The sequence below is a fragment of the Gobio gobio genome (genome assembly GCF_949357685.1).
Source record: "Gobio gobio genome assembly, chromosome: 12".
NCBI classification, from domain to species: Eukaryota; Metazoa; Chordata; class Actinopteri; order Cypriniformes; family Gobionidae; genus Gobio; species Gobio gobio.
The window spans coordinates 9,174,491-9,246,579 of record NC_137105.1 but is presented as its reverse complement, the minus strand read 5'-3'; the positions used below and the strand labels follow the sequence as shown (position 1 = coordinate 9,246,579).

The following is a 72,089-nucleotide window of genomic DNA, read 5'->3' as shown; positions in this document are numbered from 1 at the left end:
CGCGTTTGAGCTTCAGCAAGAACCAATTATGTTCATTCTTGTGTTACGCAAAACACGTTTGAGCTTCAGCAAGAACCAATGAGGTTCATTCTTGTTACGCAAAACACGTTAGAACTTCAGCAAGAACCAATGAGGTTCATTCTTGTGTTACGCAAAACACGTTTGAGCTTCAGCAAGAACCAATGAGGTTCATTCTTGTGTTACACAAAACGCGTTTGAGCTTCAGCAAGAACCAATGAGGTTCATTCTTGTGTTACGCAAAACACGTTAGAACTTCAGCAAGAACCAATGAGGTTCATTCTTGTGTTACGCAAAACACGTTTGAGCTTCAGCAAGAACCAATGAGGTTCATTCTTGTGTTACGCAAAACACGTTAGAACTTCAGCAAGAACCAATGAGGTTCATTCTTGTGTTACGCAAAACATGTTTGAGCTTCAGCAAGAACCAATGAGGTTCATTCTTGTGTTACACAAAACGCGTATGAGCTTCAGCAAGAACCAATGAGGTTCATTCTTGTGTTACGCAAAACACGTTTGAGCTTCAGCAAGAACCAATGAGGTTCATTCTTGTGTTACGCAAAACACGTTTGAGCTTCAGCAAGAACCAATTATGTTCATTCTTGTGTTACGCAAAACACGTTTGAGCTTCAGCAAGAACCAATGAGGTTCATTCTTGTGTTACGCAAAACACGTTTGAGCTTCAGCAAGAACCAATGAGGTTCATTCTTGTGTTACGCAAAACACGTTTGAGCTTCAGCAAGAACCAATGAGGTTCATTCTTGTGTTACGCAAAACACGTTAGAACTTCAGCAAGAACCAATGAGGTTCATTCTCGTGTTATTCAGCACGTTTGAGCTTCAGCAAGAACCAATGAGGTTCATTCTCCTGTTTTGCAGCACGTTTGAGCTTCAGCAAGAACCAATGAGGTTCATTCTCGTGTTGCGCAGCACGTTTGAGCTTCCTCAGGAACCAATGAGGTTCATTCTCGTGTTACCCAGAACATTTGATAAATCGCCAGCTCTCTATTGAAATTAATGGGATTATGTTGCTTCGTAGCTGCATGTCGCTGGCATTGTGAATGGGGCTTTAGTATCTAAACATTCTGTAGGATAGGATAACAGGATAGACAGAAAATTAGTTTTGCCATATAGTTTGACCATAGATATTAAACATTCCTTGCAAATGCATAAAACGTGATAGAAAGCGAGCTGAGAAATGTGCAGCATTTGGATTCCATAACTCATTTACCTTTCACACCATCACACCCCAGTAGACGAGAGGAACTGGCAGCCTCAGCACTCTTGATATTGGCGACACAAGAGAGCTCTACCATCTCTCAGCTGCGGCTGATTTGGTTGCCTTGGAAGAGCAGCAGCTAGAAAAAAAATGAAAAGGAGAGGATTGGGTGCGTTAAATCAGTTCCACTCTCTTGTAAATTACAACCCTGCATTTTTAATTTCCTCTCCACATACAATGTTATTCATTGGCGTCCAAGGCAAACACGGGCCGGCAGCTTTTGCTGCGCGCGAGAACAAACCGTCCTCTTTTGCGCTGTCAAAAACCTGATGAAATGCACACATTCCTTATGTCAGGCTGAAAAGTTTAGAGCCTGTAGATCAACAGTAAAACAAAAGGGGCTGTTGGAAATGAAAGTGACTGCGGGATGTGACTGACGGGGTCCTGCCTCAGAATCAACCTTATTTCTGCAAGAACAAAACTGTGTGAGGAGTTTCTTCAGTTACACGCATGGAGTTTCAGAGGAGTCTTGTAGGTAGATTGTATATACACTTATTTCATGCCAATGATGCAGCAATTAGAGATCAGTGTGTTCGTAATGTGCCTGAAGATATTGTCTTGGCAGTACAAACCACAAGATCTAATGCTGGGAAAAGCTGTCATAATATTGTGTTTTATATCGCAGGCTTTATCTTAATTCCATCTGAAAACTGTGAACCCTTCAATCATATAATCATTTAATGTGCTAGAGGAGATTCCTTTAGGTATTTAATTTTTTTTCCAAATGGTTATTATTTTTTTTAGATTTTATGGATTGCATATGCTGAAAAAAAAAAAATCTGTGTAGGATTTACTACTCAGGAAAAACAATTTTCACTTTCAATTGCTAGTAAATTTCACAAATAATTACAAAGAAAATGCAAGTTACACACTGAATTAAATTTGGAAGTAGTAAGACTGAAAGAGTATTTTTTTGTAAAACCTACTCGAATAATCCTTTTATTTATAACAACAAAAAATAATTTTACAGTGTACATTTTTACATGACTATTATTTCATTTAAAAAAATGTTAATATGCTGATTTGTAAATGCCATCTGAACAGTTTCAATGAATATATGCAGATCAGATACTGTAGATACTTGGAGTCAAGAGTCACTTAACTGTCCTCCCTTTGCCTTGAATAAATGCAAAACAGCAGGTCGGCAAACCTTCACATCACACCAAATTCAATCAAGCAGAAGTTCAAATGAGATTTGAGAGCTACCGGGGAGGGAAAGATTTCATGCAGAAGAAATATCATGCAGGTGTGAAACAACATGAGAGTGAACGAACATGGTAGCCCACAGTTTTAAACAAGCAATTTTATCAGTGGTAAGATACCTTTTTCCATACTGAAATAGTAGTATCATAAATAATAGTAAATCATCTTTCTTTATTTCCGTCATTAAAAAAAGTGTTAATCTGATGGGGATATAGCAGGTCTAGCACTGGAGATTTAAATGTTCTTTTCCTAAATGAGAAGTTCCATTCCTAAATCTTTCCTTTGGATCACAGGTAGCAGTTTGACCTGGAAAAATCTGTTCCTACAGCGGCAAACTACAGCAGCACAGTCATGACATCAGCAGGCACCATCTGAACATTATACACTCTTTCCTGCAACACTGAATCAGTGTAAAAACATGTATGCCTCCCCTGCACAGTGTAAACACACATTACATGTGCAACTTAGATCTGTTTCTATCTACACAAAACAGCTACAGATATGCATACACACACTACCTGTCACAACCACCAGCTGGAGTGCCAATGATCTCCACCAGAGGACACTCCTGGGCTATATCATCATGAACTTCAATTCCCATAACCCATTGCCTGGACTCATTCTGATGTGATTAGGTTCAGCTGTGTGTCACTAACTTTTTTAGCCCTGCCTATATAAGGCCCTGTCCAAACGAACACGGGTATTTTCAAAACCGCAGATTTTTTTTTTTACGTGGTTTGGCTGTTCGTCCACACGCAAACGCAGTATCCGGTTACTGAAACTGGACTTTTATGAAAACTCCGGCCAGGGTGAAGATTTTTAGAAACTCCGGTTACAGTGTTGTCCTATAGATGGTGAAACCGGAGATTTCGGCTTGTTAAGTGAAAGTGTGCGCCGTTCTCTCCTTTGTTTGACGTTAGATTGTGCGCCGTTATCGCTTTTGTTTACATGAGTGGAGTCTATGCAATGGCGGACGTAGCTTTTAATAACTCTGCTAACAGCGCTTATCACATGTATACAGATACATGCGCAGTTATCTCATTGTATTGCAGAACAGAGGCGCCAGAATGCAATAATACAACATAGTAGGGCTGTACGATTAATCGAAAAATAACCGAAACCGACCTTCAGAACCTCTAACCGACGTATTTTCCCCATGTCGGTTATTTCGGTTTTCACGTGACTCCGCCCCGTCAGTCACATCAAGTGCAGTTTGAAGGCACACAGAGATGCAGGAGCAGTTATCTGTGTTTATAGATGCCCAGAATCACTATAGTAACTGCATGTTTTACACAGTTTATACAGGTCAGTTAATTGCTGTTCTTATAGCCTACGCGCTGACACACACACACACACACACACACAGAGAGACGGCGTGCGCAAGCCCTGAAGCCGCTCACTTTCGTGCTCGTAAAGATTGTCAAGTAAATGCGTTTAAACGTGACAACGCGCGCGCCCTGAAGGCAGACCTCTTTCACCTGCGTTCTCGCAAAGCTTTGTCATTTGTATGTGGTTTAAGCCCTGTCAGTTTGAACATTAAAGCGAGTTTCGACCATCAGATGTGTATTATGTTGAACTAATGCCTGATATATTGTGACAAACGAACACTCAGACAGAAGCTCGCACATCACGTGAAGATCGCGCCCAGAGGAGCACAGAAACGCAGGATCAACGCTGTCCTGTGACTAAAGTAAAGTCACTAAAGTAGCTTAGAAACTCAACCGTTATTTTAATACCTTTGAAGTAAGTACAAACCACAGCTTCATAATGAATAGAGACAGTAAGAGTAATTCACACACACAATCACTCTCTCATTAATGCATTCAAATAAATGTAATGTAGGCCTACAGTGTTAATTTATCTGTATCTGATGTACAACAAACAGAAATCTGCTCCATAGACAATAACTGCTGAAAGTGAACCGTTTCCTTCAAGTATTTTAAAATCACAAAGAAATGCACTTTCATTAGAAAAAAAAAATCCACCTTTAAAGGGTTAGTTCACCCAAAAATGAAAATTCTGTCATTAATTACTCACCCTTATGTCGTTCGAGACCCGTAAGACCTCCGTTCATATTCGGAACACAAATGAAGATATTTTTGTTGAAAGCTGATGGCTGAGAAAGGCTTCATATAGGCCTCCATTGGCATTCAGTACACTTATACTCCCAAGACGGATAAAAGGCTCTCAAAACATCGTTACAAAGTCCATCTCACCACAGTGACTCTACAATAATCTTACGATGCGACGACAATAGTTTTTGTGCGCAAAAAAAATCAAAATAACACCTTTATCCAGCTTGTTATTGCCTTCCGCGTGTGCCTCCACGACGCATGCGCGAGAATATGACGTAGCGCCGGGGTTCGGGAATCCATGAAATGCCACTCTAACCCGATTTTGAGCTCTACGCCGAGACCTAAAGCACGATCAATGTAGAATCCAACAGCTGAGACACGCGCGTCTTCCTCTGATAGTAAACAAATCACTTCTGGGTCATCTGTCCGAACGCCGGATCTGCGTCATATTCTCGCGCATGCGTCGTGGAGGCACACACGGAAGGCAGTAAGTTGGATAAAGGTGTTATTTTGATTTTTTTTGCGCACAAAAACTATTGTCGTCGCATCGTAAGATTATTGTAGAGTCACTGTGGTGAGATGGACTTTGTAACGATGTTTTGAGTGCCTTTTATCCGTCTTGGGAGTATAAGTGTACTGAATGCCAATGGAGGCCTATATGAAGCCTTTCTCAGCCATCAGCTTTCAACAAAAATATCTTCATTTGTGTTCCGAATATGAACGGAGGTCTTACGGGTCTCGAACGACGTGAGGGTGAGTAATTAATGACAGAATTTTCATTTTTGGGTGAACTAACCCTTTAATAGTAGAAAATATTTACAGTACAAACCTTATCAGGAACTTACTCAAAAAACTTGTGAGGGCAAAAAAAAAAAAAAGGCAAAATAATCGTTCATTAATCGTAATCGAGGTCAAATGTTCAATTAATCGAGGTTTTTATTTTTGGTCAAATCGTTACAGCCCTACAACATAGTAAGGCAAGTGTGTGAAGCTTCAGTCCACTTGGGCCCTGCCCCTGTGTATATACAGTTACCTGTCACTGATTCCAAAGTAAACTTGTAGAAGGGTTTCACTGAGCCCATGGCATCCCTCAGTGCATCGGTGCCATGGATGGGACCCATGTGGAAATCAGGCAGCCAATCATAGCATGGTTTTGCGTTTTCATGTGGACAGAGATTTTTTTAAAACCGTGCTTGTGTGGACGCGATTTTTTTTTAAAACGGAGAAGGAAAAACTCTGGTTATAAAAATACCGTGTACGTGTGGACGAGGCCTAAGCCCTGTGTTTTCACTCTTTTTTTGCAAAGTCTTGTTTGTGTTACCACTGCATTTTCTGAGCATCATTTCTCCAGTCTTCAGTGTTACGTGAAGATTTATGCCGAGTTCAGACTGCACAATTTTCAAACTAGTCAGATCACTGCTCTTTTCACACTGCATGACTATCTGGGCCAGCATTCAGTGGCTGCTGTGTTCACACTGCACGATGGACCGGCGACAGGGGGTTTCACACTGCATGACTGTACAAGAGGAAGAATCGCTGACAACTCTGTCCCGTCCGCAAACTACGTTTCACAACCAAACACACGCGAGAAGTGACAAGGAAACAACACAAGATCACGTGCGTCAAACTGGAATTGTTATAAAAAAAATATATAGACGGCAGAAAGCTTGCGATTCAAATTGTCTGTGCATTGATTTGCAGCGAAAAGGAGAATTATGATTTGGAAAAGATTGTGGCGGAGGAAGTGGTTGGGGTGACATAGGGAGCAATGATTGTGTTCTGCAAAGAGAGCAATTTGCAATGTGCTGCTGTTGTGGCTGGTCAGGAAAATGTTTGTGCTTTGTTTCTGTTTGATATAATTGTAAATCTATTAAAATACTGATATTCTGGTCTGTAACTCCTCCCTGAACCTCCCGCTGCCCTGCATCTTGCTCTCTCATTGGCTGTAGGTCATCGGCGATGTAATTTTCAGTCAGAACTCGTTTCACACAGCAGGATTTTGAATCGCCGACAGGTCCAGATATTTAGCATGCCAAATATCTCACGGGCGTCGGCGACTCATCTGCGATTCTCTCAGATCGCGTCTTTTATCATTCACACTGCGTGATTGTCACTCACATGAACGAGCACCGATGATTTTGAATCAAAATCGGGCCTAAAATCAGGCAGTGTGAACTACGCATTAATTTGCAGCTCAAGAAACATTTATTCTATCATCATTTATCATCAATTTTCCAGGATACATTGATGAATAGAGAGTTCAAAAGAAGACCTAATTTTTTGTAACATTATACATGTTTTTTACTGTCACTGTTAATCAAACCTTGCTGTCAATTAATCCTTGCTGAATAAAATATTTCTTAAAAAAGGCCTATATTTGGCACATTAAACCATAATATAATGGACTCATTATGCAAAAATTGTTATCCATGAGCCTGATATTGCATTTGAATCTGATACAACAATGAATACAAGTTAGATGTTTTTCCTAGATCACATTGTAAATGTACTTTTGAGGGTCTGTGGCTGTGTGTGTATGCATGTGGGAGCAGGAGGTTGGCTGTGACCAATGACCATAACTAAAATGCACTGTTCGGAAGGAAACCCAGACATTTAACAAACACATTTTATGCTTGGACTCCTTTCTGAGGCCCTCCATTGTCATTTTCACTTGGGACCAGCTCTCGTCAGAACAAACCTCAATGCTTTGGATGCCTTAGCCGAGGCGGGGGATCTCAAATGTCCCGTACTTTGTGTTTACACATTATTATGTTTTGGTTTGATTTCACGACAAGCCCAGTCTAAACCTGTGAATGAGAGGCGTAAGAGTTCTGCTTATTTCATCCGATCGTGGAAAAAAATGCACTCAGCACGAGCGCTCTACAGTACGGAGACCAGATGTTTTCACTTGGGCATGTGTTTTGCTTTCACAATGTAGCGCCACTGCACTGGCAGCTCCAAAACACTTTAGCTGCCCGAACCGCCGTTTCAGTCCAACATGCTAATCAGATCAATGGATCAGAATGTGCCAAAACATCCCTGTAAGAGCAATAAACTGCAACACATTAAACAACCGACTACCACGTTGCATATTTCAAACAGTTTCTGATAGTGAATCAGAACATTTTACATATGAAAATATTATGAATGTCAATTACAATAACATTAATTGCGGTACTATTCTCAGTTACGTGACCTCCTAAGTAAACCGACCTTAAAATAAAAAAATTTGCCGTTCATGCATATCACAGCACGGTATGTAATTCCAGGCCTTACGATTATGTCTTGGCTACTTCGCAACCATCACAGTTTAGTCAGGTATGCACCATTGGACTCATAAATAATCTTGCCTTCCTCAGAAGAATGACAAGTGACGCCAGACAGGCGCGTTCGCTATAGCAGTCGAGCGAAATAAACCCTTAATTATCCACTGGCTTGTGGGTCAAACAAAGTCTTAATGATTTGGAATGACAACAGAAGAATAAAAGTTTCCTCTAACCACTTCCGTCCCCCCATCGATAACCAGCAGACCTCAAGCTCTTGATGGCTTCTCCAGAAGGATACAAAGTCCATTCAACTGTGGTTGCTGTTTGAAATAAAGTGACAACTTTTTATGAGCTCTGAAACCTCAGAAACTTTCAGCGTCGTGCCAAAACTGATCCTGACAGATTTCTTTCACGGCGGCCTCTTATAAAATAAGGGATGCCTAAACGGAAATAATTCCTTGTAATTGCTGCCATCATAGGCGACGGATGCTTCAGAGTAATGGTTCCTTTGGCCGATCTAATATGGATTTCAGAGGCACGCCTGATTGATTATATATACATACAAAAAAATTATATATACTGTAAATATACACAGTGAAAATACTGATATTTAGATATATCTATTAGTACTGTCATGATACTGAAATGTCCAACTTCAACACAATACCTTGAAAAAAATAGTTATTCAATACCATTTTCAATACCACGGGGAAAACTGCCATATATACCACCATACATATAATTGGTTATCTCATCATTTTTGATAATTTGGGTAATTTTGTTGTAATAGCCTTGGACACACCAAGCCGCCGATCGGCCGTCAGACAACATCGTGCTGTTTTTGAGTGTCGGCCGACTTCATTTTTTCAATGTTTTCCGCACCGTTTGCTCTAGTCGGACGCTGTCGGTTTTTTTGGGCCAATTCAGCATGTAGAATCGCCGTCGGGCAGTAAGTGAGAGAGAGAACCTCTGATTGGCTGTTCAGCTTAATGAATGAGTCAGTGCACATGAATAATAGCTAAAACAGCGAGCAAAGAAGTCAAAACAGATAGAAGGCTGCTAATTTTACGTCATCTTACCTGAGAAATAGCAGACTGATCTCATGAAATTGCGTATGTATGACACGCCAATTCGCTATGCCAATTTGGCGTGCTATCAAGACGCATAATGGCTTTTTAGCGTGTTTATCAACGCCGTTTCATTCTATCCCCCTACACTGCCCCTACTCCTAAACCTACCCATCACACACACACACACACACACACACACACATTCACTGCCCCTGCCCCTAAACCTACCCATCACAAGAAACATTCTGCATTTTTACATTTTCAAAAAAAACATAATTTAGTATGTTTATAAATCCATTTACATTCACGCGGAATCACACGGCGTAGACATACACGCGGAATCACACGGCGTAGACATACATGCGGAATCACACGGCGTAGACATACACGCGGAATCACACGGCGTAGACATACACGCAGAATCACATGGCGTAGACATACACGCGGAATCACACGGCGTAGACATACACGCAAAATCACACGGCGTAGACATACACGCGGAATTACACGGCGTAGACATACACGCTGAATCACACGGTGTAGATATACACGCGGAATCACACGGCGTAGACATACACGCGGAATCACACGGCGTAGACATACACGCGGAATCACACGGCATAGACATACACGCAAAATCACACGGCGTAGACATACACGCAAAATCACACGGCATAGACATACACGCAGAATCACACGGCATAGACATACACGCGGAATCACACGGCGTAGACATACACGCGGAATCACACGGCGTAGACATACACGCGGAATCACACGGCGTAGACATACACGCAGAATCACATGGCGTAGACATACACGCGGAATCACACGGCGTAGACATACACGCAAAATCACACGGCGTAGACATACACGCGGAATTACACGGCGTAGACATACACGCTGAATCACACGGTGTAGATATACACGCGGAATCACACGGCGTAGACATACACGCGGAATCACACGGCATAGACATACACGCAAAATCACACGGCGTAGACATACACGCAAAATCACACGGCGTAGACATACACGCAGAATCACACGGCATAGACATACACGCGGAATCACACGGCGTAGACATACACGCGGAATCACACGGCGTAGACATACACGCGGAATCACACGGCGTAGACATACACGCAAAATCACACGGCATAGACATACACGCAGAATCACACGGCATAGACATACACGCGGAATCACACGGCGTACACATACACGCGGAATCACACGGCGTAGACATACACGCTGAATCACACGGCGTAGACATACACGCGGAGATTATGGTTCGTTTCGGCATGCACATACACGCGGAATGACACGCCGTAGACATACATGCGGATAGCTCAAAATGCGTACAGATAACACGCCATTTGGCTTTAGAAAGTGGCGTGTATGTTTACGCAAAGTCATGATGTCATGTTGGAAATAGGACTACAGAAATGTAAAATAACTGGATCGTTTTCGTTGTAAAAATTAAATACAGATTAAAGCTTACAATTAAAGTTACAAGACTTATTCAGTCAAGAGCAGCGAGTGATTTTCTGTTTGTCTTTTGTTCTTTGATTAACATGACAGACAGCAGCAGGTTTATTAGGCTGCTGTACCCTTCAACTCTTTACATATGCATCTGCTTACATATGATATTGCATGTTTCTGCTTCTTTTTTTCGCCTGTCTTTGGATCTGGAGATTCTGGACTCTTTCAGAAGATGTGTCATAGCGCCGTATAATTGTGAAAACACAGAAAGCCGGAAATTTCCGTCAATGTCGGAAGCGTTGAGAAACAGTTGTTACACATACTGTTATACAACAAGTTCCAAAACGGACTGCATTTACCTGAATACTCTGCATTTTGACATAATTTTGTATTTATTTGATCGGTTAAGCGCAATAAGCCATGAAAAAGAAGTGAATTTGGTACTTGCGAGCTGCTTGAGGTGGCTTTATGAGAGCGCCACAGATCAGTGGTGCACGCGCTTTTGGTGTGCCCGTGTAACCTGCGTAAATGTCTAAAATGATGCGCAATACCTGGAACCCCACGCTGAAATTCCGGACATGTAACACCAACCAGGGGCGATTCTAGGATTTTCATTTTAGGGGGGGCTCAGCCCCCAGTGAGGGTATGAAACAAAAATTGGTAAGACTTTAGTTTAGGGTCCAATTCTCACTATTAACTAGTAGCTTATTAGTATGCATATTAGGAAATTGGCTGCTTATCGTTTCAGGGGCATGGCCCCTCGAGAAAATTTTGATTTCTATGATCTACATATGTGCATTTTAAGATGTTCTGAACGCCAGATAACAATAGCTTGAAAACCATGTCAGTGGGCAGATATGACTGATAAAGTGTTTTCCAGTTTTGTTAGGGAAGAAAGTAAACATGTTTAAATGATATTTATATGTTATTTTCGAAGGCTAACAGGAAAGCTAGGTAACTAAATGTATTAAATGAATTCACAATATGCACACATTCATTACTAATCTTATGCCCAATACAGGCTGAAAAAGGCAGAATTTTTATATTGAGAGCTACAAATGGAATTATTAATTTACAATATGCACACATTCACTACTATCAATCTTATGCCTAATATGAAGAAAACGGCTTTGTTAATATTTCTTGTTTGTTAATTATATTATAAATTACATTACCTATTTCAAATCAAAATGGTGAAATTAGACAAAAGTTTATTAATTTGGCTGAATATTTTTGTCATTTGTTTAACATTTCTGACTTAAAGAAGCAGCTGTCAAATATGAAACGTTTAGTTTAGCTACATATCTATCTCGCACTTGACGTCGAGTCCTGCAGCTAAAATTCGTGCTCAGCCTCAGCAGCTTCTGTGTGAACATAAAGCCTACTCTGATTTGATTGGTTCTCTCAATTATTTTGGCATTGAGGAGCGGTGACAGACTTATGAGGCTCAGATCAACGCACACACCTCTGCTTCTGACGTGCGCTCTATTTGCCGCCACAGCGGATTGAAGAACACGCCGATTAACGCAGATTAAAAAACAGGACGAAGCCGAAGCCTCCCACCAGTTTCATATGTTTGAAAGGTTAATCACACATTTTTTAGGGGGGCTGGACAGAATTTTAGGGGCTGAAGCCCCCCTAAAAAGGGCCTAGTGATGCCCATGACACCAACACTATTCAAACAGAGTGAATGAGTGAGTGAGAGGAGGCGGGTGCGTGTTAAACCGTCAATTCATCTTCGGAGAGAAGACAGCACGCAGCTGGTATCGGTGTATCAATACTGCGGAAAAGGAGTATTGGAACCATATTTCAGTATCGATACATATAGAAATATCAATATTTTTTACAATACTAAATATATATCACTTTAAGCTACAACTTTCCTAATCAACAATTACATATGACATAAATTATTATATACAATTTTAAGTCATTATTAAGATTGATGTGGTTTTGAATTGGTTAACTGTGCTTGGAAGAAAACATCTGATCAGAAAATGTACTTTTTATTCAAATTGACTAATTATGTACATAGACACTGAACATGCTTTTTTTTTTGTAATTTTCCAAATATTTGGAAAAATATTTCAGCCATTGAAAGAAAATGTGGTACAACAATCCCCAGAGCCTCCACTGCGATTTCTAGATGTTGATTTTGGGATGCCAGTTGAGTGACTCCAGAAGCCAGCATTTGTTGAAAACATGTTTTGAAATTGGGTGTAGGTTGACATATTTTCTCCATTTTCTGTCACACTCGATGTTCAGCTCCACTGGACTTTCCTCTGAATGGGGCGGAGAGAAGGAAATCTCTATTTGGTTTGTAAGTGTGACAGGATTCAAAGGCAAACAGGAAATGCAATTACTGTTCATTTGGTCTTGTGACTAGGGCCAATTTCACAGCAATTTCTGCGAGACACCATCTAGTAAGTAGTCCTAATTAGGACCTTCATCTCTTGCACAGTGCAAAGCACCCATTTGTGGTTTCATTCCATTGGAATTCAATACTCTTAATTTTCTACAAGCTGTTTATACTGTACACTCTCAATGTGGACACATACGAGGACCTGGAACAAGCCGAGGCCTGTGTTTGTGGAACGCCACCATTAATAAACGGCCAACAAGGATTCAGTTACTATTTGACATTTTTGGGGCCAAAGGTTTCCTATTAGTCCAGGCTGAAACTAAAATATACATTATTTTCATAACCTGGCTGGGTGGCGAATTAAAGATTGTGTGTAGCTGGTTAAACATACAGTATAAATTCAACATGTCTAGGGTCCTTGCAGTGAAACACACAAGGTTATTTTGCAGCAAAGACACGAAATTTAAAAACAAGTCATGAAATGTAAATACTGCAACCCTAAACATAATATTGATTATTTTAAAATTTGAAACTGGCAATAAATATATCCTATAATTGTATATTTTTCCCTTTGCATTTGTGACTTTAAAAGGGATCTCACCCCATGGGACACACAAAATGAAACATTTGGCAAAATACCCATGCTACTTTCACTCAATAAAAAACCCCATAAACGCATCATAATATGCGTTTATTGTATATGAATAAGCAGCTCAAGGATTCTAAAAAACGTCTTATTTTGTGTTCCACAGAAGGAAAGTCAAACCGGATTGAATTTTGGGGTGAATTATTCCTTATCCAATTTTAAATCATCTGTGACATGAAGCATGATATGACTGGAAATATATACATTAAACACACTAAATACATTTGGAAAAATAAGACCTCGTCAGCTTGTGATTTAAATTTTTCCTCCTGCTTTAAACTTCTTACCAGTCATGATTGTCCCTGGCAAGAGCTTATAAAAAACATATCATCTGTAATTTAATTGCTGAAACACCCACAATTAGTGGGGTAAGTTGTATTACATAGTCGTGGAGACTGTTTTCGGTCATCCAAGCCCTTTGCTACCTGTGCCAAGACACTGAGCCCAGCAGCACTTTTGCTGGACCACCCAAACTCCATGGAGGAAAAACCAACAAGGGTTTCAGCCACAGACTTAGCATAATCTCAGCCTCCTCTTAAAAAACTTTGACAAAGGACTGTTCCCCCTTCATTAACTCCCAGGCACATGCTGATTGAAGGTTTCGGTTTTCCATGACTGGACAGTTTTGCAATAGGGTTCGTAAGTGAAGCAGGCTGCCCAGAGCTGCCACTAGACTGAGTAGTAGCCTTTGGCATTCACTTCAAACATGGACACAGTCTTCAGGAACATATTACTAAAACTAAACCCACTGTGCCAAAGAATGGCGTTTTAAACCATTCATCTCACAGTGAATAATTGTATTGTGTCTCATTCTGATATGTTTTTATCAGAATGAATGATCAATCTTTGTATCGATGTACTGACCCAATACCGGAGGGTCAAGCCTCTCTGATCTGCTATATACTGGTTTGTTATATGCAGCCTTGAAGAAAGCTGAATATAGAGTTTTTATAAAGTAAATCATGGAATCTTTCCCCATCTGGTTGTGCAATACTGCTCTCTCTTGGTAGAGACTTCAAATGTCATTTGTTTGATAAATCAGCCTGAAGCCTGATGTAAAGTAAAATCAAGTTTAACGTTATTATATTTAAGTTACATTGAATATACATTTATATTTACCATTATGCACTACTGTTCAGTAAGAATTTGTTTTATTATTGAAAGAAAATAATTAAAAAGTAAATAAAAAGTTTCAGAAAATGCTGTTCTTTTGAACTTTCTATTCTTCAAAGAATCCAGAAAAACCGTTTTCAACATTGATAATACTACTTATAATCATAAATGTCTCTTGAGCAGTATATCATGATATTAGAATGATTTCTGAAGGATCATGTGACACTGAAGACTGGAGTAATGATGCTGAAAATTCAGCTTTGCATCACAGGAATAAATTACAATTTAAAATATATTCAAATAGAGAACAGTTATTTTAAATTGTAATCATATTTCCCAATATAACTGTTTTACTGCATTTATGATTAAATAAATGAGACCTTGGTGAGCAGAAGACACTTCTTTTAAAAACAATTAAAAAAATCATATGTGCATTTTATATTATATATATATATATATATATATATATATATATATATATATATATATATATATATATATATATATATATATATATATATATATATATATATATATATATATATATATATATATATATATAAAATATATATATACATATACATTGTTATGTACATTGTATATATATTGTAGTATACATTTTACAGTTTTTTTGAATTGTTAAAACACTAAATCCTATTCTGTGAACCAAATTGACAATAGCCTAAAACAATGTCAAATAAATCACTCTTTCGTGAAAACATCAATCTAGTTCAGGTAGTTTAGACACCATTTGCAAATCTTTTATTCAAAACTCGAAACACATTCTCTCATTAAAACATGTATCGCACTGTGATGCACTTACATTTCAAAACGCTAAACACAGGCAGGCAAAAACTTTCATCGTTTACACGGAATCATTGTTCAGTGGGTGATGGTTTCGAGAAATGTGTTTTAGCAATTCAGAAAAACTGTAAAAAAAAAAAAAATCATAATAAAAAAGAAATAATAATAAGGGTTTAACATTTCTAGAAGGCAGCCACTTACTCTCTGTCTTCAATCACCAAGTGAAGGTAGAGCTCTCTATTTAATATTGTTTGATAAAACACTGAAACCTAACACACTGAAACAAACAGCCTGATGAAACACACACCGCATAACATTGGAGTTGCAAAAAATACCTCGAAAAATGAACGCTATTTGCACAAAATGCATTTGTTATTCAGCGCAAATCCTTGACTTGGATATAAAGCTGTAAGAACTGTGAATTGCTGCATTATCAACAGGAAGCTTTGTATTAAATGAAGAACATTCTCCTTTAATGTTTCCTTCTGATTAAAACATGAACACAATTAAAAGATTTAAAGCAAATTAAAGCAAAGTCATACAGCAAAAGGAATGCTCTGTCTAATTTGAATGGAATGGCATAATTTATGAAAGTGGTAAACTTTATACTATTATAATGAAATATTAGCGTTATATTCTATGGACAAAAAAAATTAATTAAAAAGATGGTGTTGTTACATCATCCGCCAGCAGGGGCCATTCTAACCTTCCAAACCCTGACCCCTTGTTCACTCACTACCATGGCAATAGTTTGCTGTTGTTTAGCCACTAGGTGTTTACTGTATTTATTATAGGTACTTGTAGTCTAACTAATCTGTTTGTGACACTCTTTGGTCTTCTATCTCACCATCTCAGTGTATGTGAAGCTAACAGGAGAGCCGTCTCCCCTGACAGCCTGTAAATCCTGTGCTCCATTGCGCAGCAATTGGACTGACAGCATAAGACTCTTACAGCTGCGCTCTGCCCCACCTCATACATAATATATAAGACAGATCTGACATATATATATATATATATATATATATATATATATATATATATATATATATATATATATTTGCAAGAAAAAGTATGTGAACCGCTTGCAGAATCTGTGAAAATGTGAATAACTTTAACTAAATAAGAGATCATACAAAATACAAGTTATTTTTTATTTATTGTCCTGAATAAGATATTTTACATAAAAAGATGTTTACATAGTCCACAAGACAAAAATATTGCTGAATTTATTAAAATGACCCCGTTCAAAAGTTTATGAACCATTAATTCTCAGTGTCGTTCCCTGGATGATCCACGGCTGTTTTTTGTTTTGTGATGGTTGTTCTTGAGTCCCTTGTTTGTCCTGAGCAGTTAAACTGCCCAATGTTCTTCAGAAAAATCCTCCAGGTCCTGCAAACTCTTCAGTTTTCCAGCATCTTTTGCATATTTGAACCCTCTCCAGCAGGGACTGTATGATTTTGAGATCCATCTTTTCACACTGAGGATGATTGAGGGACTTAAACAACAACTAAAAGGTTCAAACATTCACTGATGCTCCAGAAGGAAACACTATGCATTAAGAGTTGGGGGAGGGGTGAAAACCTATTGAATTTGATGATCAAGGTAAATTGTACTTAATTTGTCTTCCGGGACACATGAAAGTATCTTCTGTTGCTTTCGAAGGGCAGTACTAAATGAAAAATGATTATATTTAAACAAAATAAGAAAAATTTGGACCCCTTCATCCTGTTCAAAGGTTTCACCCGTAGCTCTTAATGCATCGTGTTTCCTTCTGGAGCATCAGTGACTGTTTCAACCATTGAAATTTGTTTGTCTTGTGGACATATTTTTATGTAAAATATCTTATTCAGGACAGTACTAAATAAAAAATAACTCATTAGGTATGATTCCTCGTATGTTGTTAAAATTGTTCACATTTTCACAGATTCTGCAAGCTGTTCACATACTTTTTATTGCAACTGTATATATATTATATTATATTATATATATATATATATAAAAGCTTTGCAGGTTTCACAGGCTAGACACACAACTTGATGTCACTGTAATGCTTCTGCTGTGTGGTTCGTCTACATGATTCTCAACAGGCTGGATATGATGAGTCTATGATGCTCTTTTTGGGTCTTCTTAAATTAATTAGATATTTTAGTTTAAAATTAATGTAGGCTGATTTGTTTATGGGACTGCAAGGAAAGGTTTTAAATCATTTAAGAAACATCTGGGGAGCTTATGGTCTGACTGTAAAGAAAAACGCCGGAAATTATCCTTGAGGGATTCGCTGGAAGAAAGACTGCATTTCTGCAAGCTTCAGCCTTTCAATTGACTTTGAAAGAAGTAATATTGTGAAATATTGGCTATATTCTATTTCAATATATTTGAAAATGTAATTTATTCCGGTGATGCAAAGCTGAATTTTCAGCATTATTACTCCAGTCTTCAGTGTCACATGATCCTTCAGAAATCATTCTAATATGATGATTTGCTGCTCAAGAAACATTTATCATCATTATCAATGTTGAAAGTAAAAGCTGCTTTTTTGCTGCTTAAAGGTCCCATGGCATGAAATTTTCATTTTATGAGGTTTTTCAACATTAATATGAGTTCCCCTAGCCTGAATATTGTCCCAAAGTGGATAGAAATGTTGATCGGTGTAAACAGAGTTCTGGCTGTCTTTCTCTGCCTTTGAGAAAATGACAGGCCAGACGAGCCAATCCTGAAGTCTCCTGGTTTGGTGTTTATTCAGAACTCTCAGATACAAACACAATAAACTCGCGCTGACTGACAGCGCTCTCATAACTCAGTTGTTACTTTAAATAGCTTTGTTAGCAATCGCTGAGCTCCGTCTCTGTACATTAGTGATGTCCGGTTCGCGAACGATCTTTCTTTTGAACCTTTTTTTTTTAGTGAACCGAATCAGTTCACCAAATCGGACTGAATCGTTCTAAACGGTTCGCGTCTCCAGTCAGCGCTGATCCATAATTTACTAAAGTTACTAACTTTCTGACATGAGTGACAGCCCCTCCGACTAGAAATAGACTAATAACCTGAAGTATATGCTGTAACTACAACAGTTCAGACATTATGAGAACTGATGTGAAGTGAACTCAGGTCCATCCGTCTCTCTGGCAGCAGGTCGTGCCTCGTAGACCTCGTTAAACCACGCCCCCTCCGCTCATTTAAAATGCAAAGATGTCAGCCAATCACAACAGTGGGCGTTTTTACTGAAGTCTCACAGCAGACACGCCTCTTGAAGCAGGGCATTCAGCCACAGGGCAAACAGCAGTATAGAAAAAATGCCTTTTATTTCTAAATTATGACATTTTATGATGTAAAAGTCATACTAACAATATAAGTACACCTCAGGAAACATTATAAAATAATAGAAAAATGCCATGCCATGGGACCTTTAAAGGGTTAGTTCACCCAAAAATGAAAATTCTGTCATTAATTACTTACCCTCATGTCGTTCGACACCCGTAAGACCTCCGTTCATCTTCAGAACACAAATGAAGATATTTTAGTTGAAATCCGATGGCTCAGAAAGGCCTCCATTGGCACAATGCACGGTTCACTCTCAAGACCCTTAAAAGGTACTTAAGACGTCGTTACAAAGTCCATCTCACTACAGTGGTTCTAAAATAACTTTATGGAGTGACGAGAATAGTTTTTGTGCGCAAAAAAAATCATGATTTGGATCGCGTGTCAAACCGCCAAACTGCTGAAATTTGGCGATCCAAACTGCTGAATCGACTCACTGATTCATAACGCTTCGAAGCTTAATGAGGCCGTGTTTTGAAATCGTCATCACTATACAAGTCGTTATTTAGGGTTTTTTTGAGCACAAAAACTATTCTCGTCACTCCATAAAGTTATTGTAGAACCACTGTAGTGAGATGGACTTTGTAACAACGTCTTTAGTACCTTTTTAACGGTCTTGAGAGTGAACCGTGCATTGTGCCAATGGAGGCCTTTCAGAGCCATCAGATTTCAACTAAAATATCTTCATTTGTGTTCTGAAGATGAACGGAGGTCTTACGGGTGTCGAACGACATGAGGGTAAGTAATTAATGACAGAATTTTCATTTTTGGGTGAACTAACCCTTTAATATTTGTTGAAACCGTGATAAATGATTCAAATTTTTAATACTTTTACTTAGCAAGGACACATTACACTGATCAAAAGTGACCGTAAAGTTTCAAAATATTTATATTTCAGATAATTGCTATTCATTAAACTTTCTATTCATCAAACAAACCTGAAAAAAGATATAATTTTGCAATTTTACATAATGTATTAAGCAGCAAAAACAAATCATTATTCATAGTTGAGCACCACATTGGATCATATTAGAATGATTTCTAAAGGATCATGTGACTGAAATATTTAAATAAAATATTTGAACAGAAAAAAGTTATTTTAAGTTGTAATATTTCACAATATGAGTGAATGTTTTACTGAGCCTTGGTGAGCATAAGAGACTTCTTTCAAAAATATATATTTTTTTTAATCTAAATAATTCCAAACTTTTGACTGGTAGTGTATGTAACTGGTTCCCATCTACTTTATCTTATAATCATTATCTATTATAATGATTAATAACTATTGTACGTTTTTAGCACAATGAAAAGACACTTTAAACTCCTGTAGTCAATAATTTTAATTTTGTCATCTTTGATCACCAAAATGACACATTTAAAAAAATGTACTGTGAAAAAAATCGTCATGCCTCAAAATAGCTTAAATGTAACTCTATACCCTTGCTACATTTAGTATACATGGATTCATGAATATGAAAATTATCCCCGCCTCCACTCACATTTACACAGCTCACAAACCATGTTCCCCTTCGCCATCTCAGTCTGCCTTCTAAAAATCAGCATCCTCAGAAACGTAATATAATTCACCCGCTATATTGCTAAATGTACCTGATTTTTCATATCAACAGAATAATATAACGTCTCTTGAGACTCCCTGGTTATAGTTATAGTATTTTTCCATTATAGGGTGGTTGTGTACACACACATTTATGTTCAAACACCTTATAAAAGAGACTATTTTGCATAATAGGTGCCCTTTAAAGCATATTAAAAACACCACATAGACATATAAACAACATTAAAAACTTGATTTTCACCACGGGGAGGGCGGGGGTTTAAAATAAAACAGTGCTTAAAATAAACCGAAGGCTGTGACAGCAAGATCCAAACGTCCACATAGCTGCCATAGCTCACTCTGTAATTATACATACCTAGAATCCGTTTAGCACCGGTTCATCGGTTTCAATACTGTGATGAACTAAGTCCCTAATGCATTTATAAATGAAGTCCAAAAAGCCTCTGAAAATCCTGGCACTCATCAGTTCTATTGATCACAGGCGATTTAACAATGTTTAAAGACCACTCTCACCCCCAGTCAATCAATTGACTGGGGCTGTTGAGAAAAGACTTTATGCTGAAGACCTGGGGCCTCATTTATAAACGTTGCGTACGCACAAAAGAAGGCGTACGCCACTCTCTACGCAATAATTGGTATTTATAAAAAGCAAACTTGACGGGAAAATGTGCGGTCCTTCACGCAAGCTCTGACCCAGGCGTACGCACAAAAATGGGTGAAATGAGAAATGGCGACACCGTCGGCAGATGGAAGAAACACGTGAAAGTGTGTGAAACTGTTGACCGTTGTGTAAAAGAAATGGCAATACTGCCTCTCATAAATAACATGAAGACTTCACAAAGCAAGTATTACAATTAACAGCCTACACGAACACCCGTTTGATCGATCTGCAGTGTAAAACAAACAAAATCAAAACGAAAAAAAAGTGAAATATGTTCTGCAATAATATTGGCATGTTATGCAATTCATCCTCATAAATAATATGGTAAACAGAACGAAATAATGTACAAAACTGATATTCTCGTCAATGTGTCCGTCTGGCGGAGCAGATATAGATGCAATTAGATAGACAGATAGATAATTAGGGAGATATATAGATAAATAGATAGATAGATGTATTAATTGTCCACTGGGGAAAGTTGTTTTCATAGTAAAGATTTCTTCATCAGCTACGGAATCATGGTATTCATGCAAATGCCTTTAGTTTGTTTTATTTTAGATACAATAACATATGACGTATGTCTCTGCCATTCAGAAAGCTGCAAGAAATTACATTTGCACTGAACTATTTCCCATTTCCACGCAGAGAATAGGGATAGGGATTAATAGGGATTCCCCAATAATTGCCGCCAGTCTCTCATCAAGAGGGGTCAGCTCCGGTGTCCCCTTTCCCCCACCCGTGGCAGACACACTCTGGCGATGGAGCACTAGACGCTTTTTTGCCTCGACTTTGATGTCCGACCATTTCTTTTTTTTTTTCGGCCACGGTCCGAGGTTGTGAGGCTACAGCATTTAGGCGTCTGCAACCTTTTGCCACTCAGGTGCCTTTTTGGCATTAGTAATGCCCACACTGTGTCACTCCAAAACATAGTTTTCTCCTCTTTTCCACCTCGCCAACGATAATTTCTACTTCACATTGAGTGAAGTAACGTTTTTTTTATTTCCTCTCTGTATTTGCCATGATTTCGCAATCGATGAATATTAACTTGTGGGCGTTTCACGGACTATTTATGGGCAACTATGGGCGTGACATGAAGCCGCAAAAGCTGCGCTACATTTAGAATTGATTGTGATTTATTAAGGGAAAACTGCGTAGGATGTGCGTGCGCACGGTTTTATAAATCCGAATATTTCTGTGCGTACGCACGTCCTACGTTTCGTCCGTACGCCACTTCTGACGCAAATCCTACGCAAAGTTTTATAAATGAGGCCCCTGAGGTTTGTGTGTTTACAGCTGTGCATGCTGGTCAAGAGAAGGGTTTCATGAGAACTGCAAATGTCAACGAAGACCTTAAAGGTCCCATTCTTCGTGTTTTTTTGAAGCTTTGATTGTGTTTACAGTGTGCAATATAACATGTGTTCATGTTTCGCGTGTAAAAAAACACAGTATTTTTCACACTATTTACTTATCTGTATACCGCTGTTTCCACTGTCCTAAAAACGGCTGGTGATTTCCTTGTTCTATAAAGTCCCTCCTTCAGAAACGCGTAACGAGTTCTGATTGTGCAAGCGGTTCCTGTGCTGTGATTCGACCACAGCTTAGCGCACGTGAAAGCGGTTCCTGTGTTGTAATTTGACAGTAGCTTAGCGCACGTTGGAAAGGTCACGCCTCTTAACGGAGAGATGTATGCGTTCAATAATCTCTACAGCGTCCCTGGGAAAGCCAAACAAAGGTGATTTGACTCCTGGATGAAAATAACAGCGTCTCGATGACATGGCGATAAACACACTCAACGCAACAGTTCCTTTTCTCCACGCGACCGTCCGCTTCTCCATGTGGGACAGCAACAAGACCGCGCCCCCTTTTTCGCGTTTCTTTGTGGGCGGAGGTTAGTCTGTTCTACTGCTCCACTGAGGTAATTAAAGAAGGAAGTACCAGGATGTAGTCCAAGCCAGCCGTTCGCTGTAGGCTTTGAAAGGGAACTTCTGTTAAATAAAATATCTCGCTTGGCATTGAACTTTGAGCTTTATAATTTTACAGGTATTATTTATGCTCTAACAGCAACATTACACACAAACTAAAGTTTGAACAATGGAATCGCGAAGAAGGGGACCTTTAATCTCTTATTCAATGTTATGGAGCAGAGCCATGGGGAAAAAATCTTCACGAAGCAAAGCCATTTGTGCAAGCAAAGCCACAGTCCAGTACAGAGTACAATTCTTATTCATGAATCAAGGTCTTGCAAATGAATAAAATTGTGCTTGCATTGAGTTCAATTCCATTCAGTTCCATTCAAAGCAAATTCACAATGCCTAGATATTTCTGGGAAAGGAGACATGTACCTAAATCTATTGAGCTGCCTATGTTCTAAGTCTGTTTATTTTAGCTGCATTTCTCTCGCCTCATCTGCCATCTTGTGTTTATTTTTCACTGAGCTAGCACACTAGTCATTCTAGAATTGCCTTCTGGAATTCCACATACTTTGTTAAACTTGAATGAGTAAAAGATATCTATAGATAGATAAGAGAAAAATGTCTTACAGGAAATTCGTTTTTTTTATAACATCAAATGCATTGCAAAAAAACGTATTTATGTGAAGGTATTGCACACGTCAAGCAGCCAATGGGAGATGAGCTGCCGTCCATCTATTGCTGTGGCCAGTGAACTGCTGTGTCCGCACTTTCATTGTGTCACAATGAAGGGCAAAATGTTGATTATGGATGATCAATGGAACTTAATTCATATTAAAAAATTAACATTACACTCTAAAAAATAATTCAGTGGCTTAGTAAATATCACAGTAATAATTAACTTTATTAACTTAATACAATTTCTAAATATCATTTACTTGATGTTTTGAGTTGAACATACCAAAATAATTGACTAAAAATCCAACAGTTAATTTTGTCTCAAATTTACAGTTATATTTAAGTTTTTTTCACTAAAAGAATTTAGTGTTCGGATAACCAATTTATTTCAAATATACTTAATATATTTGTGAAATTTCTATCAAAATATTTGAGAAAGGATAATTAAATTGATCTGTTTGAAGAACCACAAATATTTCTTAATTCAAATCAAGATTATTAATATTTAACACGCACTGAAGAAATTTAATACGTTCACTTAATTAAAACACTGCACCCCTCCCCCGCCCCTTGACGTGACGACAGCTCGACAGTTGAGTGAGTGCGGGCTGTTTGAATTCTCTTCAGTCTCCAGAGAAGTTCCTTCTTCTCAGCGTCGCAGAATTGGAACATTTCCTCTGTGAAATTCAGGTTTGTGTGTTTTATTTTATCTATAAAATCATTACTGAGCTTAAAATATTTTTATTTAATGCAAAACAACATACAGGGACGCAATGTGAGTAAATGAGTGCTGCATCTTTCTTTGAAGCCCCTGGTGCTACTGCCTTGCTCAAAACACACGACTTTATTCCTTAAGATAATGAATATAATTAATTTGGATGATAAAATGTTCTTAAAACTGTGCACTGTTTGTTTATTGGCAGGTTATGGAGTCAGGCGCTTTGCAGCATCTTTCGGCTACGAGTGAAATGCAGGACGGCGGTCTGAAGTTCAAAGTCCACCCGCAGAGCGCGAGTCCATCTCAGGCTCGAGAAACGGCGCTGATACGGTGGAAATTGGATAACAGACAGGTTGATTACACTTGAATTACTTTTAAAGGTTTAATTTTTACTTCTAACATGTTTGTTACATGAGTTTAAATGTTGTAAATATGTTGTAAAATATTGTATACATGTCAAAACTGTAATATATGCTGTATTGCTTTACTCATCGACAATAAAGGCCATTGTCATGTATAAGTGTGGTTGTGTGGAGTATTTTACAAAGGTTTAGAGGAAATTAAAGTTAATATTAAAGTTATACTATAAGAGTTAATATTACTCATAAATAAAAACAGTTAATTTTACTCATAAATATTGTTTTTTAAATGTTTTCCCCCAATTTTCTCTACTGTATTTTATTTGTAAATGTACCAAATGTAGTTACACAGATCTACTTAATTTTTTAACTTTCATTTGCTCAGCTCATATGGTGTATGTAATTGATTTCACTGTTTTAAAATTTACTCACCAAAAAAATTGAGAAAATCATAGTAAACGTTTTTAGAGTGTACTTAAAGGTTAAGCACACATTCTTCTAGCACTTTATAAATGTATTACCACACATGATCACCAATCCCTTCATTCAAAGCATTATTTGTTCAAACAGAAAATTAACATTTACTCTCCGTGTGATCGCATTAGTATCCACAAATCACAACATTACATTAGTAATGTCAAATTTTGCATGGCAAACAAAATGCTGAAGGTCCAAATCAATGCAGTTTCAAAGGGCTTCAGAGGCTCTGTGCGATCCCTGATGAGGAATAGGGTCTCATCTATCGAAACCATCGGTCATTTAAAAAAAAAAATCTTAAATTAATACCTTTTAGCCTAAATTGCTTATCTTGCTCTGCAACGTGCCAAGGATTGCGCAATCACGTCAAAAAGGTCACGCTACACGTAGGCAGAAGTTGACAGTAGCCATTGACTTCCATAGTATTTTTTTGTTCCTACCATGGAAGTCAATGGCTACTGTCAACAGTCTGTGTGCATCGGTGGAATTATGATAAGAACTCGGATGCATACATGAATATGAATCAGGAACATTTGATTCCTGTTGGCTTTAAGGTATTGTGATAAGCTCTATAAAAATAAATGTGAATTGAATTGAACTAAAGTCAAGTATGAAGTCAGTGGGAGCAGAAGAACCCTTAAAGGGGTGGTAGACCACGATTTCACTTTTCTAACTTCAGCTAGTGTGTAATGTTGCTGTTTGAGCATAAACAACATCTGCAAATTTACAACGTTTAAAGTTTAAAGCAAAGGGAGATATTTGCTTTTAAAGAAATCAATTTCTAAGGACTACAGCAAATGGCCAGTAGGGACTACTAGACATTCCTCCAGGGTTTTATGACATCACCATTCCCAATATTTACATAAACCCCTCCTCCGAGAATAAGGGGGCCGAGGCCATTTTTTATTGCTGTGGAGAAGAGTTGTCGCGGTAGCCTATAGTTAGTAGGCTGGAGTGTTGTTGCCGCAATGCCGACGAAACACTGCTATTTTCATCCCGATTGCAGGACCACTTTGTTCAGCCTTCCTAGGGACCGGGGAGTTAGGGATCAATGGTTAACATTTATTTTTAACTCGGTCCCTCATAATTATTATCCAAATCTCGCTCTCTGTGTTGCACATTTCACGGAGGAAAGCTTCCACAATCTTCGCGAGTTTAATGCAGGATGCGCATAACGGCTTGTCCTGAAAGATGGAGCAGTTCCAACTTTACGGGCCACAACCTGTAAGTATGATTTCTTTTTCGTCTATGTGTTTTCCTGTAATAGTTCGTATTGTTAATTGTACGTTGTAGCAAGGGCATAAACAAATGACAAAGCTGTTTGGCTCTGCAAACCCGTTTGTTAAATGCTCATTCATACTTAATGTTATCCGACAAACACCTAACGGTACAAACTTTTTTTTAAATCTCTACACAGCATACTTTGATTAGAGTGGTTATGTATTGTTTATCTACATGCATGCTAAACATGGTTATGTGTTTGATTTGGATACTATAGCAAAGCCAGTTTAGTGTTCAATAGTTCTTGCAACAGATATTTGGCTATAATCGTTTTAAAAATACAAAGGTGACATTCAGTAGCGATCACTATAGATCTGCAGTCTTTGCTCATAAAAATCCATTTGACGACTGTAGTAGGCTATAATTTGTTAGAACGATTATATGAAATTCTTGTTTATGAAGCTTATTTTTTGTGGTCTAATTGTATTATTATACAAGTAATTCATTTTTTTCTACTCTTTTACATGTCAAATGTATGTTTTTCCTCTTATTTGATCATTGATTGCATATTGTCATTATTTCTTACAGACAACATCTCAGCAGGGTTCGAGTTCCCAAGAGTTCCCCACTACATCTACACTTCATGAAGTTGGATGTCAGTCAGACCCTATAGAGACTGAAACTGTAGGCACAGAGATAAAGCCAAAGATGCGATCAGTGGGCACACAACTTTCAATGGGTACATTGAGCAATTTCCACTTAAGGAGCAAAGGTATGAAATACAGACATTAAATGTGTTTGTGTGATACTTTATCAAATGCAGTACTAGTACATATTGTTTTTTAATTATAATTGTTATACTGGCCAATGAAAATTATGTGTATTAAAAAGTGGCTTATGTGTCTCACTGTAAAAAAAAAATTGTAATAGCATGACAGATGGTTTTGAGTAATTGTATTTTTTTTATTCTTTTTTTTTTACTTGTTGGCATTCAGGCAACATTTTATGGTCACGATTAGGGGTGGGGGAAAATTTTGATTCTTAGATGCATCGCGATGTGGACGTGGACGATTCTGAATCGATTCACAAATTTCAAAAAAATCGATTTTCTAAATGTTGATAGCGTAATGTTGACGGAACGCAAAAGACGCAACTCTGAAGAGACGCATGATAACTGAGCGACATCAGACCGACACCCTCTGCACTAAAAGCTAGCGTATATATGGAAGCACATTGGCTTCTATTAGTCGAAGGGGAAAAATACCTGGACAAGAGCCACACTATATGCAAGTTGTGTCAAACTAAACTAAAATTTCCAACATTTGAACCGGTAACATTAGACGCTGCCAACCAGAGGACCACAAACTCAATCGCTAATTTGATGGTCAAGGATTTGCGTCCGTATTCTCTGCAGATATTAATTTAGTGTTCAGATGTTCGTTGCATAAAATATTTTTTTATTGTGGTATAGAGCAAAAAATTGTCTGTGCTAGAATTTATTTGTGTATAAGAGCAGCTGTATGTTACTAGTTATTCCGAATATGCTGAAGTCCACAAGCATTACTTTTGTATGAGAGCTGCTGGTACAGAATTCTATATTTTTTGTATAAAAGCTGTGATTTTGGTACAGCAACATTTTTATTTTATTTTTATGTCTGAAGGATTATATTATTCGTTGCACATAACAGGAGGGTATTGCTCATTACTTTATGTTAGTGATTTAGAATATGCTGAAGTCAGTATTAATCTACAAGTATGCTGCTACCAGAGATGTATAGTAACGAAGTAGAACTACTTCACTACTGTACTTAAGTACTAAAAAGGCAGTATCTGTACTTTACTAGAGTATTATTTTTTTCTCCTACTTCCACTTTTACTTCAGTACATATTTTCGATGAGTTTAATACTTTTACTCCGATATTTTTTTTATGTGCAGCATCGTTACTCGTTACAATTATAAAAATGTTACGAATCATTCCATTCCAAACCCACATTACCGCGCATGAGAGAGAGAGAGAGAGCGCGCGCGAGAGTGCGAGAGAGAGCGCACGAGAGAGAGAGAGCCCCGCGAGCGCGCATTCACTGTCTTTAAAACAACACGAGCGTCTTGCGCTCAAATTGCTCTCTATTTGTTTACATAGTTAATGTGCACTGTGAAGAAACATATACAAAAAATGAACAGCTGTATTTTTATTAACTAAGATTAACAAAGATTAATAAATACAGTAACAAATGTATTGATCATGGTTAGTTCATGTTAGTTATTAGTCTAATACATTAACTAATGTAATGTTAACAAATCAGACCATATTGTAAAGTGTTACAAACAAATAATTTACTCAGAACACCTCTTGAAATGAGAATATAAGTGTGCCTACCCCATTTTTTTTATTAAGAGTGGTTATAGTAAGATTGAATCTTAATGAACTACAGTATTTTTAGGTTATTTATATGACAATATGTAGAAAAATTACCTACCAACATTGTGATTGTCCTTTAGCTTAATCATTTGAAATAATAAAAACAATATGATGTTCAAACTTTTGACTACTTTCTTAAATAACTACATAACACAATACTTGTACTTTTACTTTCAGTACTTGAGTAGTACATTTTAAAATAAACTACTTGCAATACTTAAGTACAAAAAATGTTGAATACTTTAGTACTTCTACTTAAGTGTGGTGCTTAAAGAGCACTTCAACTTCTACTCAAGTCACTTTTTTGATAAGGAACTTGTACTTTTACTCAAGTATGTGTCTCTAGTACTTTATACATCTCTGGCTGCTACACGTTTCCTGTTGGTTCTTCGAATGTTGGGACATATTCTGGCAAATGTAACCTTTCTGTAACACTTCTATTTGTTTTATTAATACAAAATATTGGAAGTAAATTAATTATGGGTCGTTACAAATACTTTGCTTTAAAATTACCAATAGAGAAAAAAGAAAATCTGTAGGCTATAGAGAAAAAGATGCATCGATAATCGTTTTATAATCGCATGGCAGCCCTCTGAATCGTAATCGAAACGAATCGTGAGGTGCCTAGAGATTCCCACCCCTAGTCATGATGTGGGCACTCAAACAACTGACATGTTTCCTCATGTGCAACACCAGTAAGGGGCTCAATCTTCAGGCCCAGCAAGAGACCTCGTCTGGTGTTAGATGAGGAGGAGGAAGAATCAGAATTACATGTCGAACCCAGTGATTCCACATATAATCCAGATTCTGTTGTCACTGATGAATCTGAATCGACTTTAGATATAAATAAATATTTACAAACATTTTTACCAATACATTTTTTTTTTATATATATATATATATAACATCAAAGCAACTTCCTAATATTTAATCTTTTTATATTGCCTTAGGATAGATCCACAGCCTGACCACAGCGATAAATACATTGTTTTTGATAGCTGTCTTCGAGAGCTGTTTGTGTCCTGTCCAATTTGTGAGACGAAGTGTGTTGTCCAGAGCAGACTAAAGGGGACTTTTGTTGCATTCACCCAGCTTTGTGAAAAGTGTAACTACCACAGACAGTGGCAGAGCCAGCCCATTTTAGGGAGTACCCCACTTGGAAACCTGCTATTGTCTGCTGCAACGTATTTTACCGGGGGATCTTTTAAACAACTAGAGAAGATATTACAATTACAATAAAATTCACAAAAAAAATACTGTTGTTTCAGTATGTATGTACTGTATTAATGTTATTTAAATTCTATGTTCATAGATTTTTAAGGCCATGAAGCTCCAGATGATACATTTTGTAACTTTTAGGATTCATGCCAGGAATTTCATTGAGCCTACCATAATACACAAGTGGAACCGAGACCAACTGAATCTTATAAGGCAGCTGCAAGAGGGAGGAAATGTTGCTGTGGCTGGAGATATGAGTGCTGACACACCAGGTACGCTTAGAGTATTAAATTATTTTTTTTTAAAGTCACGCTGTTTATTTTATAGTCTTTGAGTTTTCCTAAAATATTATGATACCGATGTTCTCAGTAATGTTCTAGATTATGATGTTTACAATAGGACACTCAGCCAAATTTGGCAGCTACACCATTATGCACATGGAAACCAACAAAATTCTGGATCTTCAACTAGTTCAGGTTAGTAATTCCTAAGCATTTATAAAAAATTGTTACACTTTAATTAATCTGTTGTTGTTTATAGTCCTACATTTGAAATGTTGTGTACCCAACAACAGAGCAACGAGGTTGGAGGCAGTTATCATATGGAAAAGGAGGGATTAAAGCATTGTCTCGATAAGCTGGAGTCTAATGGTTTAGCTGTTGACTACATAGTCACCGTTGACTACATATATCACTCAGTTCTATGACGTGTGGCACTTTGAAAAAGGTAATTATTTATCTTTTGTTATTAATTAAATACAAAGTTGATTCTAGTTCAATTAATTGTGTTCAACTGTTCAACCTAACTTGTTCATTTTTATTTTTGGTGTTATTTGATTATCTTGCAATAATGATTGTACAACCAAGCTTTTACTTTGTACAGGCTTGTCTAAGAAACTTGACAAACTTTCCAAAATGAAGGACTGCGAGGTGCTGAAAAAATGGTTGCACAGCATCAAAAACCATGTTTACTGGAGTGCGAATTCCTCTGAGTCTGGGCCAGAAAAGGTGGCAAAGTGGAATTCACTGCAAAACCACATACAAAATGTACATGTTCATGATAACCACCTCTTCCCCAAATGTGAACACCCAGTCAAAGTTTCCAGGGATCCAACAAAATGGTTCCAACCAGATATGACTATATAGAGAGACTAAATAAAATGACGGTACTGGTAACATTTTCAGATTTTCTTCATATTTTTTTTATCTGTTTGGTTACAGGATCAGTAGCACTCCACAAAGTGGAAAAGCTATTATACAACAAGAGAGTTCTCAAGGATATAGAAAAGCTCAGCCACCACTTTCAGACGTCGTCACTGGAGGCATTCCAAAGTCTGATTTAGCGTTTTGCCCCAAAGAACGTGATTTTCCCTTTCATAGGAATGTTGTGCAGGTAATAATCTTTGACATATTTCCATAACAATGTTTATAAATATTACGGAATGTTTTTTTATTCATTATTTTATTCATATTAATGATCTTTCCCTATAATAAATAATGTACTTTCCTAAGAAGGCAGAAAAAGGTTAAATTGGCTAGGAGCCTTGCCTGTATCCTATGTTATCTATGTTATGAGTAGCAGAGATATAAAGAGGTAGAGAGCCTCCCATCTTGGTACGCACCCTCACATTCTCTTGACTGACTGGCCCATATTGATAGGATAGCATCTTGCAGTTGGAGATTTGTGGGATGCACATCCAGGGCACGAAGCTCCCGTTCCACCACATCCCAAAGATGCTCTATTGGGTTGAGATCAGGTGACTGTGGGGGCCATTTTAGTACAGTGAACTCATTGTCATGTTCAAGAAACCAATTTGAAATGATTCGAGCTTTGTGACATTATCCTGCTGGAAGTAGCCATCAGAGGATGGGTACATGGTGGACATAAAGGGATGGACATGGTCAGAAACAATGCTCAGGTTGGCCGTGGCATTTAAACAATGCCCAACTGGCACTAAGGGGCCTAAAGTGTGCCAAGAAAACATCCCCCACACCATTACACCACCACCACCAGCCTGCACACTGGTAACAAGGCATGATGGATCCATGTTCTCATTCTGTTTACGCCAAATTCTGACTCTACCATCTAAAGGTCTCAACAGAAATCGAGACTCATCAGACCAGGCAACATTTTTCCAGTATTCAACTGTCCAATTTTGGTGAGCTTGTGCAAATTGTAGCCTCTTTTTCCTATTTGTAGTGGAGATGAGTGGTACCCGGTGGGGTCTTCTGCTGTTTTAGCCCATCCGCCTCAAGGTTGTGCGTGTTGTGGCTTCACAAATGCTTTGCTGCATACCTCGGTTGTAACGAGTGGTTATTTCAGTCAAAGTTGCTCTTCTATCAGCTTGAATCAGTCGGCCCATTCTCCTCTGACCTCTAGCATCAACAAGGCATTTTCGCCCACAGGACTGCCGCATACTGGATGTTTTTCCCTTTTCATACCATTCTTTGTAAACTGTAGAAACGGTTGTGCGTGAAAATCCCAGTAACTGAGCAGATTGTGAAATACTCAGACCGGCCGGTCTGGCACCAACAACCATGCCACGCTCAAAATTGCTTAAAATCACCTTTCTTTCCCATTCTGACATTCAGTTTGGAGTTCAGGAGATTGTCTTGACCAGGACCACACCCCTAAATGCATTGAAGCAACTGCCATGTGATTGGTTGATTAGATAATTGCATTAATGAGAAATTGAACAGGTGTTCCTAATAATCATTTAGGTGAGTGTATTTGAAACATGTATATGTGATGTGTAAATATGTTTGATAGAAATTGATATTTTGATAGTTTTTGTCTTTGCTACAGATAGAAAAATATTTATGAATAACACATTTTTTTGTATATATATATTTTTTTTTATATTTTACACCACATCATTTCATAAAATGTAATAAATACTTACTCCTCTTCATTTCTGCGCCTCACTGGTCCATAGTCGGCTCTGTAAATATTACTGGATAAAACTGGATAAAAAAATAAAACTGGAAACAAAGTCAATGGGTTTTTTGCATGGGTTTTTGATTCAATGTCTGAAATGTCTGACTGTGTGTGTGTGTACATGCATATCCACACACAACACATTCATCTTTATAGAAATGGCCTATATTACATTAATTTAGCCTATATTGGGGTGGGTGATATACCAATTGTCTGTATCGCAGTTACGCTTATGTGACGTCACGAAAGCTTATCATTTGCATGCATTTTTAAGCATTGCAGTTTAAAAACAGGTGATTTTGATATCATAAAAACCTTATTTAAAGCTACACTGTGTGATATTTTCCCCCATCTAGCAGTGAAAAGGTATATGACCATCCAGTGAATATTAGTTTCTGTTCCTCTCAAATCCGATTTCGTTTTAACTCCTACGGTGGCCGATTTAGTCCAAGATTAACATGGCTTCCAGTTCGACCTCGTCCACATTCGACACGGTGCCATCGAGTGTTAAAACGCGAAAGGCGAAGCTTGAATTAACCGGTATGTCCCTCTTTGGCCCTTTTTGACCAACCAGGGCGTGACCTAGAAAGGAAAGCGTTACTCTTTATGTGCCGTGATGGATCACAGGCCTGCTGCTACCAATTTGTGTTGCCCCTTTGTTTGAGAAGAGTTTTCTAAATCTCTAGAAACCAGTCACGAATCATTTCTCAAAGCAAACTGCAGTGCATTTTGCAAGAGCTTCACATTTATCCATTTTGGCACACTAAAAGGACTTCATGCAAGAAAGGGTGAAACAGTGAAAAAGCACAATGAAGGCTGAAAACCTATTCACCAGTTCAGTCATTTTCTTTCAATGCCAGTGCTAGATGACGCACGGTCTGACTGCCTCAGTTTGTCATATGAATGAGAAAATGCATATCTTTTTTTTTTATATATTTTGCCACATTAGATCCCAAACAATGCCCATGAACAAAATAGACTTCAACCCACTTACAGCCATCAGGAACCACATCCAAGAGGGATGCAAATGTATGAACAGCATATAAAGGACGTAAATAATGGAAGCGAATGATAGTGAACGAACTCTATGAAAAAGGTCTGAGCAAGCTTTTACATTAATGCATATTTTGTGTGCATCAGTGGAATTATGATAAGAACTCGTCTCGGATGCATACATGAATATGAATCAGGAACATTTGATTTCCTGTTGGCTTCATGGTATTGTGATAAGCGCTATACAAATAAATGTGAATTGAATTAAATTGAACTAAGTTCAAGTAAGCTAACAGCAAGTCCTTCAGTGGGAGCAGAAGAATCCTTAAAGTTTCCCTAAAACTGTAAACAAGTTAGCAGAACTTATGGTTCCATAATCCCAAAGTCAATGGGTTTTTTGCATGGGTTTTTGATTAAATGTCTGAAATAAGGTCTGTGGTGAAGAAAAGCTCAAGATAGTTTTATTCTACAGCAAAAATACACCAGTAATACCTTATGAGTTATACAGTCTTATTGTCATTATTGATATTATTATTTTTGTATGCTCTGTATTTATAGTTTCAGATTGAAGTCATTGAACAAAACGACAATCCGGAACAAAGTAATATATAAGAACAGGGAGATGCACAAAACCTGGAGTGGAATATATATGGTTACATTACATTACACTCTGGATTTTAAGTTTTTATGTGTCTTTAAAAAAGTCACTTGCTAAAAAGTGGCGAAATGAGACTAGCAAGGTTGTCAGGGGCATTAAACGTCATAACGCAGAACAGATGAAACTACTGTATTTACTAGCCTCGTTGAGTTTATACTCGCACTCTTGCATACTTGCAAATTATTATAACTCAAACCTCCAATTTGTACATTTAAAAAAAAATAAAAGGTTGAAAGAGTTATTGGATGTCACACAACCATGGTTCATTTATGGCCTAACTACAGCTTTTTACTTCTGGCAAATGTATTTAGGCTTCAAAATTCATTAGTGTTCAGTTGTGAAGATAATTTTGATGAGCAATAAACTTGTCAGCATTGTTGAGTGCAATTAATTACTAAGTAATCTAATCACTGTCATTTAATTACTTTTCCCTTGCAAAAGTAAAGTAAGGGTTCACTAATTTACTTCTGATGTAATTGCATTAAACTTTATACTTTATAGACTATACAACAATTCTGTATAAAACAATAGTGGATTTAACATCCAAATGTAATATTAAAATGTATGTTTTTAATGTAACCGTGTCCCTTTACACACTTTGGTCAGTTCAAGAATAATTTATGCAATTGTATATTTTGAAAGAATTAAAAGTTTTGAAGAAGTAAAACATTTAAATAATTGAAGTTGTGCTTGTGTGTCTATCCTTATTTTGTTCAACCGGTCAAGATCGATATGGGATTTATAAAGTAATTAGTAATAAGTAATGCAATACATTTTAAAAAGAGAGAGTAATTAGTACAGTAATCTAATTACACTGTTGAAGATGTAGCTAGTAAATAATATTTTTTAATTTAATAATTTGAATTAATTGTAACAAAATTACATGACTATTGTGTGATCCACTGATGTTACTGTAGGTTTGTAGACTAAGAATATCTCTAAATATGAAATAATATCTTGCAGTAGCAGACAAATTCACCCCCTAATGCTATAGTTTATGAGAAATTCTGGAATTTAATAATGCTAAATAAAAATGGTGATGATTGAATATTAAATATGCACACTGTTAATACAAAATATTATACTTGAACATTTTAGGCAAGCAGTTGCCAACATTTTCTTCTTAGCACACTAATGCAATACTGTTTAATGCACTCGCATAACGTTGAGTTTCATGCTCATATCTAATGCAGTATATAAAATGGTGTGACAGATGCCCCTTTGTGATAAGTTTGCAATAGTGACATATTCCAGAATTCGATCTCGACACATTTTCTTGGCATAACCTTGCTATACGGAAGCTCCAGAATTTGTATGACAAGAGGTGGACAGTTTAGACGCTACAGACTGTCACGTTGTTACAGCAGTGACTATGATTCTATTCAAGCTCAAGTAGCACACGGGTGAAGGAGTTTGTGCAGGTCGTCCATGTATGTAGGGGGATTACACTGAATGAAAAGGTGGGGGTGCGCGGTGCGAATGATTATGATTGCAGGATGTCAAATTTGAGTGTTTTTCCAGGTGAGGTGGAATTTAAAACCCCAGGATGATATTCACCAACAATTCAGACGGAGAAGCTGGAATGGATCAATACACCTCTAAACTGTCTCCTGCTGTTGATTATAGTGTGGGGACGTTCTTGCTGGTGGTTGGTAAGTGCTGCTTTTTCATACTGCTATTGAAATATGCAAGTTTTACATTTTCAATATTAATGACAATCCTCTGAATTATACCTATGTTTAATGTATGAAGAAAGTGGGCGATAAAAAGTTGAATTACCTTCTTCCAGGTTTTTTTAAATAGTAATGATTGTCACAGGTAAAAAATATATTCTGAGCAATCCGAATAATATGCATTTAAATGAGACTTGAATGAGAGACAGAATCATTCACACAAAACATATCCTTTTTGTTCTTGAAGATGTTTGATCTAAATACTTTTTTTTCTTACATTAGACTGTGTACATAAAATCTGTCTGGTATAGTGATTTTTAAATGCAAGGGATTGGCACACGTATCATTAATTGTTCACATTATACCACTGTTATCACTAGACACCAGTAATTTCCTTGTTCAGGATTTAGTCACAACATGCCAGCAAATCGCTGTCTACTGTATGACCATCTGGATTGATATACATGGCAGTCATAACACAAACTTATTAACTTATTAACGTCTGCTAATGTCCGATTCGCCACCTAATGACTCCTTTGAACCGAATCATTTTAACGACTGGTTAGAAGAACTGATCAGTCCAACACTGAACTCATGAATCAGTTTAATCATTTACTCAGAACACCTGAAATGAGAACACAAGTGTGCTTACCCAATTTAGCAAGAGTGGATAGTAAGAATTAGCTTTAATCATCCACAGTCTTTCAGCTTATTTATTTGGACAATGTGTAGTAAAATAAATAGCCTAAAATAATTTAGTTTAGACTGGAGTGAGGTGAACCCAGAACAAAGTTGTTGTTAGCTAGATGATAATTTTATGAAATTGTATATAGCAGAAACCTAGGCTATTTGTTCATTTTTTAATACTACTTTTTAATATTTGATATGATTATATACCAAAACAATTTTTAGTATATAGTGTAAAAATGAGGAACAAAAACAAACATCAAGGTATCAAAATAAGATAAGCAAAAATTACAAACTTTCTTTGAATTTATTTAAAATGTATTGTCAGTATTGCACTTGCAGATCACGTGGGTAGGGTACTTTTTTACTTTACACCATGCGTGTGTATGGATGACCATGTCTGTCAGCCACCACCGAAGACCATTTTTGACCCAGTAAAAACCCTGGATATTAGTTTTTAGAGTCATAACTTTATTTATTCAGCTTACATGGCTCAAAAACAATACTAGGCCTATTTTATTTTATCAGTTTTTTTGTGGTGGGGCCAGTGAAAATTATGGCAGGGCAAGTAAAAATGTGAACCCCTGAAAACAATCCTTTGCATGTAGCCCTGAAATTATTTATATTTATATTATATATATATATATATATAGTATGTGTATATATATATATATATGTATATATGTGTGTGTGTGTGTGTGTATGTGTGTATGTGTGTATGTGTGTGTGTGTGTGTGTATGTGTGTATGTGTGTATGTGTGTATGTGTGTATGTATGTATGTATGTATGTATGTATGTATGTATGTATGTATGTATGTATGTATGTATGTATGTATGTATGATATATATATATATATATATATATATATATATATATATATATATATATATATATATATATATATATATATAGTATGTGTATATATATATATATATGTATATATGTGTGTGTGTGTGTGTGTATGTGTGTATGTGTGTATGTGTGTATGTGTGTGTGTGTGTGTGTGTATGTGTGTATGTGTGTATGTGTGTATGTGTGTATGTGTGTGTGTATGTATGTATGTGTGTATGTGTGTGTATGTATGTATGTATGTATGTATGTATGTATGTATGTATGTATGTATGTATGTATGTATGTATGTATGTATGTATGTATGTATGTATGTATGTATGTATGTATGTATGTATGTATGTATGTATGTATGTATGTATGTAATATATATATATATATATATATATATATATATATATATATATATATATATATATATATATATATATATATATATATATATATATATATATATATATATATATATATATATATATATATATATATATATATATATATATATATATATATATATATATATATATATATATATATATATTCCACCAAACCAGCTTACCTTTGTAAAATGGCACAGTTTTTTAAATATCTGAATGTATACTATTAACATCAGTCAATCGAGCATTAAATCAAGCACTATTTAAAAGATAGAACTTTAATCATTAGAACTAAATCTTGGTAACCATGTATGAATGCATATTTGTCACTTAGTACTGGTGGTGGTGCTTAAGATATTGCTGGTCATTCAGTGTTTCTGTAAAAAAATACATAATAGTAAATTATTATTAAAATATAATACTACTATTACTAATTCTACTACTAATAACAATATACAATGCACTAACTAAGGATTGATGAGCTGCTGAGTTCATGGATATTAATCACATTGTCAGCGCTCAAACTGATTTGCTAAAATCAAAACAGGGACTGTAATAAATGAGCGCCAGCCAATGAGATTGCCGTTTGTGCATTAGTCCCGCCTACTACCGGAGAAACCGGCGTATCTTCTGCTTGTTCTCAATAGCTGAATAATTCCAAATTAACTCCATTGTTTTGACAGGAAAATACAACAAAGAATATGGTTTACATGTAGAGTGTCGATTCTGCGTGGTATTTAAGATTCTCTCTCTCTGCATGTGTGTGAGAAACACAGCGCTCTCAGCGAAGCAACAGCGAGTCATGTGCCTTCACACTAGAGTTTATGGTACGTCAAATACAAGTACGCTGCGCATTCGTTGAGCTGAATTGAAACAGTACTGATCGCGTGACGGAGAAACTCTCATGCGCTCATTCAGAGTGTTCAGCGGGTGAAAATATATCTATGCTAGCCCAATCATTACCCAATGGCTAATGATAGATATTGTTTAGTCATCCAGAGTGAAGATTTAGTCGCATTTGCGAGTGATTTACTCGCATTGTAGAGGGTTGCTTGATGACGCTGTGAATGAGCGTGGAATCATGGGAGTTGTCATCATCTCCACAGCCATTTGAAAGGAATCCAAAGGACTTGGGCAGAAATCATGTTCATGGATGAACTACAGTATTAAAGGTGTATTAATGTTGCAATGGTATGAAGCAGGGTGGGCAGAGAGCCGTGGGAGCGAATGCTAATGAGAGACACCTGCGATTCACACCAGTCTCAAGGCCAGCGGGGCTTTTATTATGCTTATGCTGCAGTCGGATGCTTCCGCTCTTTGCATTGCGTATATGGGGTAATGCAGCGCTGTTTTACAAGGTTAAAATAAACATACAAAAGGCTGATTTATACTTCTGCGTCTGACCAACGGCGTATCCTCTACGCCGCAAGTTACACGTCAGTTTTCATTTATACTTCTGCGTTATGGTCCGCGTCAATGTGCAATTACACATGCAAACCGCAAATAGGGAGTGTCCATGGGCATGTTGATGGTGTACCCCACAGTATCAAGGCAAAAGCCAAAGAAGAAGCAGCTTGTTGTGTACATTGTCGGAGTAGCAGCAGCAGTGATGGCGGCAAATAGATTTTTCTTGCAGCTTCAGTTGATGTATCTAATACAAATTAAGCATCTCTAGTTGATTAGTAGAGTTAAATAAGAGGCAATCTGGCGCTGGAATGCGTTTTTGAAATCATGCAGAGTGCTCGCGTCGCTGTTTTCAGTATCGGTGGCTCGTGCACAGACAAGCGCTTTAATCGATCGCTGTTGCAGAGACTTTATTCGTTCCGTTGAAATCACAAAACTAAATGCACCCAAATGTGTCCCTGTTCTGAAAACAAATAAATAAACTATATAATGGTGGATTAGAACCCAGAACCTCTGGCACGCTTAACAAAAATTCTACCACAAGAGCATCAAGCGCTCACGCACACTCACAGCGGATCTATGTATTTATTCACTAACATAAAGAATCGATGGACTACAAAATATTGTGTCATATAGCAGATGTAAGGATACAACTATCATCCCATTCCTGGACACACACACACACTCCTACCGCAGATTTTTTTAAATTTATTTATTGACCCGAGGGAGGGGTTCTGGCAGACCAATCACAGCGTTTGCGGCCCGCGTAGAATTGACACGCTGTTACATTTTTGGAGAGGTGCACGTCAGGGTACGTCGTAGGCTACGCGTGCAACACACAGCCTATGATGTAGCTACGGTGTACACTCAATGCAGAAGTATAAATTGGGCTAAATACATACAATCATTTGAGTGTGTTGAAAGTTATGTTATAACGTTACTCTGTGCGTTTGCGTTCGGCCATTGGCTCTGGTTGTGTCCTTGGTGGGCAGAAGAGACAAATCTGTGGCCTCCTTAACTGCATCAGGCCCCACCCCCTTGCCTTCGCCAAGGTCTCTTAGCAGGTCCGCACACATATGCTATGCTTTACCCACCAGAGCCGAAGATGTTCTGGAGGCCCCTGAGTGGAGGTAATGATTTGGGCTATTGGAAATGCTCATCGAGCTTGCTTCTAGGACGAGCGCCTTCCCAGCTGGTCAATCATTGTTTCATTTAGCCACAGCACAAGTTATTACCTCGACTAGCTCCTCATATACGGGTGATAGCGGTGGTGAGTCATCAACATACCCTTCTTCAGAGATGGACAGCTAAATCACCGAGATCTCTCCACTGGCGGAAAAAGTAGCAGCGTGGGCCAGAAATGCAGGGAACCTGAGTCTGAGCACCCTCTTCAAAGATAGCCAAGTGGGAGAGGAGGGTGCAATTTTATTTAAAATAACTTTTCTATTTGAATATTTTAAAATGTAATTTATTCCTGTGTTGGCATCGCTACTCCAGTCTTTGTCACATGATCCTTCAGAAATTGTTCTAATATGCTGATTTGCTGCTCAAGAAACATTTCTGATTATTATCAATGTTGATAATGGTCTAATGGTGTAAATGTATAGAAAATAGTTAAAAAGAACAGCATTTATCTGAAATAAAATACTTTGGTAACATTATACTCTACCGTTCAAATGTTTGTTTGTTTTTTGGAAAGAAAGTAATGCTTTTATTCAGCAAGGATGCATTAAATTGATCAAAAGTGACAGTAATGCCATTAATGTTAACACTTTAGAATACTGTTCCATCATTTATTAATAACTACTCAGGAACAAGTGAGTAACACACTATCAACATTCTAGTAACGTATGTGTAAAGAAATTATTGAATTCTTGCAGTTGTTTGATCTAAATACTTTGTAATCTTACATTAGACTGTGTACATAAATTCTGTCTGGTATGGGGATTTTTAAATGCAAGGGATTGGCACACATATGTTAACATTTTCTTTACCCCAGAGCCACGATACCACTGTTATCACTAGACACCAGTAATTTTCTTGCTCATGATTTAGTCACAACATGCCAGCAAATTGCTGTCTACTGTATGACCATCTGGCTTGATATACAGCAGTCATAACACAAATTTATTAAAGCTTTTAGTGGCGTAACTTTAACCTAGTAATGACGGACCCCGGTGCAGCCACAAATATCATAACTATCTATAGGCCTATTAAGACATACAGCTCTTGAAAAAATTAAGAGACCACTTATCATTGAGAAATCAATGTTAAGTGGTATCTTATTTTTTTCCAGAGCTGTATATTCAAGAAATGTATTAAAAACAGAAAGACACTATAGTTTACTGCCTTAGGCAGCGGAAACAGGCAAGTGGGTTCGTTACGCACGTCAATCCATTCCCGACATTCTTAGTTTGCTTCTTATTTATTAAATATACAGGCAATTAGTTGATGAAAACCACCTCTGCAGAAGAAAATCAACGCCTACTTCATAGAGCTGCAAGATTAATAGTTAAAAGATTGCGATCTTGATTCAAACACCCATGTGATCTTTTTCCTAAATAACAACGATTCGTCTATGTCTATTAAACCTTTGACAAGTACGATCACAATGATTCATATCGCTGAGGCTGAGCCAGAGAGAGCAGTTGTCATGTATAGTAATAAAACAGCTTTGTCTTACAAATATTCATATAATCACAGAAGTACTGGGATAAAAGTTTTAAATTCGGATATAAACACTGATGTCCAGGTAAGTGATCAAAATAGAGTAAATCACCTTTTAAAAGTAACTTGAAGCTTCAAATTAAGATTTTATCGATTACATTGTTACAAATGACTGTTAAAAAAATGTATGTGTCATTGAATCATTCATTCAAGGGATTTGTTCTAAAACACTGATTTATCCAGTAATGAAACAAATGAAGTCGTTATGAATGAGTCATCGAATCATTCACTCAAACCGATTAAATTTTTGTAAAATTCAAATTAGTTAAACATTTTAATTAGATGGCAGTAATGAACATTTTTTTCAGAACCTCTGGTAAATTATATTATTTTAGTTTTCTGTTCAGTGATCTCTGTTTGAAACAAAAAAAATTTGATTCTCAGTGTTATACAGAATCGTGCAGCTCTACTACTTCATTGCAACGTTGGCCCCGCCCACTGGCGTGTTAGTGAGATGACGAGGAGAGGAGAGAAGAGAGACGCAGGATCACTGGATTAAAAATAGCATTACAATCCAAAGGATCATAATGCTAGGAATGTGGTCGTTTATTTACCAACAATGTGAATGCCTCAGTTATGTATTTGTATACAGTACATTTCACTGTGGATTCTTTCAGTCACAATTTCAGCGCAGTTTGCAAACAGACTTTTACAGTATGGACTCGACAGTAATGCAACAACCTGTAAGTAACTGTGTTAGTTATAATGCCTGATCTGTGGCCACTGATTTCTGATGTAATGATTCATGTACAGTCAGATGTTCTTTGTCTATGTGTCAGTAAACGTGACTAAACGGTCAATTTCACATTTTTTCTCTAAGTAGGATGAAAATAATCTGTTATCTAAACGTTAGGAGTGTAACGGTACACGTATTCGTACCGAACCGTTTCGGTACAGGGCTTTCGGTTCGGTGCACGCCTGTACCGAACGGTTTCCGAGTGCAATCTTTTACAGTTTTAACAGTAAGCTTGTTTAAAAGGGTTAGTTCACCCAAAAATGAAAATTCTGTCATTTATTACTTTACCTCATGTCGTTCGACACCCGTAAGACCTCCGTTGATCTTCGGAACACAAATTAAGATATTTTAGTTGAAATCCGATGGCTCAGAAAGGCCTCCATTGGCACAATGCACAGTTCACTCTCAAGACCCTTAAAAGGTACTAAAGAAGTCATTACAAAGTCCTTCTCACTACAGTGGTTCTACAATAACTTTATGAATCAGCGAGAATAGTTTTTGTGCGCAAAAAAACGCTAAATAACGACTTATATAGTGATGACGATTTCAAAACACGGAATCATGAAGCTTCGAAGCGTTATGAATCAGTGAGTCGAATCATGATTCGGATCGCGTGTCAAACCGCCAAACTGCTGATTCGACTCACTGAATCATAACGCTTCGAAGCTTCATGATTCCGTGTTTTGAAATCGTCATCACTATATAAGTCGTTATTTAGGTTTTTTTTGCGCACAAAAACTATTCTCGCCGATTCATAAAGTTATTTTAGAACCACTGTAGTGAGATGGACTTTGTAACGACGTCTTTAGTACCTTTCAAGGGTCTTGAGAGTGAACCGTGCATTGTGCCAATGAAGGCCTTTCAGAGCCATCAGATTTCAACTAAAATATGTTCATTTGTGTTCCGAAGATCGACGGAGGTCTTACGGGTGTCGAACGACATGAGGGTAAGTAATTAATGACAGAATTTTCATTTTTGGATGAACTAACCCTTTAAGCGCGGAACACACTTCAATCCGAGTTCCCACACAAACATAATTAAGTATTCAGTCCATTTTATCACGATATTCAAACGATAAATGCCATTTTGACGCTCTATGTGGCATGACTGATCACTGATCACAATTCAAGCAGCAGATCGACGCGCACACGCGTGAACACAATCATCTGTGAAGGCGATCGATCATCTCTTCCTAAAGAATAAACATGAACGACCATCTGAAGGTATGCTGAGGATACATTACAACTTACTGTCATGTATCATATGTGGTGTAATCGCTAAATCAGTGTTTCAACGGCGGAAATACATTAATATAGCTGCTTGTAAACTAAACAATGTCATGCAACGTTAGCCTCACATTTAAGTTACCTCAGGCAGTCATTCAGTGTCCACAGAATTTTATTCACAAGAGAAATCAACTCTTTCACTAAATATATGCTCTATATATTCATTATATTCTACTTAATCTGTGAGGGATGTCTTGATTATTTCATGCATATTAAATAAACCTGTCATGAAAATGACAGACACTGTGTAGGCTATAAATGATTATATTTCAACAACGAATTGGAGAAAAAACTATTTTATAATTAGATTTAGAAGTTAATGAAAAAACTGCCTTATGTGAAGTTTACATGTTTGCATACAATGTGTTATTTGAGTGTTGATTATTATACCTAAAAGTAAATAGCAACTGAATTTAGGCTAATAGTTTGGGCTCTGTTGTTAACCTTTAATGTTAATGTTTAAGGGCTCCCTATATAATTTACAGAAATATTGTTAATAAACTTTTAGTTATAATTTAATTAATTCAAGGATCTAAGGATTAATTAATTTAAATCTAGATGGAGATTTTGGCATTGGTATATTATGTCATTCACCATTATTAGCAGCTGCAATGTACAGAGAGAAATGGAAACCAAAGTGTATTTTTATAGATCCATTGTGGACAAATTGCATAAATTCTTGCTCAGGCACTTAACTTTAGCAGCCAGCAGGTGTTAAAAACCACTATGCAAGTGAGTTAATGAATCACTTGAATCAGAGATGAGCGCAGAAACCAGCACTACTGCATGCAGTCGCACTCACAACATGCTCTAAAATTTCTCATAATCTCATTTTCAACTCTTCACTCGACAAATGTTCACCGTCAGTGTCACCAGTTCAAAAGCATAACAACAGAGATATGGGGGCTGCAACTAATGATTATTTTGATAATCGATTAATCTATTGATTATTTTTCCGATTCATCGTTTTATTACATTATTTTAAACAATGTTATTTCTTATCCTGCCTAATGCTATCCTCCAAATAATGTGTAAATATAAAGCATATGAAAACAAATATAGTGAATGCATGTAGGCTATGCTGTACATTATAAGCAAAAAATACAAATATTACATATTATTAAAAACAACTGATTGCTTACTATTTTAAAGCAGAAAATAAAATGACTAAATTAAAAATGATAAAAACGAAACAAAAAAAAGCACAAAATGCTAATTTTCTTGAGGTAAGAACACACACATTCATTCATCTGAACATTATACATTAATTCCAACAATAGTGCCTTTACTGAAATCCAAAAAATATATATATATTTTATAATGAATTTTGTGTATTTACTCCTATTCTGCTGCGCTCCATCTGTTTGACAGGCATGTGCACAACGGCGCTTGTTCACTGAAGTCTGTGATGTTTAATAACACTTGTTTTTTGACAGAATATACAAAATGGAAATCTACAGACATCTACAGATAAGGATATAAGCCCAACCATAAAATATAAGTTATGCACTGACTGATGAAAACACGTGTCGAAGGAATTAAACAGCACGTGCATCAGTCAAAGCATGGCAGGGTAAGAAGCGGTAACACTTATGCTTTAGTTTGAAGCAAATAATAAACCGTGTTAACAGGTGTATGGCATTAAAAGTAATTTGAGTTCCCTGGTCTGAAAAGGGGAACAAGACACTGTGTCCCCTTTAGGACACTATGGGGAATGCCTTCGACGTGGCCGGTGTCTGAAGCGCGTATCCAAATGCGACAATGGCATTGGCTGCATCCGAAATCGCAAACTTCCCTACTATATAGTAGGCGAAAAACAGTGTGAGACAAAAGTAGTATATCCGCATTCATTGTACTCATAAAAGAGTAGGCAAAAAGTACCAGAGTGACCTACTTCTTCCGGGGAGATTCTAAAGTGTGCATACAATGGACACTTTACTATCCCATGAGGCCACGGGAGAGGATTTGTGAATGGCAGTGAAGCGACGTAACCGACTCTGGTAGGTCATTTTTAGTGGTCGTGAAGTAATTACTTATTCAAAATAAGTACCTACTCAAGAGAGTATGCGATTTCGGCTGACGACAGCCTGTGACGTCACTACCAGTGCGACCGAGGGTATAAACCGGCACCTGTAGAACACGTCATCCACTTCTTTATATTAGGGAGCCATTTGTGTGCAGCGTGTTTCTAAAGGCAACTACAATGGAATCCAGCACAAGAAGTGTATGCCCTCTTATCAGAGGTACCTGACACCTGGGGACTCGCATGACGTGTGCTTGATGTGCCTGGGTGAGGAGCATGCATGCTCAGTCCTCGAGGGGACTGTATGTGCTCAATGTGAGAGTTTTCCAAACAAAAAGCTCTGTGCACGTTTGTCCCTTTTCTCGAGGGAAGAGGGACGAATGCCTGTGCCCCGTGGCTCGGGACCCGCTCGTGGGGGGGTCGATTTTCTCAGTAGCAGTTCATAAAAGCAAACATTAACTTTATTTTAATCAAGTTAATTATTTTTTTTATATTATTTAATAATATATTAATTATTTAACATCATTGCATTATATAATCTTATGTTAGGGATGCATGATATAGCAGTACCTTATTAATTATCGGCTGATATTTAGTGTTTTTTTATCGTTATCAGTCAATATTGGATATTTGTTTGTGCATGCTCATTTCCTTTAGCCTGGTTAAAACCAGACCATTCTCAGTAGTAACTGAGTTATGGTCTGGCAAAGCTTCATAGACAAATCATTTCCAAAGGGGCGTCACCAACGGGCGTTGCTCAAATGCCTCTGGGCGCAATTGGATAGACCTAAAACCAATCAGAGCGATGAAGGAGATGACGTATGCAGAGCGACGGAGAAACATCTGAGACTCTGGCCGTTTCTCAATATGCGTTCTTGTCTGTACTTGTGTTCTCAAATAGGAAATGTCCCCGGTTTCCATTTCAGAAATCTGGTCACCGTACCTAAATCACATATTAATGTTTAATTATTTTTAAAATGTAAACGAAAAGAGGCAGGGTGTTTTATACTTCGTTTTATTATAAATATATAAGATACTCAATGTAGGCCTAGCTACGCGTTGCCTGAACCACATTTGTGCGGCTAATATGTTTAAGTTTTTTATTTTTTATTAAATGAGGCAGTGGTGTTTTATGACATATTTCGTACGCGAACTTCTGACTTGCGTCCGTGACTTACCAAGTTTGACTCCGGAGAACGAACTCCCGAGGACGGGAGGACACTAGTCCGCCTACTGTGCTAATGGACAAGCAGCATTCTTGACAGTATCACTCAGTATATATTTGTATATTTTAGGCTACAATAAAACAAAATAATGATATTTTAAATATTAAACATATTATAGCCACACAAATGTAGTGCAGGCAATGTATATTATCTTCGATGCATGTATATAACAAAACGAAATATAAAAAAAAAACGGCCTCTTTTCGTTTACATAAAAAAATAAAAACATATAATATGTGTGCATAATATAGGCTATGATTATCACTGTAATAAAATGAGATATGACAAAACAAAACCCAGTCTCTTTTTGTTAAATGTTAGTTTAATGTGTGATCAATATCCATTATAAAAGTATAAGTAAAAGGTATAAGAAGCTATACAATACATAAAGCAATTCAGTCAAAGAAAGTCAGCGCTAGGAGACTACAACGGTAAAGTTTAATAGCTTACAAATATAAAGTTATGAAACTTCACTTTGCCCTCAGACAAAACGATCTGTCAGGGAACAAATTATAGATTAATGAGAGCAAAGATCAGCCGTTAGATCTACAAAAGACGAGATGGTTTAACCACTACAGAGACCTCGGAGCCAGCAGCAGATGGCAGAAGGACTGGCCGAGGAAAGGCGCCTCTTGGTGGGCTCAATGATCGATTGAGCGCCGCTGAACCACTGGAGCTCACAACTCCGAAAACGGCAGATCAAATTGTCAAAAAGGCGCTCTCTTTATAAATAAACCACAGATTTGAGCTTTAAACAACTACATTCTCGCCTGAAAATGAATTCAAACTATATTTTGTGAAACATTAACACTACCAGAGGGCTCTCGCTAAGACAAGCAAGCTGGTATATCAGACTTTTGCCGAATCCAGTCGGTAAGACAGCGATAACATCTTTTTTAGATATGAAGGCTTCGAGTGTTGTTCTTTGCTCGGGTTTTAACGGAAAGGAAAAGTTTAAATCGCTCAAAACAGCCGCGATAGCTGATTTCGAACGAGTGATGTTCCACGGCTGCATCCATCTTTGTAGTGTACAGAATCTGCTTCACCGTCGCTGTGCTGTCGTCATCGTGTAAAGCCCACCCCAACGTTTCTGATTGGTGCCTCGATTTCGAGGGATTAGAAATGGGTTTGAATGGGCTCTTTGCCAGACTACTTGCAGAGCAAATCTAAATTTGCCGGAAGTTGTCTGGGTTTTCCCAGGCTACATTTCCTCCATTTTTACATTTAGAATACCTTTACTGTAGCCTATAATAATCTCATAATAATATTCATTTTTAATACTCTAAATGATGCCTAAATTCACTTGTAGCATTTAAAACATTTGTTTCTAGTGTGTTATTTTTAATATAGGCCTATTTAGTCAAAATAGTACATAATTTTTAATATTGGACACTTTTGGACTCAACAGTAATCAACAGTACTGTTATCAACAGTAACATTACAATTATTATCATGCATCCTTATTGAATCAGCTAGAAAATGTCATGAATATAATTTATAGATATCACTTTCATGGACCTTTGGTTGTAAAGATCAAGAACAAGTTCATACTTCAAGTTTGAACAAGTTACTACTTCATATTATTTTAACCAAACAAGGTTGAAGTACACAAAAAATGGATAAGATTTACTAAGTATGAGAATATTTTCACTCAGAAATTGCCAGTAAATGTCACAAATAACTGCAAAGAAACAAGTAACACATTGAATTAAACATGAACTTTTGAAGTAGAAAGACTGAAATAGTTTCCTTGTAAAATAATGTACTCCAATAATCTGTTGTTTAACTTTGACAAATATTTTTACAGTGTACATCTAAAGAAACTTAACTGAACATACTGAGGTATTTTAATAGATAGGATGTAATACAAACAGCTTGCATAAGGCAGCTTTTTTTGCACGCAGAGCCTGAACGCGCCAAGCTGATGTGCTCAAGAGAATGTGACTGCGCTCCACTGAGCTGTACAAAAGGGAATCACAGAGATGATGAACGTCTTTGTAATGCTCTCAGAGATAGCTCACTTGAACGTGTTTACCGTTTACACCAGATCCCTAAGAATGCACCAAGAAATATCTGACAGTGATTTATGAATTTGCCCCATTTCTGTCAGACATACAGTTGCAGGAGTACAACGAAACATGCAGCGCTTTAAAAGTAGCATTAAATCGAGTTATGTAAACAGTTTAACTGCTCAGTGCACTATTAAACACCATTTTAATGCTCTTCTGCCAAAGACGCAATTCCACGTCAGTCGCTTTGTCTGATTAGAGTGAGATTAATAAACAGGAAACAATGTTGTTCTTTTGATTAATTACTTTTTGGCACCTCAAAGAACACAGAGCATCTGAAAAATCAGACTGCAGAAAAAAGGACATGCAGTAATTATTTTTCTAATTAGCAGCCGCCTGCATTTTTTCACTGCTATAAATGCAAGAGCATTGAAATGGCATATTCATGTCAGAGTGCATCTGTTGTCATGCGACAGCTTCAAAGAATACCTGTTAGGCTTTTCTGAGAATCTGTTTAACCATGTCATAAGGTTAATGTCTCTGCCTGTATCTATTTACGAACCTGACATGAACAGATGTTGACACAGGTAAATGTCAGTTATGTGACATTAAGTGAGCTAATGTGAAAAGACCTGCTTCCAACAAGATAAAGCACAATCTCTAAAGCCTGCCTTTGTCTCACATCAGCCATGAGTTTATAATAAGTCATTTTTTAATTAGAAATTTGCCTGAATAGGATTTTAATATTGGGAAAGCTATTAAAGGTGCACTATGTAAAAATGTGTCAGTAAAATATCCAAAAACCACTAAGCCAGTGTTATATATTTTGTTCAGTTGAGTACTTACAATATCCCAAATGTTTCCAAATATTTGTAAATCGTGAGAAATTGCTATTTTAACCAAGGAACCGGGGCGTGTGAGGGAGTTGACTGTCGATTGCATCATATCTGCGTTACCCTCGGTTTGCGGTTTTATTTTACAGAAACGCTTTACTCTCCCATATGTGCAACAAGTGTCATAGCAGCCGCTGAGCGAACGCACAGAGTAACGTTATAACTTCATTTTCGACACACTCAAATGTATCCAATATAATAAACAGAGCTGCGTTACCTCATACTCATGACCGGAAAAGCGGAAGTGGCGCCAGCGACTGTGGCATAATAAAAGTCCCACTGCTCGCGAGGTGTGTGTTGCCTTCATCTTATTACCAATCGCTCCAGCGGCCTTGCTCATATCCACAACACTCGGTCGTGCGCCGCTTCATACTACAGTAACCTTAATAATCGCATCCATGAACATGATTTCTGCCCGAGTCCTACAAAGACCACATGTCCCAAGATTCTGAGCTCAAACTTGGCATCATCCAAACTATGCCTTTGTTTTGAACAGGCAACCTCTAGTGGATGGAAAAGTTACATAGTGCACCTTTAATTGCCAAAGTAACTAGCTAGGCTAATCGAACTGAGGATGTGTTTCATTTGCATTACATAATAATGGGAGGCAACACATTAAAATCAATTGTGCCTCTGCCTATATTTTATAAAACTTCCCTAACGTAGGCCTACCTATACATAGTTAGCAGAATATCAACATATTTCCGCACGGTTCCTTGCAAATGCTACAGTGTTTTGACCTCAGTGTTGTTGTTTTTTGCCTCAGGCACCATGACTGGCGCTGCTGGGAACCAAACAACATTACATTGAATATTACATCCTGCAGATCTGCAAGAGATGCCATCTCTCAAAAGACAACTTTTCTTAAGACCATTTTCCAAGAACACTGTTGACCACACAAGAGAATCAGTCAGATTTCTCCCCTGCTTTCTGACTGCCGTCGGCTAGGTTGACATCCTGTTCAACCCTGCGAAATTGATCTTTGGGTGGATTTTCATCCCATCATATATGATGTGGAACATATCTTTTCATCTGAAGAGTCACCATGATTGCTTAGTGACATTTAGACTGTTCTGCCAATAGCTTTACAAGCTATTTGCGAATTACAAATAATTCAAGAGTCTGACCCTATAGTTAAGGGATGAACCCCAACAAAGAAAGTCAAAATAAAAGGTCAAATTAAATATTTTATGTTTTCAAAAAATGAATTCTGTATTCAAAAGTAGGTCTGCAGCACATACACGTTTCAACAGTATCATCAAACAACGTTTCAACAACTACAAAAGTTACAAGATAAAAATTGCTAAAAAGTAGACAAGACTAGAGTACATCGATCGACAAGACATTCGTACGCTCATTGTAGGTTTTAATAAGGTGATTAAAAGTATTCCTGTCAGTTTATAAACTTTGATTAATTTGCATTTAAGATATGGCTGTTTAAACAATTATATTCCTACACTTGGCAATCAATGGTGTTCTTGTCTTGATTAAAAAAAATGCAACAACTTGCATTTGCACGCACTTCATTTTTTATTAGAAATGCTCTTTCAAAGAAACATCAGTGTCTGTTATCCAAACTCTGATCTGAATAACTTATGGACATTTCCTCACAAACTTTTTATCCCTAGTAAAATTGGTTCATAGATATTACCCTTGTAATTTATTTTTGAGCAGGTTTTCTGAGAATGTATCTTCTTTATGTTCCTATTGTAATACTGAAGAAGAATCAATTCTGTATTATCAGTGCCCAGGTCTTTTTGGTCAGAAGTTACCATGTTAGGATTCTCCTGCTCCAACAAATTGGTTCTAAGGATGTTAATCTAGGTTATACTGTATCATTGCTTTGTCTTCTGGATCAATTGTTCCTTCACAAAGCTAGAACCATACACTGTAATCCCAATTTTAGAATGTTCTCCACTGATATAAAGTCCCTTTTTACTTCCTTTAAGAACATGTACATATAACATCCTTGAGTCTGTTGTAAGGAACCTTTCATTTTTCATATTAACAAAATGTTATATTGTGTTGTTTTGTGTAGTTCTTATAACCTTTTGTGATGATGTTGTAGCCTATAGGCCTACCTCCTTATATTTTTCTTACTGTTAATATCTGCATCTTTTAAAAATAAAAATAAAATGAATAAAGAAACCTTACCTTATGATGGTCTTGGCTCTTGATGGAATGTAAACAAACATCCAAAACCCAGGTCCTAATCCAGCAAAACGCGACCTGTCGAGTACAAATGAATGAAGTCTAATTACCATAACTGTATTCACATTGTCAAACCTTGAGTAGTTGGCTTCAAAACCATGAAATGAAAGAATTAAACTAAAATATTATGATAATTAGCACAACGTAGCCTATTATTTGAGTGTTACTTCCACAATTCTGTAGGGATCCACGTTCGCGTTCCCCTCAAGTAACAAAGAATAAATGCGAATGCATATACTTTTATGCACATATATTTCACATACACCATTTTTAACCAGTTTTGGGAGATGATTTTGATGTTGCGCTGTCCTGTTCTGGCCTGCAGAGTGCACGTGCCTCAACCTAACCGCTGGCACGTCGTATGTGCGCGCGTGTGCTGAAATAATATGGCATTCTTATGTAGATCGATTTTCTTTTTTATTTACTGCTAAAATTTTAATAATAATATTTAATAATAATAATAATAATTTGTACAATTTAAAGTTAATTCAAGTTCATTCGATAATGTTGTTACTTCTAAATTCTTTGGCATTGGTGGTGGGTGGATGAATGTAACGTTTATCATAGGTCAAGATATCAATCCAGGCAGAATCATAAACAAAGACAACCCTGAAAAATGTTTTAACACTAGGCTATTTTAGCAAGTAACAACATTTATGGTAGCCTACAGTTTATGGTCAATGTATGTCAGATTGTTAATGCTGATTTGAAATATGTTAAAATGTGAATGTAGTAGCCTAAGCATTTTTTTAAGATTTCAGGATTTCCCACTTCAATATGATTTGGTCTTGCCCTGAGGTGTTTCAAATATGGCAGCCGAGTGAACTTTCCTTAAAAGGGACTTTGTCATAAATCAAACACAATCTTTCTATAGTTAGTTGATACATGCTATGTAATCATCTGAAATTTGATTTTTACTTTGTTTACCACTTGCTTTTCTCCAGCCATCCTCTCCGTCCTGGGCAATGCAGCCGTCCTGGTGGCAGCCGCTTGGCGTCAAAGTGTTCTCAAAGCTCCTGAGCTCCTCACGGTCAATCTGGCCGTGACTGACATTGGTATGGCTCTCAGCATGTACCCACTCTCAATGGCCTCTGCCTTCAACCACGTCTGGATTGGAGGTGACCCTTCCTGCCTGTACTATGGCCTGATGGGAATGATCTTCAGCGTGGCCAGCATCATGACTCTGGCCGCCATGGGGTTAGTGAGATATCTGGTGACAGGAAACCCTCCGAAATCAGGTACTGTGCTGATCGCATTAGGTCCCAAAGTGAGATTCAAACAGCATCTTGGAAAATGTAGAAACATTGATTGAATTAATTGATTGATAATTTGTACCCAAACACAAAAGGTCAATGTGTGTTCAATGAACTTTTGTTTTGTTTTTTGCATCCTGTGCAATAACAGTGGAAATGTTCAATAGGTTTTAGCAGCCAATATTTTAAGATTTGCGTCTATACCACACTTAACTAAACCTACAAATATTAACTGTGAAAAGTGTGACAACTAGCTCCAGTCTCCCCTATAAAACGGATGGTTTTACAAAGCAGATTTTGAAAAACCATATGTACTATACAGCAAATTACATCGAATGTAATCACAATAAATAGATGAAACATCATTGTGTGTTTCTATTGTTTGATCATGAAAGCAGAATTATCAACAAAAGGGCAGGAAGCCACAAACATATTGGAAGTCACAGAATATAAAGGGTTCCATTATGTGCAATGCAATTTTGTTCAATTAAATATTTCAATGGTTGATGAAAAAGTAAATATAGGCAAAGATTTAGAAAATGCTGCAACAAGAAAATATTTTCTTCTACATCCGAGTGAAACTATTGAGAATATTTAAGGTGGGTGGGGACTGAGAACTTTCCATTAATTGTTGATTGTATGGATGCAGATCTGAATGTGAGCCTGCAATCAATATTAAGACTAATGATTGACGTCTGTTGTTTCATCGGAAGAGAAAATAGATACACTGTACAATTCTGTACAAAAATGGAAAATGTCATTTTCCTTAATTACCTTAATTAGGACATTATTCATTAACAGACATTTCCTTTAACCTTAAAACACAATGCAGTCCGTAATTACATTTAATTCGGTTATTTTCAAGCATTCGTGGACACTTTAAAAAAAATAAATCCGTAAAATAACAGAAAACTGTATTGTACTCTCTCATACAATTGTATAACCCATATAACTGTATGATTCATCATCCATACTGAGCTTTAATAATGTTCTGTAAGTACTATGTAAATAAATGTACTTTTTAATTGGGTCATTCATTTGTACCATAAACGTGAAACACATGCACAGCAATTATCCTTGAAATCTTGAATGATGCATGAAAAGATCTTTGTGGAATATAGACAGGCATAATGATGGCTCACTGGTGATTTTTTCCAATTAGACAGTTTCTGTTTTCTCTTTTTTTCTTTACCTTTTCAAATCTCCTCTGCATTTACAAAGAAACTTTAAATGAGGGAAAAATGTGTTATTGACAATATGATTTGAGATCTATTGAGCTTTTTTCATAGGTATGGCTCTATTTCTAGAACTTTACACGTTAAAAACTCTGAATCCTCTTTTATCTTTTTTTTTTGTCTATCTGTTCCAGGAAGCAAGTTTCGAAGAAAAACTATAAGTATATTGATTGGTGTCATCTGGATTTATTCACTGCTGTGGGCAGTGTTTCCTCTTCTGGGATGGGGAGGATACGGGCCGGAACCCTATGGTTTGGCCTGCTCTGTGGACTGGGCCGGGTACCAGCACTCCTTAAACGGCTCTTCGTTCATTATGTCTTTGGCCATCCTGTGCACGCTGATCCCATGTGGTGTCATCCTGTTCTCCTATGCTGGCATCGCCTGGAAGCTCCACAAGGCTTATCAGTCCATCCAGAGCAATGATACCCTGCCCAACTCTGGGGCCGTTGAGAGAAAAGTCACCATGGTAAGGGCCATCCAATATTGCACACAAAAATATTTAGAGTTTTCTCAAAATAGGCAAGCTCCAGTGAAACGCCTTCCTGAACAAGAAAAAATGTGGGCGGGACTTGATTTTGTATTGGTAATTGAGGCCCCGTCCACACGGAGACGCGTTTAGCTGTATATGTTCAAATTTTGTACCGTATCAGCTTTTCATCCACACGGATCCGGCGTTTTGGGAGCATGAAACCGATATTTTTTAAACTGGGTCCCAGAGTGGATAAATCTGAAAACGACAAACTTGCATTTTCGTGTGTACAGCCAATCCGTATATTTTGTGAAACGTTGATGTCATCACACCATGTCCTGCGCGGGGCGAGACTAGAAGGGATACAACTACGGGCACTAAGCATGTGCACATCAATATTTCGTCATTTAATTACTGCATTTGCATTATTGTTAGGGTAGGTTTAGGCTTGGGGATGTAGGAGTTAATAAAACACATCTGGTAAGTAGCACATTTATTTATTGTTATTTTATTGTGAGATTTTGCCTCACTTCCGACCATTGCTGTACCCTTCGAGCCACAACTCTTCTTCTCCGTTTATAGTGTATTTCTGTGGCAGAATTACAGCGCCACCTACTGGTCTGGCATGTATACTACATCATTTTGAGCCGTTTTCAATGCTCTCGTGTGTACGCAGATATTTCTTGAAACGAGGGGAAAAAAAGATCGGATAGGGAAAGCTCTTGCTTCGTGTGGACGGGGCCTGAGTGGATGGTTGGGGTGTGGTATTGCTGTGACGATGTGAGTGAAAGGTTGACCCGCCCTCCGTCATCAAAGAAAAGAAAAGATGTCGCTGCAAGAGGGTGGGGCAATATTTTGATCAACGACGTTGATGTTTTGGCAAACAACGTCCAATAGGAAAATTCAATTGCAGTAGCCACCGTTCAACGTTAAGAGGGCAGCATATATTGTAGAGTTAAAACACTTTATACTCAAATATCAAAACATTTACTTGAATCAATGAACAGCACTAATAAAGCCCAAGTCTTGCAGATCATTAACTAAAAAAGTTGTTTTAGGGGTTAGTTACCCTTTAAGCTAATAAGGTTAATCTTATTTGGCTGCACTCTGTCCGCAGTGGAGGGGCTCGAGGAAGCAGCTTCAACTCAATAGATGTACCCCCAGTGGGACTGCTTATGCTTGGATGATGAGAATGATAGCAAGAAGCCTAAATTATGTTTTCCAGCATCCCTTCTCCAACCCAACTCCTTACACTTATCTGTTCTTATATCCCAGCCAAGGATACAGGGGGGTACACTGGGTTCGGTCCACATTGCAAGCTCGGAGCCCTGCCAAATACACATACTATTTGATTACACTGTAAACCCGAATAAGTTGGCAAAACTCAAAAAAATTGAAGCAGAACTCTGAACTTGAAATATTTGAGTAAGCTAATTCACACATTTAACTTACAAATATCATGTGATATCAAATTTTTAGTAGTGGAAACTTTAACTAACTAATTCAATAAATGCCACCTTGCTAATTGGTCCCAAAATGCTTTGGTAGCATTAGCATAGCACTTGCTGAATGAGGACAGCAATATATTACATTTAACATCTATCTGTTCTCAAACTAAGCTCATGCTCCACTCGTCACTATGATGGTAATCCTACAAAAAAAAAACAACGTAACAGAGACTCTTCTAAACTAACACAGTAAAACATTACAGACTGCTAGATCTCCCACTTAACATTGATCTTGCCCAAAAAAACATACTACAACACTTAATTTTGTTGTTGTTTTTTTGGTTTGGCAAAGCATGTTGGGAAATAGAAATCCCAGTTTCGGTTAAATTTAAGTAAGTCTAAATTCTAATTTCTAAATTCCTTAAAATTTTAGTCTAAAAGAAACATGTTCATAAAACCCAAAACAATAAAAAAATTCAGATTACTTAAAATCAGCTTTGAGAACTCAAAAGAAAAAGAAAGTTCTAAATACTCATTAAAATTCCTCAGGTAAAATTCAATTTCAATAGTGTTGTGGCAGTTTTTTTTTATCAACTCTGAATAAGAGACAAATCTTTATAATTTTAATCAAATGGTTTAATCTTTTGCAGAAGCCATCCTGAATGTCTGCAGAGCATTGCCTGACAGACGAAACAATTGAGTTCCCTTTTATAGCCTTTCGGTCAGCATCTCTTCTGTAATTTTCCACACATCCTCAAATAACAGCCGTATGTCTTTCATCCTGACACTTGGACCCTCAAAATTAGATGTACCCTGACCCCTAGGGTCATGAGACCCACATTTAGGTGGACAGTGACCCCTAAGGTCACCCCTGCATAATATTCTTTGATACAGTAAATGGATAAATGTGAACAATAAATTCGTATGCAGAATGAATTTTCTTCTATGATTCAATTTTTTCCACCACAATTGGAATCCATGCAATCTGGAATTTAGCGTGAGAGTGGAATGCATATTTAAGTTGACAAACAGAAAACTGCTTTGTTTGAAAGTGACTAATGTGTAAGATGTTTCATACATTGCTATTATTGACAATAGACAGTTTTTTTTTTTTTTTTTTTTTACTAATAGTTTAGTTTGGTTTATTATTTATTTGACAGGGACCATGTGCAAGTACATTAATCTTACAAAAGAAAAGATGCTTTACACCAGATTTAGCTACACTGTTCATTTCCATCTGCAGTCCCTGGGCAGATAAAACAATAAAATATATACACATCTAAACATCAATATATATAACTCACTATCTATTTACAACCCCATTTACATTCACACTTCAGCCTAAGCTAACCCTGTACATACTGTCTAAAATCAACCTTTTAAAATTGCTACAGTAAAACCTTACTAACCATTAACATAATCAGTGCTGACAGTTGGTTTTCTAATAATACCTTTCTAACAATATGACTGTACCTTTAATAAGCACAGCTAATGAGCTAATGAATAATTGTTTTGAATGCATTCTAACTTTTCAAATTTCCTCATGAAAAAGTGGCATATGTACACAAAAAAGGGTAGGATTAAAAAAAGAAGAAGAGCTATTTACTTTGAAAGCTTGTCTTTTTGATTTCTGTTAAGCTTCCAGCATGTGTGAACGCTCTGGGGTTTGCACATACTGTGACCCTGCATGTTGTTAAACACTTAAAGTGTGCAGAATTTCAACCTGCTTTGTATTGTTACAGTGTTGATAGTATATACAGCATAAATGAACAAAGCATACTGTTTTTCCATTGTAACAACACAAAGCTGGTTAAAAACCGGCAAACTTGTCCTTTAGGTGTTTAACAAGATGCAGGGTCACAGTACGTGCAAACCCTGGAGCATTCACACATCTGCTGGAAGTGTAGTTGTCCCTGCTACAGTGGCAGACCCCGATTCACACCCCGGCTCCATCTTCTGCAACAGCAAAATTGTTTTTTTTTTTGCTCTGCTGGTTTCAAATCTAAAATCTTGAACCTAAGATGAATATTTTACTGTTTGCGTCCCAAATTATAGAAGTGGGTAAAGGTCAAGCTCCAATCTCACCTTAAATGTCACTAATGAAGTAAATCGATTCCAAGAAAAAGCCCTATATGTGCTTGTCATTTTCCAGGAACTTGCATTTAAAGCTTAAAAGTGTTTTGTAAGTTTATTGTTAGGACACTCTCTCCTGGAGGTAAGGGCAAAATGGTATTTTTTTTCCCTGAACCTGCCAGCTATGATATTTAAGCACAATGTTGTTCTTAAACCTTAAATTATTAGATGGTGCATGTGGAACCATCATTCTGAATTAATGCATCAGATCAGTGCCCTTTCCCCCAGACAACAACTGCGGTAGCGGTTCTCAACATGAATCATTTTTAACTATGTCAGTTCAAGTTTCCCTCCTGTGTTTCAGATGGGTATACTGATCAGCGCTGGATTTATTGTGTCCTGGACGCCCTATGTATTCATCAGTCTCTGGACCATGTTTCACACCGAGGGCAAAGATAGCGTGGCGCCCATTGTCAGCTTGCTACCCTGCCTCTTCGCAAAAGGCTCAACGGTGTACAACCCTTTTGTCTACTACGTTTTCCGCAAATCTTTCCGCAGAGAGCTACGACAGATCCGGATGTGTTGTTACCAAGGCTGCTGGGATGCTGTGAACAAAATGACAGGAAGAGAACGCTCAGAGGAAAATAGCGGGGCACAAAGACAGGAGAACAGTGAAAGCACAATGGTAGAGGTCACCCCGAAAATATATTGAGAGGTGAGGCGATGAGCTCCAATGAATAAATAAAAGGGAAAAGTGTTGCCGGATGGTTTGCAGCCTAGAAACACTTGGTCTTGGTGTGCTAATGCATCTTCAAGAGTAGCAGGACTGTGTCTACAGAACACAGTAGAGCATGGCATGAATGTAGGACACAAAACAAATGTATTTGAACTACTATCTATGGAAACATTTCATATAGTTTCATTCCTGTATACAGGCCACTGAAACAAGCAGATATTTTCAGGATATTCTCTGTCCCAAAGGCTGAGATCCAGTATGGAATCAACACACTTCAATGTGTTCTCTGTTCACTGACAATCCCACGTTTATCTGTTTGAGCAGTGTCTCATTCTTTTGTGCTTTTATCTAATCTTTTATTGCTGTCAAACCTTTTTGCTTTTCGTCATTGAAATCCTTTATGATACACGCCTCACAAGAAGATGAAGATTTTTGCACAACTATGTTCCAATGATTTTTAGTCTCTGAATTTTCCTTTCAGTTTTCCATTGAACCTGTTTTTCATTAAAACCATTTTTCCCGCCCACTGTTTCTTTGTATTTCCCCTGTATTCTTCCCTAATGGTTGTGAATCTTTCTTTATTAGTACCGCATTAATGCATCCAAAGCTGCAATTACCAGTGAAAGGGGCTGATCATCGGGTGCATAAAGATTAAAAGAAGGATCCCGTTGATGGCTGTTTGCATGACTCCTTCAGTACAAACACCCCATTGAGACTTGATTAAAAAAGTCACGCTCACCATGTCAAGCTAAGGCACAGATGCTACTTTACTGTTGGATAGAATTATTTGAAAAGTATTCACAGGAATCATATTGCCAATCAGAGTCATCCTTTTAAAGCTGCATTAGGTGATTTTTTTTAGCTATGGTCACATTTTTCAACTTATTAAAAAATGTCATCTTGTATTTAGTCCTTTGAAAATGCCTTTATGCACAGATTTTTGGTTCTTCCCCGACCATGGCTTTTTATGACACTATAGCTTCACTGCAGAGCAACTCTCGGCAGGAGTGTCTTAAAGGATTAGTTCACCCCAATGCTATCCAAGATGTTCATGTCTTTCTTTCTTCAGTCGAAAAGAAATTAAGTATTTTGAAGAAAATGGTCCAGGGTTTTTCATCATATAATAGTTCTCAGTTGCAACCAAAAGTCTGAAGGTCCAAATCAATGCAGTTTCAAAATGCTTCGATGGATTCCAGAGGCTCTGCGTGATCCCAAATGAGGAATAGGGTCTTATCTAGCGAAACGATCAGTCATAAAAAAAAAAAAAAATTAAAATGAATATACTTTTTGACCTAAATTGTTCATCTTGTGCAGCTCAGCGAGGTGCTAAGGATCACGTAATCACGTCGGAACGGTCACACTAGACGTAGGCAGAAGTACCGCCCCCGTGTTTACAAAGCGCTCGTTTGAAGACTAATACAAACGCCCTTTAGCAAAAAAAGATAAAACAACAATATATCCCTAATTTTTAAGTTGAAAATTCAGTGTGTGGCAAGCAGCGAGGCGAGGGACCATGAGAGCGGGCCAGTGGCGAATGTTAATGAGCGGCAGCTGTGCGCCACACCGGGCGGAGTGACGGGGGCATAAAAGGAGGAAAGACGCCAGTGCAAGACGAGAGAGGACCCGGGGCCTCATTTATAAAACTTTGCATAGGATTTGTGTCAGAAGTGGCGTACGGATGAAACATAGGACGTGCGTACGCACAGAAATATTCAGATTTATAAAACCGTGCGCACGAACATCCTACGCAGTTTTCCCTTAATAAATCACAATCAATTCTAAATGTAGCGCAGCTTTTGCGGCTTCATGTCATGCCCATAGTTGCCCATAAATAGTCCGTGAAACGCCCACAAGTTAATATTCATCGAAATTTCAAAAAAGCGTCTAGCGCTCCATCGCCAGAGTGTGTCCTCGTTTGCCAGCAAGTCTTCTTGCTGTCTGAAGATGCGTTCACTCTGAATCCTTCCATTTGCCACATCTTCTAAGAGCGCAGGATCAGCCATTGTGCGTCATTACGCATTGTGATGGGGCAATTTATTTCCATCCATTTAATTGCATCTGACAAGCTACAGATGTCGGTTATAATCTACTTTGAAATGGGAAATAGTTCAGTGCAAAGGTAATGTCTTGCAGCTTTCTGAATGGTTGAGACATACGTCATAAGTTATTTTATCAAAAATAAAACTAAAGGCATATGCATGAATACCATGATTCCGTAGCTGATGAAGAAATTTTACTAAAACCAACTTTCCCCAGTGGACAATTAATACATCTATCTATCTATTTATCTATCTATCTCCCTAATTATCTATCTATCTGTCAATCTAATTGCATCTATATCTGCTCCGCCAGACGGACACATTGACGAGAATATGAGTTTTGCACATTATTTCGTTCTGTTTACCATATTATTTATGAGGATGAATTGCATAACATGCCAATATTATTGCAGAACATATTTCACTTTTCTTTTTGCAAATATGTGTTAATTTGCATTTCTGTTGTAATTTTCGTTTGATTTTGTTTGTTTTACACAGCAGATCGATCAAACGGGTGTTCGTATAGGCTGTTAATTGTAAGACTTGCTTTGTGAAGTCTTCATGTTATATGAGAGGCAGTATTGCCATTTGTTTTACACAACGGTCTACAGTTTCACACACTTTCACGTGTTTCTTCAATCTGCCGACGGTGTCGCCATTTCTCATTTCACCTGTTTTTGTGCGTACGCCTGGGTCAGAGCTTACGTGAAGGACCGTTGTTGTTATTTGATTAAAAGCTGTTAAACGTTCGCCGGTTTTTCGCCTCCTTCTTCCCACACGATGTAACTCCGTTACATTGGTGCCGAAGCCCGGGAGGATGGAGGGACATGCTGTCGAAGAGCCCTTGCTGCAGAGGGGGATCAGCACTCCTCAGAACTCCTCAGCACCACGGAAGAGAAGGCCGCGAGTGGCTGCCCGAGGCAGTGGTGCTGGAGCGAATGAAGATCCGGTGGGACGGAGAGCTCGCTGCCGTGCGCCTGGGTCGAGGTGGCTGCCGTCCGAGAGGGAGCGGAGGAGTCGCCGGAGCCTGCTGCCGTCCGCCATTCAGGGGAGGAGCAGGGAGTGCGGGACTCGCTGCCGGATCCCTCGGTAGGAGGAGCCACCGCCAGCCCCCAGGGGGCGGAGGAGGATCAAGCCGTCCACCAAGCGCCCAGTGCCATCGCATGGCACCGCGAGGAAGAGCCTCTCGGCTGCCGCTCGGTCCTCAGGAAATTGACCAGAATTTTTTTGTGCGGGAAATGGACCAGAATTTTTTTTCCCCCTGTTTTCTTTTCTCCTCTCTCCCCTCTCTCGTTCTGTCGCTCCTCATGCTCCTGGCTCCGTTTCTCTCCTCTCTGTCCTTACCCCCAGGTACCGTGGCTGCCGTGAACTTTAGCATTTTGGTTGCAACTGAAAACTATTATATGATGAAAATCCCTGGAACGTTTTCTTCAAAAAACTTAATTTCTTTTCGACTGAAGAAAGAAAGACATGAATTTTCATTTTGGGCGTGAACTAATCCTTTAATGAATCAGGAAGCAGATCAAAGTGAAGAAGGCTGACCAGGACACATAGGACACATGTCCCAGCAGCTTTCTATCCCCATCACATATTTGGTTTATTTGTTCATGTTTAGAGTTTGTTTTTGATTGTTTCTCTGTTCTGTTCATGTTTGAGTTTCTGTATATCTTCTAATCTGTTTATTAGTTCAGTTCAGTTCACCTCCATTCTCTCCCTGTTTGTTTCTATGGCCACTGATTGAGTTCTATGAAGGCTTGTTTCCGCCAGAATAAAAAATAAAAATAAATAATTGCGACTTTTTTCTCGCAATTGCCAGAATTGCGTGTTATAAAGTCAGAATTAAGAGTTATAAAGTCAGAATGATATAAAGTCAGACTTGTGAAAGTCAGAATTGCGAGATATAAACAGAATTGTGAGATATAGTCAGAATTGTGAGATATAAACTTGCAATTCTGACTTTATAACTCGCTATAGCGAGTTTACAACTCACAATTTTGAGAAAAGATGTCAGAATTGCGAGTTATAAAGTTAGAATTGTGTGATATAAAGTCCGAATTTCATGATATAAAGTCAGAATTGTTAGTTTACATCTCACATTTCTGACTTCACAACTCGCAATCTGGACTTTTTCCTCAGAATTGTGAGATGGAAACCGCAATAATTTATATAACATAATTCTGACTTTATATCATGCAATGTAAAATGTGTATCTTTATATCACTGACTTTATATCACGCATAAAAATGTAAATTCACAATTGTGAGATAAAAAGTCGCAATTATCTTTTAAAATGCTTTAATCTGTGGTGGAAACAAGCTTGCATAATTTCTTTTCAGGGGTGTCTCATTAATTAATACCATTAGTTCCTATCTTATTTGTTGTGTATTTAAGCCCTGGGTTTCTTTCAGTTCATTGCCTGTCCATGTCATTGTTACGTTGGGTGTTCTGTTCCTGTTTCCGAGATTCTTCAAGTGTTTTGTAAAGTTGAGTTTGTTTAATAAAAGAAGCTGCTGAATGTAGATCCTGACAACTTTCCTTTGTGCTGCGACCGTGACAGATACATATCGATACTGAAATATCTGAAACCCTTACGCTTCCAATACACAATTCCAGCTGCACTTTATCTCTCTCTCATCTCTTCGACAGAGTTGACACACAAACCCGCCTCACCTCAGTCACTCGTTTCATTTGCTCCGGATGAATATTATTGGTGTTAAAGGGCTTGAATTTCGCCATGTATTGCGTATAATTTTACTCATTCCCATATAGATTTTGTGCTCACACCCAAAGTGTGTGCACATAAAGCTACCTCTCAGTGCTAAAGTGAGTTCTTTTTCTTTTATTGCGATTAAACTGTCAAATACACACAAAATAATGTCAAAATGCCGGTATTCACGTAAACAGTCAGTTATGTTTTAAGGGAATGTAAAAAGTTGAGAAAGAAAACGCATGTGTAACAGTATAATGGATCCATGCGTCAGGTCTTAAAGTGACAGCAGCCTAATAAACCTGCTGCCAAATTATGAGATAATATTAAAACATATCTCTATGGGAGTTTTTCCCCATGGTATCGATGTCAAAATGCTGGCTAGTGATGCTTAGTGGCTACACTCGTACTTAGCAAAGACATGTGCAAACAAGGGTATAACAGCAACACAGAGAGTCATGAGCTGTCAGTGCTGCCCACCAGATTTCTATATTTCTCACCATCACTACCCTTCTTCACATGAATAATATATGAACATATGCTACATGACTGATTTTGTATACAAGTATTTTGTGTCAGTTGATGAAGAACAGCCATGAAGATAGACAGAAAATACTACTTAATGATCTTGTTAATGATGATGAAACATCCTTTTGGGACCAAACTTTTTTTTATTTCCCATCATTCTCTGGAGCAGCTCAAATGCACAATTAAACATTCATTATCCATCCAACATTTTTCTAACATTCCCACTAAGTTTTAAAAACATTATTTCTGATTGTTCAAAATGTAAAATAAAAAAATACCAAACACCAATAAATTGGAATAACACGCAGAGTTTCTGCCAGTCTCGTGTTAATCTTGAGTATTTATAGAGTAGTACTGCATCCTTCATATCTCTAAAGAGTCTTTAGTTTTATCATATTTATAAAAGACAAATACGCTGTACCGATATTTTCCGAAAACAGCCGAATGCAGTAGGCTGAGCTAAAGAGCGCACACACACAAAATACATCATGGCATTATCCCTGGATAACTTTGGATTCACTATACGTTCGTGTTGTTTACTATACGCAGTTATGCGCCGATTGCCAACAAAACACAGACATTTGATGCAGTTTCACTCACCGCCTGCAGTTTTCGACTCATGACCGGGAACAAACAAACACACTTGCAGAACCCCTTTGCTGGAGAACAAACTGCATCCACTGTTTCCTTAAAGGGTAACTTCAGTGATTTAGCATTAGGCTTTGTATCAGTAGAAACCCGGTAGTATATTCAAATTATGGTACTTCCCCCCGCTTATATCCCCCTGAGACAAGAGAATTATGCATTTTATTTCTGGAAAAAATCCTCTAATGATGCAAATATCGTCATTTTGCGTCATCTGAGGATTTTTTGGCCAGAGGCTAAAGACTACAGCCACTAGATGGAGCTGTTCCGCATGTTATCAACCTGCCCATAGAGGAGAGATCTCACGCACAGAATGTAAGACACAGACGGCCGCACGGACATTCATAATGGAGCGCTGTGCAGAGTAAAGTGAGTGTTTCAAATTTTCAATGAATTCCTGTGATAGTTTAGCTTCCATATGCGATCTGAAAACGTGCCAGACTGGCGCCTAACGTTACCTCAGTTCTGCTCAGCTCTTCGTGAGGAATGAAATCTGACTCCTGCTGCGTCTGTGCCGTGACTTTTGTTTCGGCTCACTCACACTTTATTGAAAAGTCACATTCAGTTTTTAATTGTAGTGTTTATTCTCTAACTGCACGAAATTATTGTATTACTATGAAGATCAAAACGACGGTGTACGGAGTGGCCTTGTAGGGCAGCGAAGCAAGTGCATTCTGGGAGTTGTCTTTCATCCACATGAGACAAAAATACAAATTCTAGAAGGCACCAAATTCAAAAATAATTTCACATTTCTACTGCATAAATGACCCAGTTTAAATACAAAGCTTAAAGGTCCCATGGCATGAAATTTTCATTTTATTAGGTTTTTCAACATTAATATGAGTTCCCCTAGCCTGAATATTGTCCCTAAGTGGCTAGAAATGTTGATCGGTGTAAACAGAGTTGTGGCTGTCTTTCTCTGCCCTTGAGAAAATGACAGGCCAGACTAGCCAATCCTGAAGTCTCCTGTTTTGACGTAAAAACAGGAACGGTTACCTCCCTTTCCTCCGCCCAGAGAATCTGTCACGCCCATGCAAGCGCTATATTTGTCCTGGAGAGATCATGGCTTGTGAACGAGTGAATGCTGGCAGTTTCTCAGTGTTTGGATGTACAAATGAAAACAAGTTTTTTTCAGTTCCTTCTGATCTGTGATCAGTGATATCTGATGTGTAGCTAATTATTTATTATTCGTGCACACGCTGCAGCTTCTCTCTCTCACGACCAACCTGATTTCACAGAATTCTGTGAAATGAACACGGGTCCCTTAACTCAAAATCCGTGGCAGTTTCACGGAATCGCCGAAAATTCCGTGATGGGTCCACGAAAGTAATGCCTATATAAGTCAATGACAGTATAGAGACGCGTTGGGCATGGTTATCATCATGAAACTATGATTTTTGCCATTATGACATGGAGTGTGATTCTCGATTTAATCAGCCAGCATAATTTTATTTATTTAATATTTTTTTTACAGTACAGTACAGTAACGTTTTGAACACGTAACCCAATCCCTTCCCTAAACCTAACCATATGTGTATTATAAAAAAACAGGATATAACAGGCAGATACGACTGCAGGCACAATTTATTCCAAAAGTACAAATATTCCAAGTGTTCCGAGGCCAAACGATTAATTTGTGTGAAGAAAATCCCCAAAAGCGATCAGTAGCGTCGAGTCCATCCGCCAAAGATCAAAAATACATTTCAAATTTGCCGCCGGGAGAAACGTTACGTCAGCTTTGACAGCATTGGCTGTCGTATGTCTCGTGACCAATAGCGTCATTACGTCGGCTTCGATTGTAAAATGCCATTGGCTCTCGTGTGTCTCGTGACAGAATGCGTCACGCTGAAGAGTCGTGTGTATTATTTGAATCAGATATGAATGAGTGTGTTCACGGAGCGGCGGGATCATCATTTTAGCGATTAAAACATTAAGATCAACTCTGTTCTTTACATGAAGACATCGTGTGACTTCAAAAGACTTGGAATGCAACATGAGTTAATACTTTTATACTGTTTTGGTCAGTTTTTGCAATAAATACCTGTGACTGTACTTGTATTTGCCTGTTATGTGTTTTATATTGATGAGAGTGGGTAGGTTTAGGGTAGGAGTGGAGTTAGTTGCTCCAAAATATGAAAGTAGCCTATAAATATTCATAAAATCATGTCTGCTTTTTACTGTCATTGACTTGCATTGGAATCACTTCCGTGGACCCATCACGGAATTTTTGGCGATTCCGTGAAACTGTCACGGATTTTGAGTTAAGGGACCCGTGTTCATTTCACGGAATTCTGTGAGATCAGGTTGTCCCGACAGAACAGTGTTTTCGTGTTTTCTATCTTGTGAGTCAGTGTTTTTGTACGTCCTCGTCACGTCTATCTGTTCTAAAATGTGCACACTGTGCATACAGTCGTGAGTTTCTGCTCAATATCGGCAGAGTCACATCTTTAGAGATAAACCTCACGCTGGCCGGTCGGCCTTCAACATCCCCGACCCCCAGTACTGCATCTGGCCCACAGCGGAGGCACCAAACACGGCGCGATATTAAGCAGAAGGGGGGTAAGCGTGAGGGTCTCCGGGCTAGCCAGCTTAGCCCCACAATAAACTGGATTACATTCGATTACTGCGCTGTTGTGTCTTTGTTTGCGCTGTGTACTCAATGTACTGTGTACTCAGTGTACTCACTGACGCTTTTCATATGATAGGAAAATATCTAATAATAATGCTATAATCAACACTCGTTCATCTCGATTGCTGTAATGGTACATTGCATGGGTTACAAAGTTGGTAGAATAATGATGAAGACGGACTCGGCGTGACTGAGACTCTTGTTTATTCAGAACTCTCAGATACAAACACAATAAACTCGCGCTGACAGCGCTCTCATAACTCAGTTGTTACTATAAATAACTTTGTTAGCAATCGCTCCGTCTCTGGTACATTAGTGATGTCCGGTTCGCAAACTAATCATTCTTTTGAACCGGTTCTTTTTAGTGAACCGAATCAGTTCACCAAATCGGACTGAATCGTTCTAAACGGTTCACGTCTCCAGTCAGCGCTAATCCATAATTTACTAAAGTTACTTACTTTCTGACATGAGTGACAGTCCCTCCGACTAGAAATAAACAAATAACCTGAAGTATATTCTAGTAACTACAACAGTTCACTGAACTGGGACTGACAGAACTGATGTGAAGTGAACTCAGGTCCATCCGTCTCTCTGGCAGCAGGTCGTGCGTCGTAGACCTCGTTAAACCACGCCCCCTCTGCTCTTTCAAATGCAAAGATGTCAGCCAATCACAACAGTGGGCGTTTTTACTGAAGTCTCACAGCAGACACGCCTCTTGAAGCAGGGCATTCAGCCAGAAGGCAAACAGCAGTATAGAAAAAATGCCTTTTATTTCTACATTATGACATTTTATGATGTAAAAATCATACTAACAATATAAGTACACCTCAGGAAACATTATAAAATATTAGAAAAATGCCATGCCATGGGTCCTTTAATGCTAAATCACTGAAGTAACCCTTTATTGCTGGGTTCTTTGGGAAGCTGAACAAGGTTATCTTTCTCTCACAACAAGAAACACGCTTCTTTAGTAACATTGTTGATTTTGTGGTCTAAAAACAAAATGACAGTGCTGCCGACGGCTCCCGTAAACCGAAAGAAGCTCGTTGATGTGCGCGCTCCTGCTTTTGCTCATGTGCAATTCTGCCCTTTATGACGTCATACTCGGGAAAAAAATTCAGAAACTTGTTTGAATCCTGAAGGAGTGTATTTGCCACAGAAATCCGTCATACATCCAACTCACTTTTTGAAATTTTGGCAATGTTTAGCATGAGAATCCAACTCTTTAATAGTGTAAATAAGTCAGAATGCATGAAATAGCACCCCCCCCCCCCCAAACACACACACACACACACACACACACAAACACACCCCTTTAAGAGAACATTCCATTTTTATCATTTTACAAACATTATGGAATCGTTACTTCTGAATGTTCTATATAGAATTTTTTTAATATATATAAATAATGCTGTTGTGCTAACATTTTCAGGACATTATTAAAGACCAGATAACTTTGAATGAATATTCTATTAATGTTTCTGGAATAATGTTTGTTCATAACTTTGAGAAAAATTTGCCAGAATGTTCTGAGAATGTTCCCTGTTAGCTGGGATTGCTCTGTTTTAATGGCATAATGAATGCAATATGTCCAAACCTATTTTCAATTATTTTTTATCTTTTCTTAAGACTCATAATTCATTTAGTGTTTAAAAGAAACAAACACAGCCCACACATAAAAATATTGCATACAAACATAACACCAGATGAAAGGTGCTAAATCCCTAGGTGCTAATTGGAACTGGTTCAACTAAGTTACAAATGAATTCAGAGATAAGTGTTATGAATAATTCAGAGATATTGACAACTCTAAATGAGCAATGCAACCGTGTTATTAGAAAGTCAAAACAACAAAATTCCTTGCAAAGGAGGATGTTTTGAGGTGGGAGTGACTGCATATGAAGACTCAGAAAGATTTAAACATGCTGTGCTGCGTTTCCTAAAAGCATCATAAGCCTACGTTGATCCTAGAACAATTGCCACCAATGGTCTCCATGATCAACTTACGATGCTTTTGGGAAACGCAGCCCTGATCTTGTCAAGAGATCCTCACCTTGAACAGGAAGAGAAATGAGAAATGTGATTCATTATTCCGTTGACAACTAAGGTTACAAAATAATATGACCTGATGTGTTACCTTTTTAATTGACATTCAGCATTACCTTTCTTACTTTTCTTTTTTTTTTTTATTCATAGAAAGCTGCTTATATATGCAAATAAAAGTTATTTTATTTCATATTTACAGTACACACAGATTTTAAAAAGGTCAGATATCTGAGACTCAATTGTTCGCAGCCTGACACATTCACAGCCAAACTAACCTGAACAGATTGATTTCCACATAAAGATGATCATTGAGGCATGGATCTGATGGTTGTTGAGTTCTAGTACTGTACGCATCAGTCAGGGGTCACTGGAACCCTGAGGCTAAACTCTGTTTCGTGCCATCAGAAACATGATGTCATATTCAAGGAATTGTGGAACCGTGAATGAGGCTGTGAGCACTTTATTGAGAATAATCACAGATATAGTGGCATATAGAGTTTATGAGTGTTGAGTGCATGTGCTGCCAGTTATGTGATTGCATATATGTCTTAGAAACTACATTTCCCATCATTCTTTGCAGCAGATCAAATGCACAATTAAACATTGATTATCCATCCAATGTTTTGCTAACATCCCTGTTAAGTTTTAAAAACATTATTTCTGAATGTTCAAAATGTCCGTTTTTTTTAGAAATGTTTTTTCTTGGTTATACGAACGTTGAGGGAACATTCCATTGATCATTTTACAAACATTATAGGAACGTTACTTCTGAATGTTCTCTAAAAATGTTGAAACAAATAGTTATCTGCTACAACCAGCTGAAGAAATCAACAATGGATTGCAGATGACAATACTGCTTTAATTTTGAATTGTGCCCAAACAAATTCCTCAGAGCATTGTGCTTTTAGTTGTATTGCATAATTTAGTTAATTTCTGCTCTGTACAAAAAAACATTATGTGCTTGTGCTCAATCTCACAGTTTGACAATTCTTGATGGATTTAAGTTTTCATTTTCATTCTGAGACATCAAAAATAGCAGAACACAATCGTCTTTGTTTTGTTAATGCAGTATAGTAAATTATTCATATTTTATTTAGGGATGAAGTTCCTCTTTGTCTCATTAAATTAAATGTAGGTTGGGAATCCAATTCTTGATAAAAATGTACAACTAAAGCTTTTTGATTTGATTTCTTTCACACAGTGTTTTTTCAATGTTCTGCAATCAAGTGTGTTTTGTAAGAATTTAATTATTGCAATTTACGGCTATTAGTGACAAGAATGCTCATTTTTGAATGAGACCTTGATTCCATAAAACAAACAGACTTTCCTGCATATACACTATATTGCCAAAAGTTTTGGGACGCCTGCCTTTACACGTACATGAATTTTAATGGCATCCCATTCCTAATCCGTAGGGGTTAATATGGAGTTGGCCCACCCTTTGAAGCTATAACAGCTTCAACTCTTCTAGGCTTTCCACAAGGTTTAGGAGTGTGTTTATGGGAATTTTTGACTATTCTTCTAGAAGCGCATTTGTGAGGTCAGGCACTGATGTTGGGCGAGAAGGCCTGGCTCGCAGTCTCCGCTCTACTTCATCCCAAAGGTGTTCTATCGGATTGAGGCCAGGACTCTGTGCAGTCCAGTCAAGTTCCTCCACACCAAACTCGCTCATCCGTGTCTTTATGGACCTTGCTTTGTGCACTAGTGCGCAGTCAT

At 37.7% G+C, this 72,089-nt stretch overlaps 1 protein-coding gene across 1 annotated transcript; it reads left to right on the top strand.

Moving 5' to 3' along the window:
• Positions 1-36,013: 36,013 nt before the first annotated feature.
• On the top strand, positions 36,014-61,033 carry opn8a (opsin 8, group member a). Its single transcript, XM_079830878.1, has 4 exons — positions 36,014-36,115; positions 53,510-53,803; positions 55,188-55,519; positions 59,408-61,033. The coding sequence occupies exons 1-4, from the start codon at positions 36,046-36,048 to the stop codon at positions 59,753-59,755; spliced, it is 1,044 nt and encodes a 347-aa protein (XP_079687004.1). The 5' UTR covers positions 36,014-36,045; the 3' UTR covers positions 59,756-61,033.
• Positions 61,034-72,089: the final 11,056 nt, after the last annotated feature.

Coding starts and splice junctions, on each gene's coding strand:
- opn8a (XM_079830878.1), top strand. CDS start 36,046: ATGGATCAATACACCTCTAAACTGTCTCCTGCTGTTGATTATAGTGTG. Junction 36,116..53,509: donor GACGTTCTTGCTGGTGGTTG/GTAAGTGCTGCT, acceptor GCTTTTCTCCAG/CCATCCTCTCCGTCCTGGGC. Junction 53,804..55,187: donor AGGAAACCCTCCGAAATCAG/GTACTGTGCTGA, acceptor TATCTGTTCCAG/GAAGCAAGTTTCGAAGAAAA.